This window comes from Siniperca chuatsi, linkage group LG7, assembly GCF_020085105.1.
Source record: "Siniperca chuatsi isolate FFG_IHB_CAS linkage group LG7, ASM2008510v1, whole genome shotgun sequence".
Taxonomy (NCBI): Eukaryota; Metazoa; Chordata; class Actinopteri; order Centrarchiformes; family Sinipercidae; genus Siniperca; species Siniperca chuatsi.
Window position 1 is genome coordinate 20,874,143 of NC_058048.1, and position 70,343 is coordinate 20,944,485.

At 39.0% G+C, this 70,343-nt stretch overlaps 5 protein-coding genes across 31 annotated transcripts in view; 3 read left to right on the plus strand and 2 right to left on the minus strand.

Annotated features, from left to right (window-relative positions):
• Nucleotides 1–1,699: 1,699 nt before the first annotated feature.
• Nucleotides 1,700–21,119, plus strand: picalmb (phosphatidylinositol binding clathrin assembly protein b). Of its 20 annotated transcripts, none has more exons than XM_044201949.1 (24): nucleotides 1,702–2,509; nucleotides 7,702–7,844; nucleotides 8,015–8,090; nucleotides 8,214–8,316; nucleotides 8,998–9,091; nucleotides 9,297–9,408; nucleotides 9,494–9,600; nucleotides 9,728–9,769; nucleotides 10,310–10,321; nucleotides 10,887–10,972; nucleotides 11,234–11,357; nucleotides 11,480–11,613; nucleotides 11,985–12,085; nucleotides 12,236–12,388; nucleotides 12,805–12,888; nucleotides 14,550–14,642; nucleotides 14,847–14,960; nucleotides 16,451–16,567; nucleotides 16,687–16,717; nucleotides 16,841–16,940; nucleotides 17,110–17,169; nucleotides 17,923–18,075; nucleotides 18,425–18,530; nucleotides 19,676–19,709. In XM_044201949.1, the coding sequence occupies exons 1-23, from the start codon at nucleotides 2,380–2,382 to the stop codon at nucleotides 18,515–18,517; spliced, it is 2,262 nt and encodes a 753-aa protein (XP_044057884.1). In that variant the 5' UTR covers nucleotides 1,702–2,379; the 3' UTR covers nucleotides 18,518–18,530; nucleotides 19,676–19,709. The 20 variants fall into 20 exon arrangements, with proteins under 20 accessions (XP_044057885.1, XP_044057887.1, XP_044057884.1 ...); XM_044201955.1 differs by having other exon boundaries at nucleotides 1,704–2,509; nucleotides 17,923–18,027; nucleotides 19,676–19,718; XM_044201950.1 differs by lacking the exon at nucleotides 19,676–19,709 and having other exon boundaries at nucleotides 1,700–2,509; nucleotides 11,486–11,613.
• Nucleotides 21,120–22,180: 1,061 nt separating this feature from the next.
• sytl2b (synaptotagmin-like 2b) lies at nucleotides 22,181–43,098 on the plus strand. Of its 6 annotated transcripts, none has more exons than XM_044201942.1 (19): nucleotides 22,181–22,807; nucleotides 24,376–24,548; nucleotides 26,184–26,344; nucleotides 26,913–27,024; nucleotides 28,259–28,307; nucleotides 28,431–28,533; nucleotides 28,674–29,399; nucleotides 31,046–33,598; nucleotides 35,243–35,356; nucleotides 35,449–35,499; nucleotides 35,582–35,691; nucleotides 35,786–35,911; nucleotides 36,809–36,978; nucleotides 38,142–38,244; nucleotides 38,373–38,534; nucleotides 38,769–38,856; nucleotides 38,973–39,075; nucleotides 39,528–39,733; nucleotides 41,437–43,098. In XM_044201942.1, exons 2-19 carry the CDS (start codon nucleotides 24,448–24,450, stop codon nucleotides 41,583–41,585), a joined length of 5,187 nt encoding a protein of 1,728 aa, XP_044057877.1. In that variant the 5' UTR covers nucleotides 22,181–22,807; nucleotides 24,376–24,447; the 3' UTR covers nucleotides 41,586–43,098. The 6 variants fall into 6 exon arrangements, with proteins under 6 accessions (XP_044057877.1, XP_044057881.1, XP_044057882.1 ...); XM_044201946.1 differs by having other exon boundaries at nucleotides 28,518–28,533; XM_044201945.1 differs by having other exon boundaries at nucleotides 22,182–22,807; nucleotides 35,786–35,893.
• A 7,861-nt stretch (nucleotides 43,099–50,959) lies between these two features.
• Nucleotides 50,960–54,689, minus strand: si:dkey-4p15.5 (zona pellucida-like domain-containing protein 1). Of its 2 annotated transcripts, none has more exons than XM_044202474.1 (11): nucleotides 54,683–54,689; nucleotides 53,891–54,006; nucleotides 53,569–53,795; nucleotides 53,264–53,448; nucleotides 53,067–53,139; nucleotides 52,881–52,978; nucleotides 52,720–52,800; nucleotides 52,424–52,595; nucleotides 52,219–52,315; nucleotides 51,802–51,831; nucleotides 50,960–51,604 (listed from the first exon to the last, which is right to left on the minus strand). In XM_044202474.1, exons 2-11 carry the CDS (start codon nucleotides 53,988–53,990, stop codon nucleotides 51,471–51,473), a joined length of 1,197 nt encoding a protein of 398 aa, XP_044058409.1. In that variant the 5' UTR covers nucleotides 53,991–54,006; nucleotides 54,683–54,689; the 3' UTR covers nucleotides 50,960–51,470. The 2 variants fall into 2 exon arrangements, with proteins under 2 accessions (XP_044058409.1, XP_044058410.1); XM_044202475.1 differs by lacking the exon at nucleotides 54,683–54,689 and adding an exon at nucleotides 54,498–54,517.
• Nucleotides 54,690–62,259: 7,570 nt separating this feature from the next.
• hspa8b (heat shock protein family A (Hsp70) member 8b) lies at nucleotides 62,260–68,864 on the plus strand. Its single transcript, XM_044202816.1, has 9 exons — nucleotides 62,260–62,429; nucleotides 65,371–65,580; nucleotides 65,668–65,873; nucleotides 66,338–66,490; nucleotides 66,738–67,293; nucleotides 67,397–67,599; nucleotides 67,671–67,869; nucleotides 67,964–68,196; nucleotides 68,319–68,864. Exons 2-9 carry the CDS (start codon nucleotides 65,376–65,378, stop codon nucleotides 68,514–68,516), a joined length of 1,953 nt encoding a protein of 650 aa, XP_044058751.1. The 5' UTR covers nucleotides 62,260–62,429; nucleotides 65,371–65,375; the 3' UTR covers nucleotides 68,517–68,864.
• Nucleotides 68,865–69,540: 676 nt separating this feature from the next.
• The window catches only part of lim2.3 (lens intrinsic membrane protein 2.3), a 2,211-nt gene continuing 1,408 nt past the window's right edge, over nucleotides 69,541–70,343 (minus strand). For both annotated transcript variants that reach the window (XM_044202819.1, XM_044202820.1), the window contains exons 3-5: nucleotides 70,065–70,214; nucleotides 69,840–69,974; nucleotides 69,541–69,743 (exon numbers count right to left, since the gene is read on the minus strand). In XM_044202819.1, coding sequence (XP_044058754.1) covers nucleotides 69,682–69,743; nucleotides 69,840–69,974; nucleotides 70,065–70,214 — 347 coding nt within the window. In that variant the 3' untranslated portion in view covers nucleotides 69,541–69,681. The remainder of the gene's footprint in view (nucleotides 69,744–69,839; nucleotides 69,975–70,064; nucleotides 70,215–70,343) is intronic.

Sequence of the window (70,343 nt, forward strand, 5' to 3'; positions counted from 1 at the left end):
ACCCCGATATCTTGGTTTGCATAAATTGTATTACAGTAAAGGTTAGTCTCTATATGTCTTATAGACTCATGTGCATAAAAAGTCTTAATAAACTGTCCCCTGAGAAGCCAGTCACCTGTTTGTGTACCTTCTTTTCACTTTTTCATCATCATAGAATAAAATGTGCAGAATCACCAGGAGAGTTTTGATTTAGTTGTTTCAAAGAGGGACACCATATACGTTTCCACAAAATAATTTTTGCTAGTTTTCTGTGTAAAGATGTATTTTCTCTGGAATATTGTCACACCAGAATCAGCTTTATTGGCCCAGTATGTGTACACATACAAGGAATTTGACTCCGGTTTTAAGTTGCTCTCAATGTTTGTACAGTTCCAAGAACAATGTACAGAAGATAGAAATAGACTTACAGCTAAAAACAAGAACAACAAAGCTGTACAAAGATAGGTCAAAATAAACATGTAACTATAATGTAGGTGAAAAAAATAAATGAATATATATACGACTGATTGATTGAATTGTTTATTTGAGTGTCCGGCCCATATGGGCTTACAAGACACTAAACAGCTACAACAACCAGGATGGCCACATGACAAATCATAATTTCCACAAATTCAAAAGAGAACATATCAAAACGTTAAATTTCCATGACAGAAATGTCTTTTTAGCCTACAGTGTTCTCTGTCTTAGTTGCCATGCATTTTCTATAAATCTTGTTAAGACCATAATCCCTTCATTAAATAGCCAACTCAACATGTCACCTTCAGACAACCAAAACAAATCAATCAATACACGGAGCAATGAAACACAAAATGAAATTCATCCTCGACAACACCAAGATCACAAAAAACACATAAACGCTGCTCTTCAGGAATACCTTTATGTCTGCCTACCTCAACTGCCAGGGGGAAGGTACCAGTTCTTTACTGAACACATAGGGACCTCAGCTCTATATAAATACATTTCAAAAGCAACAACAACACACAATGTCTATGTACAAGTCTGTAAATTGTAAACAAGAATATGAATAGTGCAGGGGTGCAGAGTGCAAAGAGGGCTGGAATGAATATTGAATGATTCATGTAATAGATTACTTTATATACATGAAGAGGGTGGATATGTACAGTATATAGACTACATGTCTACTTACAGTATATACAGTGTGCTTGGATTTATATTTGATAATGATGATGTTAAAAACACAGTGTGTATTTAAACTACGAAATATATAATTTATAATTAGTAGGTGGATGTTTAGGTGTTACAGGGTAATCATTTTCTGACACTTTAAGACCGATTTAACTGCTTATCGGAGTGAGGAAAGAAACTACCAGTTTGTATAAACAGCTTCTGTAAGGAAACAATTTGTCTTTGGTGAAAATGATGAAAGTGTCACAATATGTCTCTTTTGGACTGCATACATTTAGAAAAAGACACAATATCACAACTCTTTATTACAGTATCATTACAGGGATTTGAAATGCTATGAAGTAAAATGATGTCCTGTAGAAATCACTGAGAATAAAAACATCCAAAAAGTCTTGCGGCTGATTCCTTCACGCTGTCAGGCCTGTTGTCGCCTGCTCTTACTTCACTATGTGCACTGCTCAGTCAGTACAGGCTTCACCCTCTCATCCAGGCCTCTGGCGCTCCTGTGATTGAGCATTTCTGCTCCCCAGCCCCAGCCCCCCCCCCAGCTGGACTGCGGTCAGTTTGTGTACACCTGCACCATAGCGGGCCTTTTGGGAACTCAGCGGTGTAAGATCTGATTCAGGGTCCGCAGGGCGGTGTGTTGAGTACAGAGCCGAGCAGAGCAGGCCCGCCATTTCCCCCCGTTCCTCAGTGGTCTTTTCTCTTTCATAGCGCTTTTTAAAGCCGAGCAGCGGCGGCAGCGGCAGGAGGAGGAGGAGGAGGAGCAGCAGCAGCAGCAGCGGCGGCGGCGGCGGCGGCGGCGGCAGGAGGAGGAGGAGGAGGAGGAGGCAGGAGGAGAGACGCAGGGATCCGGTGTGCCACATCGGGATGAGAGCGAGACAGAGACCCGGGTCGGATGAGTCAGCGAGTGGACCCTGTAATCACGGCATTCGTGATATCTGAATGAACGGAGCCGAGCGGCGCAACAAGAAAGAAACAATATAACATTTTTGATAATTGTTGTTGTCGTCAGATTCCGCTTCTCTTTATTCCGCCCTCCCCTGGTCCGCGTCCGCTATAGCCTGGTTTAGATTTTTATTTCCACCAAGGTGGGGAAAAAAAGGGGGGTCCGGCAAGGTTGCGGAGGAGGTGGAGGTTTTATTTTATTTTTTTGAAGCCCATATCCGAAGACAAAACCCAGACGAAGCTCACATTTTGAAAGTATTTTTGTTGCATTTGAGTGAGCTGAAGATGTCGGGGCAGAGCATTACAGACCGGATAACTGCAGCCCAGCACAGTGTAACGGGATCCGCCGTGTCGAAAACAGTATGCAAGGCCACCACTCACGAAGTAATGGGCCCGAAAAAGAAACATTTGGATTGTGAGTATCTTTTAAAACCAGCACACGAGTGTTCAAGTTAAATCTCCTCTCGGCGAAACACCGCTTAACTGGCTGAGTTATGGCGATGGAGGAGCCACAAGGCCTCAAAGCCTCAGGATAGGCTATATGCTACTGCTTGTCCATGTCATGGGAGATTATATTGTTTTTAACATCGAGGCCAGGCCTTGTTGACACAGTGCTATACATAATTAAGAGGGTTTTAAGGATGTAGCAGGCTTTATTAATGCTTACAAATCATTTTCTTTTCATTTTTTGTCACAAATTGCTGTCAAACTAGCTTGTCTAGCTTTGTTCAATCCACTCTCGTGTCTTTCCCATATTTACTCACAGATTTATAGCTTGAATGTTTAGCCTTCATAACAACAAATGTGGACACATAGTTATTTGACCAGTGGGCTATCTAACTTGGAAAAGCTTTTATAAATCAGTGTGAGCAAGTGTGGGCCCCCTGCACTCACAGGCCCTGAGTTAACATTTACAGGAATGCTTGCAATCCAATTTCATCTCCCATCTTGGTGCACCTGCAGCAGCACAAGTGTGTGTTTCAGCTCAGGCTACATAGTGCAGTGCTGTTTCTCATGATGCTTCACACACAGTGAGGTGCAAAAATCACAGTTCGTGGCTGAGGTTTGTGAGGTGCCACAACGGAGAAGTTTCCTACCCTTATTTTGAGGACATCACACAACACTCCTGTGTGTACCCTGACGTAAGCAAAAGAGCTTAAATCCTCGTGTGTTCATTAGTGTGATGCACTCAGTCAGGAGGAGTCACTGTCTGCTTGTACTTAGAGATGCAATGGTAGATTTTTTGCATATCGATCTGCACTTGCAAATGCCTGATGGCAGTAATGAAAGTGGTTTTATAAAGGCCCTGCATCATCATAAGAGTTCAGAAACAGTCCAGGAAAAAAGGTGCATGCTGTATCTTCAGACTCCAGACTCATTATAATGTACTCTGTGAAGTGAAATACAGCAAACTCAGATTTCTTAACTGCTGTTAATGGTTACTTGTGGTGAATATTTTGGCTTAAATGTTAAAGTTGCAGATTCCAAACCTGTTGTGCTGCTCAGGCGACTCCCCTGAGGTGAGATGAGTGAAAGTTGGCAGAATGACTCTCTGTTGGCTCATCGTGACTAACGTGTCTCAGCACACACAGAACAGAGAGCTTATATGTGCGTAGATAATAACACGGTGTCCTCTTGTTTTATGTTGAAACATAAAGAAGGCTGGATGATGACGACAGTCAGGAGGAGGCAAACACAGCAGCGAGTTTGTTTTATAAGTTTAGATGCATTCTTTATGTCAGCTTAATGTTTTCTCACATCCCCTTCTGACAGAGTAGAAGCAATTATATTTGTATAATTCCTTAATATATATTCTAAGTATTATTTATGGCCATTTTATGCCTTTTAGTAGAGAGATGACGCTACTGTAAATGAGGGGAAAGAGAGAGATGGGGATTGACTAGAGTAAGAGTTGGAAATAAAGGAATGCACAGTTATGGCTTGAAATGTTTTGATATTAGTGCTGATACGATACATGAGTTTCGGTCCATTTTGATTACATTACTGTGAGAAATATAAACTCGTTGTTTTACTAAAGGCTTTTTTCATTTAACAAAAGAAGCCAAACTTTTCAAATGTTACATGTTGTCTAAACACAAGAAGTTGTACAAAAATCATTATCAGATTTAAACTCTCAAATATCAGTATCGGCCTCAAAAGTCCCGTATCGATCGGGCTATACTTGACAGTTTTCACCACTCGCTACACAGGACATATATTGGTCAGCACCAAAACAGTATTGAAGAAGTTTGATTCCCAGATTTGTCATATGTTGTCGTCTAAACACTATCTACGGCTGCAACTACGATTATTTTAATTTGTGAATAATCTGCCAAATACTTTCTCGATCTCTTGATTCTTGATTTTAAAAAAAATGGCCGTTAATGTCTGAAGGTGATGTCTTCAAAATGCTCGCTCTCCAAAACCTAAAGTTTTAATATCACATAAGATGAAGAAAAGCAACAAACCCTCAGATCTGAGGAGCTGGAACAAGCGAATGTTTGACATATTTGCTTGAAAAATGACTTCAGTACCAATACCAAAACAATATTGGTTAGTTACCTTACTTTGAGGAGTATATAAATGTATTTGTCTACAAAACGCTTTTTTATTTAAGAAAAGAAGCCAAAGTTCTCAGTTGTTAAAAGATGTTTAAATACAAGCAGTCCTACAAGAATTTGGCCTAAAAAAATTGCCAAAATTTTGATTGATTGAAATACAAAACTGTCTGATGAAAGATTAAACGTGCCCTGTGGAGTCATCTTGTGAGCAAACAAAAGTTATGTTTACATTCAGTGTTACTCATCAAAGCACATTGTCTGTATCCTTGAGCTTTAAAAAAAGCGATAAATACATTTAATTCCTCCATAAAACATTTTGCAAAAGCAATTTTTTATTTTATTTTAAATTCTACATTGTTTACATCCACGTTTACTTGCTTGCCATCCTTCTTCTTCTCTGCTTTTGCTGGCTCATTGCTGCATATCTTGGTGCTTTACCGCCACCTGTTGATCAGTGAAATAGTGTCAAAAACTCTTTAAAGGTCCAGTGTGTAGGATTTAGTGGCATCAAGCAGTGAAATTGCAGTTTGCAACCATTTGAATACCGCTCACACCACTCTCCCCTTCCAAGCGTGTAGGAGAAACTACGGTGGCTGCGAAAATTGCGAAAAACACAAACAGCCCTATTTAGAGCCAGTGATTGGTTTGTCTGTTCTGGGCTACTGTAGAAACATCTGACCACACATTTGATGCCAGCTTTTTGTTTCTTGACAATTTTTGATAATCAGTGCTACAAACACATTTTTCTTTGTACCAAAACAGTATTGAAGTTTGATACCCAGCCCTACACATAATCAGTGCAATAAATCAATATTATGACACTGTGATCTTACTACAGTGTTATTCCACATTATTCCACGTTATTTTATTTTTTTTAAAGTAACAGCTACATTTTGCAATACACTGTTTAGCAAATCCATGTACCGTCATGACTTTTACATGAATACGTTTGTGTCCTATAAATTAATTAGACTAGAAATCACTAATGTCAACCACTGAATATTTAGCAGGCTGATTGTAACATGACAGTGCTGTCAGTGTATCCTCCTTCTCCCGGCTCGTCTCGTCTCCTCTCCGACATCATCTTCTCTGGGCGGTTCAGCCACCCATGCTAACTGCTGCTGCTGCTGCTGCTGCTGCTGCTGCTGCTTCTCTGGAAGGTTATCCTGTCCTACTTAAAGTCCCCCTCCTTTTGAAAAGTCAAATATAGGACAGAAAGAGAGGCCCAATTACCCCGTCAGTCTGATCACTGCTGTGAATGGCAGGGTCATTAGCACTGAGGGGCTCAGGCTGCTTTGACTAACATCATTCAACCAGCACATGGATGAACATATGAGCAGAGGAAGTGGGACAGATCACGCATGGTTAATTCCTTAATGCCCTGCACTTTATGTTGGTCTGTAACCAGGATGTTTTGTTGCCACAAACAATTCAAATGAACAATATGAGTTTCTGCTTGTGCTGCAGTGATCCCTGATTGCAGTGGCACTACAAGATGATGATTTACAGTTTATTATGCAAATTTTATGTAGAAAACTTTCTTGTTTAACATTGTTGCCCCATTTTATTCTGTGTTTTAGAGTAGTTTGAATAGAATAATTGCATTATCATAACTCTGATATATAGTGTGGGGCTGCCACTAATGGTTATTTTCATTGTCGATTAATCATTTGGAGTAGAAAATGTCAGAAAGAAGTGAAAAATGGCCCAGAGCCCGGGGTAACCATTGGGGACATTGAGGTCATGTCTATAGTTATTCTTTTTGCAAATTTGGGTGATTTTATAATGTCATGAGGAGTTAACATTCTACAGTTACATACATATTTCACATGTTGGGTTTTTAACAACTTAATTATCATATATTTTTAGACAAAATTTAACTGTTTTTAGTATTCTCTACCAGGATTACATACCCGGCACCAGGCCAAAGTGTAGGGAAATAAAACTGTGAAATGAATAAATAAGATATGTAAGTTTGTTAGTTTTTGTTATGCTTACAGATATTTAGTTTACAATGGTATAAAATGCATAAACACAGCAAATCCTCACATTTAAGAAGCTGTAAGCAGCAAATGTTTAGCATTTGTGCTTGATAAATGATTATCAAAGTAGTTGTTGAATAATTTCCTGTTGATTGACTAATAGTTAATCAACTAATTGTCTCAGCCCTAATTTAGTGTCATGTGTTAGATCAGACCAACTGGATTGGTTTTTGGTAGCATTTGGAGATGCATTTTTGAAGCGTTTGAAACAATTTTCCAACGTTTTCAGTCTTGTCTTAATCAAACACCTCTTTGAAAAATATCCACTTTAATAAAGTAATAAGAAGCAGTCTGTGTTGCAACATTTAGGATTTGTTGATGCTGCTTACAGGTTACTAAATTGAACAAACTGCACATATGTGACCCTGTTGTGGAGGACAGAAGCATGAGTCACAGTCACAGACTGTTTTTGGCTCAGACTTCCATAAATTAGTTTGAGCATCTGTGGTTCATTTTTACTTATTTAACAGTAGGCAGCAGGTGTTGGTCTGCTCACCAGCTCAACATGAGGCCTGTTTGACAATTAGCTCACAATACACAGGGTTATCTATGAGTAAATGCAACTTAACAGATGAAAACTGCTTTCTAAATAATGTTTCAAATGTTTATCGGCATAGAAAACATTGCACCTGAGATAAATCTGTGTGCTCCGTCAGCTTATCAGAAACCAGCCCTGTGCAACAGTCGCAGTTTAAGTTTATGCCGATCAACTAACTGTTTAATTGACTAATCGTTTCAGCTCTTTCTATATTCTCATAATATTTTTATTTTTATATATAATCTCACAGCTCAGGCAGCATCCTTGCATGTGTGGTGTTTTTGCAGTTTTGATGTTCAAAATATTTGAGGAGTGAAGCGCGGGATATTGGAGAAGAGCGGTTCGACTTATTTAATTTTGATGGACTTGTTTTGCAGCCTTGGACAATTACACATCACCATATACTGTAGCATAATAATATTTATTTTGATTGATTATTACATGAACTTCTTGTCCTTTGTTTCAGATTTGATCCACTGCACCAACGAGATGAACGTGAACATTCCCCAACTGGCCGACTCGCTGTTTGAGAGGACCACCAACACCAGCTGGGTGGTTGTGTTTAAGTCACTTATCACCACACACCACCTCATGGTCTATGGCAACGAGGTGAGACGCTTCAGCAGACACTATGCACATTATGTTTAGATGATCCTCTAACAAAACATCAAAAATGATAAAACTATTAAAAAACCTCACAGCAGATTATTTGCGCATTAATGTATTACTAATTAATAGTGTATTGTTGTTGTGTTTCACCATTTCTACTCCTCCTACAGCGTTTTGTGCAGTACTTGGCTTCAAGGAATACATTATTCAACCTCAGTAATTTCTTGGACAAAAGTGGGTTACAAGGTAACAATTTGATTGTGGCTGTTGTATGTTCAGTTGTAAGTCGTTCTGAACTTAAAAACCATTTAAAGAAAAGAAATTAGTATTTTTAAAAGTAAGTTTTCCGACTGCCATTTTACGTTCCAGGTTACGACATGTCAACATTTATCAGGAGGTACAGTCGATACCTGAACGAGAAAGCTGTTTCATACAGACAGGTAGCCTTTGACTTCACAAAAGTTAAACGTGGGTAAGAACACTATTCTGTCTCTGTATTCTACAATATTAAAACTGTAAATATCTTTTTTCCTTTTTTATATATGTGAAAAAGGAATGCTGCAACAAATTCAACAAATTATTGATTATCTAGAGTATTTTTAACTAATCGTTTAGTCTGAAAGAATGTCAGAAATACTCACATTTTGAGAAGCCTGAAACAGCAAATGTTTTCATTTTTCTTAAATGAAAACATGACTAAAACAAAATAAATGACTTAAACAATTATTTGGTTATCAAAATTGTTGACACTTTTCTGTCATAGTTAAAATAATATCCCATTGCAAAAATGATACAAATCAACAAAATCCCAAAAATTTCAAATGTCAGGCTGCAATTTCAGTGATTTTTAAGATTTAAATGCAAAAGAAAATCAATCAGAGCTGCAGCGATTAGTCGATTAATCAATTAGTCAGTCGACAAAAAATGATCATTTTGATAATCAAATGATGATTTTACAATTAATCAATATTAATCAAGAAAATAATCTTCAGATTAATTGATAATGAAAATAATTGTTGCAGTCCTACCATAGGTGTAAAAAAGGAGTTATTGTGTTTTAGGAGCTCCACTGCTCACTCATCTATCTCTCCTCTCCATCTTCCCTCTCTCCTCGGTGGCCTCTCCTGCTCCCACTCTCCACGTGTCCACACAGAGTGGACGGCGTGATGAGGACCATGAATACAGAGAAGCTGCTCAAGACTATCCCCATTATTCAGAACCAGATGGATGCCCTCCTTGATTTCAATGTGAGTTTAAGGTGAAGCCTCCCGTAGCGCTGCAGCTCGTGTAGTAAAAATCTGCTCGTCTGGAGTGTGCAGATTGCACTGAGGCTGCTGCAGACAAAGTGAGATGCATTGTCTTAGTTCACATATACAGGTGCTGTTTTTATGTCAACCAAACCGCTGTGAAGAAGCTGTAAGATAAATGTCTTGGCTGATTGCTTTCCCTCAGGTCAATGCCAACGAGCTGACTAATGGAGTCATCAATGCAGCCTTCATGCTTCTCTTCAAAGACTCCATCAGGCTCTTTGCTGCTTATAATGAAGGCATTATCAACCTGCTTGGTAAAACTACTTTCGCTCTCAACCTTCGGTTAATTTTGTCCCAATATTTTGTGGTAGGTCATTCCAATTTTTTTTCACCAAACAGAGAAATACTTTGACATGAAGAAGACTCAGTGTAAAGAAGGTTTGGACATTTACAAGAAGTTTCTCACCCGAATGACCCGGATATCAGAGTTCCTCAAAGTAGCAGAGGTAAATGATACACCTGCTGTCGAGAAAGAAATTCTTCAGTCTGTCAGTGGAGTGAACTGTTACTGTTACTAACCCTTAATGCTGCAGTGACACAATTGTAACTTTGGTATTCTCTCTCGTCTAACAGCAGGTGGGCATTGATCGAGGAGACATTCCAGACCTTTCACAGGTAAGCACCGACCCTTCAAAACAATCTGAAAACACAGGCTTTTCCACTCTTAATAGGAAGGCTTTCCTTGCTTTCCTTCTCTTATTTCCAGCTCTAACTGCTCTTTTTTTCATCAACATTGTCTTTGTCCTATTAAAATATAGTACACCCAACACAAATGTCCTTTAAAAAAGGGACACTTTGCATGATTTCCTTCTCGAGCGCATGTTTGCCAGAGGAGGTGGTCTTCTTCTTCTTCTTCTTCTTCTTCTTTTCTTCTTACCTTTCCCTACTTCTTCTCCTTATTTCTACAGTAAATAAAGGTGTTGCCCCCTCTAAGTGTTTTAAAGTAATCACTGTAATTGCAACCCACTCAGTAAATGTGCACAGTGACAGTTGGATGTTTCCTAGTTAAAAATAAACTGCACATACTGTTGTGCTGTGCTATGGGGACCAATTTTACATAAATATTATATCCCGGAGAACTGCAGCTAAAATGCATTCCCGTCTGACTGTCACCACCTTTATATTCTGTATTTTCCCCTTATCTTTCCACTTCAGTTCACAGTTTGTGTAAGTACTATCATTTCACTCTTCTTCTATGTCCGTGACTTGCTTCAGTGTTGTCTTTTTGCATGCCTCTGCTCTGACTCTGTCTCCTACATCGTGGTGAAAAACAGTTGAAGGAAAAAACACTCGCTGTGGTAAATGCTGTTCACTTTGGTCACGTTATTGAGGTGTAAACCAGTGTAGCTCATCTGCTGTAAAATGGCTGCCCTGTTGTGCTTAGACACGGCCAGTTCAACAACACCCAGGTTGTTGAAAGTGCCGTGGTGCAGTACGTCATCCCACCCCGATGTTACACTCATCCTAAGTAGCTTTTCGACTGGAATGCAGTCATTGATCAGTGGCGGGTAACTAATAGCCCAAAGTTGGTAGTTTACCTTTTGTGGCGCGAAATTTAACCTCATCAATGAAATAAATTGGCTGTCTACACTTTGGTTGTAATGGTGTGGTGTATTTCCTGGTGTGTAGTGTTTTCTTGGTTGCCCACCACTGTGCTAATGGTCTTGATGTCAATAGAGACTACATTTTCTGTGTCCCAGGAACGTGCTGACTGTGTTTTCTGTCACAACAGGCTCCCAGTAGCCTTCTCGAAGCTCTGGAGCAGCATTTGGCCTCTTTAGAAGGCAAGAAGGTCAAAGACTCCACTGCAGCCAGCAGGTACGTTAATCCTCCCATCACTCTTTCTGAGTAACTCAACTTTTCCTTGAACCTCGGAGACTGCCTTTCCATTTATATTGCTCCAAGATATACACTTTGTTTGTTCAGCACCTTTCGTACACGTTAGTGCAATTCAAAGTGATTTAGAGAGAGAGTACAAATGCAAACAGTAATGATAATGATAATAAATGTAATAATATAAACCAATAAAATAGATTAAAAAAATCAATCAATCTAGTGTGAATTTGTGTGATCCTGCAGGGCTAGCACTCTGTCAAATGCAGTCTCATCGCTGGCCAGCACGGGGATGTCTTTCACTAAAGTGGATGAGCGGGAGAAGCAGGCAGCTCTCGAAGAGGAACAGGCTCGACTTAAAGCTCTGAAGGTGGGCTTTGCTGTTTTAAAAAAATATATATATTTTACGCTTAACATACATTGAACAAACATATTTGCAGTGTCTCTGTTGTTGTTGTTGTATGTTTGAATTAAACTTTGGCGCTCACTCAGGAACAGAGGCTCAAAGAGCTTTCCAAGAAGCCCTCCTTCGCCACCACTGATACATCGCCGATCTCAACCACCGGGGGCACTATCAGCACAGCACCAGCCATCGACCTCTTCTCTACACCAAGCTGCTCTAATGGGTACTGCTTAGATCTACAGTCTTTCGTTTTGAAATATGTTTTTCAATATCATTTTTAACTATTTTATACCCATGCTGCAAACTCTCTGTAGGTTCATCGCTACACGCAAACCTTGTCACAATGTTTTCACATTGTCATTTGATACATTATCCTAAAAATATTGATTATATCTGCTTTAAGACAGTGTCAAGTAAGATGAATTTTCTAACCTTAAAGTGTCATATATGTACAGTATATATAGATATAGATAGATAGATAGATGAGACCAGAATCAGAACTGTAACCATTTCATTTTTGGGGGGCGCGAAAAAGGGGGTGCTCGTATAGGGATACAAAATTTTATGTTTTGGGTTTTTTTTTTCTGTCTGCAGTGCAGTGAAGATGGAGAGCGACCTTTTTGACCTGCAGTCAACTTTCCAGCCCTCCATGCAGTCAGGCTCAACAGGGCCTCTAGCGGCAACAGCGTGGGCAGGTAAAGAGCTACCTCTTTCAACATCTGTGTTTCTGGACTTTGGTGACCTGTTCTGCATGCTCTCCTTCTATTGTTGTTGTTTGACTCTTCCTCTCCACAATTTTCTGTCTTTTTCTTTTCTCTGCCTCTGTCTTTCCTCTGCCTGCCTAGATCCTTTCACCTCTGCTGAAGCTGGAGATGATTCCATGCCAAACCTTAACCCTTTCCTCTCAAAACTCGTTGTTGATGCCACTCACTTACCTGTCGTGTCTTCAGACGGTGTTAGCTTTTCCTCTAGGACATCTGGTCATGAAATGTTTGGTGGTAACGACTCATTTTGTTTCTCCTCAAAAGTCTTATCGCTCTTGTTCATTTCTCTGTAGTCACTTATAAGCATGACTAGCTTGCATGTTTACTGTTCTGCTGTAGTTTGATTGTTGATTATCTGTCTGTGCAAATGTCTAAATGATCTTCTTTTGTCTTTCTGTACAATGCACCTCATTGCAGTTCATAACAAGCTCAATTTGTGTTGTTTTTTGTAGTGAGAACGCCTCTTAATTCCTCTTATGTATCAGCCAGGACCCTCCATGTCCCACTATAGACACACCCATTTTGCTTTACAGTTACTTTCATCCTCTCTTTTAATGATCAGTTTGGTGTTGCATTGTAATACAAACATGCCGTAGAGCTTTAAGTTGAAACCTGTTCTTCTTTTACCAACACTATTTTTGATTCTCCAGATCGTTACAATCCCTTTATTGACACAAACTCATCCGTTTCAACCAATTACAAACGCACAGTGCGGATAGAACACTCCATCTCAGGTACTATGATGGCTCACCATCTCAGCCTATGTTTCCTGAGCCCTGGCAAACATAGGATCCCATGAAATACCCCCAGGGCTCTTATTTTGATATTTATGATAGAAATGTGGACATAAACTAATATTAAAAGAAAAGTTTGACATTTTGGGAAATACTTATTTGCTTTCTTGCCTAGAGTTAGATGAGAAGCTTGATAACATGCCCTGTCATGTGTCCTGTGTTCTCCTTTTGAGGAAAAAATCTGAAACCAAAAAGGAGAAATTTATATTTTATAGTTTTTGGTTTTATGATGGCTCCCCCTATTTGTGCATTAATTAATTGGAATACTATTCTCCGTCTCCTTAGGTGTAGAACTTGTTTCCATACCAGCCAATCACATAGCTTTGTTTTAAACCATATTTGCATAAATCATTATCGTCAGCAGCCTGCTAAACAACACAAGTCACACAGACTTTGAACAACAACCCACATTAGTTTTCCTGTTAGTTTCCTTCTTATCTAACTTACAAACATGAACACACGTCTTGGCCTGCACCTTAGCTTGTTGAACCTTAGCAACCAAACAAACATTCACAGAGGAAAAGTGCACCACTAACATCAGCTTACAGGCTAGTTAGCTCATTAGCTGTTCAGCTGCAGCACATGGAACAGCATGTAAACGTACCTGCAAATGTCACTTTGGTCAGTTTAGATGCAGGTGTGGTCCTTACTCTTCAATACCACTGCTAATAACACACTGTGTCTGCCCATGACATGTTCATGTTCTCTCAACCTGCCAGCAGCTAACGCAGACACCGACATCCCCTCCAGCCAGCTGAGATGAAAAGGAGCATTTCTGATATTTCCCCAAAGACCTTTTTTCTTCCTTTTTTAATAATAAAAAACTATTGACAATAAATTTAAATCAACACTGACATTATTTGTGAGATTTCAGTTGGACTTTAAATATCAAGCTACAACCAACAGCCGGTTAGCTTAGCTTAGCATGAAGCCTGGCCCTGTTACTGCTCCTAGCCAAGGGGAACAAGTTTCCGTTGGTTGCTTGACAACTGGTCCAGGCCAAAAAAATGTTCCTGCACATAACCTCCAATAACACGGCAACGTGTTGTTTTTATAGTTTTTGTACGATTTGAACAAACAAGATATAACGTGTTTAATGAGTTTTAGAGGCAGATTTTGATACCTTTTTGGATAGAGCCAGGCTAGCTGTTTCCCTCTGTTTCCACTCTTTATGCTACACTAAGCTAATCTGCTACTGTAGCTTCATGTTTAGCGTACATCTGTAAGAGCGGTATCGATCTTCTCACCTAAGCATAGTTCCCCAAAATGTCAAACTATTCCTTAAATCCCTCCCTCTTGGGTGCTACAATACTGTTCTGCACTATTTTATCCTTCTACAACTATTACATTTTATTTAAAACACCCAGAATTTAACAACTACAAAATTGTTAGACATGTTAGCTGTCTTCTTCCTGCCTGTATTGCTGTCATTTCCCACCTGTCTCTCTGGCCTGGCCTTGAAATGCCTTTTTCCTTTTGCTCTCTTTCTTCCTCTCTCTCTCTCTCTCTCTCTCTCTCTCTCTCTCTCTCTCTCTCTCTCTCTCTCTCTCTCTCTCTCTCTCTTCTTTGTCTTCATCTTCCTGCTTCCTGTGGCGTGTCAGACTCCTTCTGTGGTCCAGTGTCCATTGCCCAGCACCTCCCACATCAGGCTCCCTACCCCACTGAACCCTCTACTGTAGCAGGTCTATTCAGAGGTAGAGTACTGAAGGGTCTCTCCAGCACATTCAGCAATAGATTGATGCTAGTTTTCTATTCTGTAGAGAAAGCTGTATTCAACTTCAAGTAAGCAGTGATTCATAAATGGACACTGTAGTTACACGGGCCAGTGCAGAAACCAAAAGTCAGTCATTTCACTTCATGTAACTCTGTAACTGTCTTCTTTCTCATCTCTTATGAAGGATACTCAACGCCACAGGCCCCTCCACAGCAGTCAGCAGGGGGGGGACTCCAAGTGGACTTTGAGTCAGTTTTTGGAGCCAAAGCCACAGGCAGCAACAGCCTCAATTCTGATGGTGAGAATGTTTAATTTACACATAAGTGAACATGCAATACCTGTGCAATAGCTTTCTGTGTTTTGGTAAGGTGGACGTGCTTAATTGTAGTTTGCAGATGATGAATCAGAGGCCAGTCTTGCATGAAGTCTTTGTCCATGTTTGGCACAAAACTAAATCAAATAAAAGTCACTCAGCTGAGAAATTCAAAACAAAGTCAAACATAAAAGTTTCAAAGTAAAGGAAGAGGAACTATCTGAAAGGCATTGTTTATATGGTCCACTGATTTTTTTGTAATTTTGTTATTTTTTTTCAATCCATAATGTGTTTCTCGAAGAAAACCACAATGGATCACCACAAACTACGGTCGACTGAAGAAATATAAGGGAAATCATGATATTAGACAAACACTGTATCTGGGCCTGATGTCAGATACAGTGGAAACACCTGCGACACTCGGCCCTATCTTGAAAGTCGCCAGTACAAAAACAGACTGTTGTCTTCTCTGCACTATTTTTACCACACGTTTGTCAGTATCTGCAAGCCACAATGTTCTCGTCTTTGACCAACACTGGGATGAAATGTACCTCAAACCTTTTGTTACATTGCAGAAAAATCTCGACACATGTAATTTAGGGTATTATAGAAACTGTTAATGTCTTAAACTATTGCTGATAGAGCAGGCTGAAACCCCACCTTTCAGACTATACCTCAACATCCCATGGTAGCATTTACTTACATCTCATTTCTTTAAAAAAAAATAAATAAACCCTAAGCACTACCAAGATAGCTTTCTGAACATGCTTTTGGTTGTTTATTTGGGAGGGTTGTACCTCTAGTTTTGGTAACATCTAGCGCTTATTCCTGTTGAGTTTGAATCTACTTACTGTAAGTTGATTTGGAAAACAGTCAAATGAATATAATTAATGTAATAGAGTGATATTGCTCAACCTTTCCAATACAAAAAGGCTTATTTCATTTTTTTTATTTGCCATTGTAGCAATCTGGCTTATTCTTGGATTTGGAGTTGAATTTTCTTTCCACTCTATCAGAATATTTTTCATGTTTTTAATAAAAAGTAAGTCTTGAAGAAGGAATATGAGACTAATAAACTTCTTAAGACTGATGTTGTTGCAGTGTAGCATTAGTGTATTCAAGTTAACGGCTCTTATCGCAGCAGATGACAGAGCACAGAAATTCATAACAGTTGTTTATTGAGGGGCACCGACCATGTTCTCAAATGGCCAGGGACCTTTGTTTAATTTCCTGTCATCTCTTTACAGTCGGCTATCAAATAAAGGCATAAAATGCACAAAAAATAATAATAATAATGATAAAAAAACTGTTGTTGTGAACATATCAAACTTTCTCAGAGATAGTGATAAAGTCCAGGATTTATTTCCATTGTTGTCATTGTAAAACTACAGTTACAAAATACACAATGCTTTTAAAATGTGTATTTGTAGCCTTGTAAGTACAAATAGGTTCATTATCTCTCTATGTCTTGTCAGATATTACTGGGAGCATCCTGAAACCGACTCTTGCTGGCTCCAACCAGCTGTCGGGTCAGCAGCCAGAGAAGCTGGTGTCAGATGACCTTGACTCCTCTCTGGCCAACCTTGTCGGCAGTGAGTGTGATGCTTTGCTTTCAGCTGCACTAATTAAAGCACATGTTCATTTGGGCACAAACTGACAAAATATTTGCGGATGGACATCTAACACCTACCCCATGAATTTTCTCTTTTAGACCTCGGCATCGGGAACGGCACAATGAAAAAGTAAGTGATGGATCAGCGCTGTGTGGCTATAACACACCCACTCAGCTGTACAGGAACAGCAGCAGCTTTGTGCTCTCAGGGCAGTTACAAGCTGGTGCTAACATCAACTGTCTTAATCTACAGTGACATCCACTGGAGCCAGCCGGGGGAGAAGAGGATGACCGGCGGCACCAACTGGCAGCCCAAAGCGGCGCCGACCACGACCTGGAACCCTGTTTCCATGGTGACACACACAGACTTTTCACTGTAGTGCTCATGATTTCTGCTTCTGGTATATTCCTGTCTTATTTTACTGCCAAATAACTCCGGTTGTTGCAATGTTGTGCTGTTTTGTGCATGTTATTATTAATCATTTGTGACAAACTCTTACTGGCCTGTTTGTGTCTCTTCAGCCACCGTCAATCATGGCCTTCCCTGCCACCACGCCCACAGGCATGATGGGATATGGCATGGTCAGTATAATGGCAAATAATACAGTATGTGTACATCTGGTAGCATTTTAGAACATTCTGTGTAGCTTCTGTTCAGCCCTTTGAAATCAGATATTACAATCTGAATGTTGCTGGAACAGTTCATGTCAAGTAAATGCCTTTTGTTTTTAACCTGCTCCTTATTATTTAGATAATTAATGAAATGCACTTAAACTGGGTCAAGTGAGCCTTGTTGTGTAAGTTTTATAAATAAACTGAAGGGTGGAGAATTTTCTATAGTTTTTATTACACAGTAATAGTCACCTATGCTGCTTAAATTATGTTGAATAAACGCCAGTGTGTGTAGAGTTTGAAAATGTTTGAGTTTGGTGCCCCCCAGTGGTTGTATAAAAAAAAAATCTAATCTACAACAACTCTGAGTAATTTTTGAACAAAAAATTTACTGCTTCCAGCTTCTCAAATGTGGCTGTTTTTCTCAGTCATCTGTTATAATACACTGAATATATTTAGTTCAGTTTTTGACTGTTTCTTGACAAAAAACAAGCAATTTAGTTATCTTGAGAAATTCTCACTATTTTCTGATATTTTACAGACCAAATGATTAATCAATAAGTCAAAAAATAATCAGCCGATTAACCGATATTGAAAATTATCTTTAGTTGCAGCCCTAATCACATATAAATTCTACACATAGTGGCTTAAATTTGTAAAGCAAATGACTGAAATACTCCATTACTGAAAAAACTTCTCTCATCTCTGTGCAACACGCTGCAGCCTCCACAAATGGGCTCTATGGGGATGATGAATCCACCCACCATGATGTACTCCCAGCCTGTGATGAGGCCACCCAACCCCTTCGGCTCTGTGTCTAGTGCTCAGGTGGGTGCACGGCAGTCTGACAACTCCACCAAGCTGATGCACAATGAAGTCAGTATCTATTTGCACAGTTATCAGGTTGAGTAAATAGGTGTATCCATTGTGCTGTGACGTGTACCATATTTAGTCACTGTGTAAGCTTTGTTGTCAGTATGAATACTGCTGAAGATGATGACAGTTTTAACAATGGGCCCTTCACTCTTGAGCTGAAAGGGACAAAACTGTAAATCATCTCCGTTGTTTTGACTCCCTGTTTTCCCCCCAACAACTCCTTTTTTATTAACCTTTCTTTCATACATCACAGCTTCTCCAAACTAATCTCATCCCTCCTTCAGTCTCTGTACTGACTCTCTGACTTCTCCTCTGGTCCTCCTACTTCCTGTATTTCTTCCTGAAATAGCCCTCTGCAGCCTCTAGTCCTTCCAGCCAGAGTCCTCTCCGAGCCCCTGGACAGGACCCGTTTGCACACCTCTCTCTCAAGGATTTCTTGTAGAGCATCTCTTTAGGTACAGCATGCTCTTTGCTTGCGGGTGCACCTGCATGCGTTGCATGCCCAGTGCTACAGTAATACCCTTTTATTTGTTTTTTATCTTTGCATACTTGATGTCCTCTCCATCTGATTAGCTGCTACGTGTACTTTGCTCATGTATTCTGTTTTATCTTGACTTTTGTGTTTGGATTTCTTGCTTGTTTTGACGTGTTAATCGCGTCTTTAACATAGCCAGACTCATTCTGACCCTTTGTTCTTCCACGGTCATCATATATTGCTCAAACCTGTTTTCTGTGAACCTTGTTGCCATTGCTGAATTTAACTAACTGACTGTTTGCTAAGCTCTGTCCCCCTAAGTTTCTCTTGCTACTCCTGTCAAGCTTTCCATTCTCACACAGCACATATGCACTTTACAGTGATAACGACGGCAGTTTTGCCATCAAAAGTCAGTCGTTTTTGAAACAATGGGACACAGATGTAGGTAGAAGAAGGCTTCTATTTTTTAACGGCAGACTGTCGATTTTGTTAGCTGAAATGAAAACTGACTCTGGCAGAATTTATCAGCTCTAGGTAGCAAATTAAGCTAACATTTGTATTTTTAAACTGTATGTTCTCACTTTTAACTTCACAAGAGAAAAGGCTTTTAGTAGAACTAACAAATTTGTTTGACAAATGTATCGCTAACTTAGGTAAAGTTGCGTAAACATCCTCAAATCCTGTGAACAGGCTTTGTTTAAAACCTGTAATTCCATAAAATAATGTGGACAGTTAATGATTTGCTCCTTGGCCTTGGAAATAACGCTAGGTTGCTACTCTTGGTAGTAAGCTAGCTAGGCGGACGTGCTAACTATTGCAGCTTAAATTAAAGCAGATAAACACAGTGCTTAATCCATTCCTTACACGTTTGTTCTTGTGTTTTTGGTTTTGAAAGGCTAAAAAGAACACAACCTAGCCCAGTATCGCTTTTACTACAGCCCCATGAACACCACTTCAACATAAATTCAAAGCTTAACAGACCTGCCGTACCTAGCTAAGGTTGCTAAGGCTTTGATTGGACAATGCCATTCGGGGAAGGGTTTAGCGAATGGTCAATTGACTTATTAATTATTTCTGTTCGCATTTTTAGCCTTTCACTAATATTGTCTGTTGGCTTTCTTGCAGATGCAGTTCATGTAATTTGAAGAAACGTGTCTCTCGGAAGATGAAGCACTTGGCAGCAAAGCTTTGTCCCCGTTGCAGTCTAACTCTTCAGAGAAACATTCACACACACCCAAATACAGACATGTCAAGAACACAATGGTGCAACGACTGTCAGAAACCATGGTAACCATGTCCAAATGACGTTTGGCGATAGCTCACACCCATTATTCTGTAACTTGTCCGAGACGTCGAGTGATGCTGCTGTCTAAACCCCCCTTAATGAGGATTCCTTGTCCATTTTACAGTGTAATCTGTAAAGATAGTTATGGGTGCTGAGACACTTTGATGTTATGTATTTGGACATACTGTGGTTGGATGTAAAGGCTTGATGTTCAGCGGGGAGGGGGTGGAAGGAAAAAGGAGAGCAGTCCTTCCCTTTCTTGATCCGACCATCAGTCATCCATTCCCTACAGTTATTTAACTGTCACTAAGTAGTGATGCTAATGGCGTTTACACCTGTTTAGTTTTTGTCTTTTTTACCGTGTTTACAGTAGACATTCCTTGTGTGTTGTTTGTATTTATTTATGATTATTGGTTTAAGATTGGGGGGAAAAAATAATGTAAAATCTACAATACATTGAACACCTGTGGGAGTGCTTCAGCATAAAACAAGGATCTCAGACTATCATTGAGAGGTAGAGTTAAAAATAGCTATTATATAAATTACACCTATTAAGCGGAATGATAGAGCACTAAATATTCTACGAGTTTTGTGTTAAATTTTTTTACTAGATGAAAGATTTCACAATCTCCTCCGTTGTACTTAAAGTGCAGGGGTTAGAGTACGAGTCAGTTAACAGTATATAGTCGATTCTGTGCCTAGGGTTTTTTGCAATGGATCAGTTTCCTGTCTAGTTGAAAAAAACACTTCACCCACAAATCTGAAGCATCGCACTGGGTGGTGGGCTCCATTTGCTTTAAGCTTGGCATGCCATTGACTCACTGACCGTATTCAAGGCTGCCTTTACTCTGAATGTGAAAGAGTTGTCTTCATGTTGCACACATCTTTCCACACTACAGTTCCTCAGCGGGAGTGGGGGGGGGGGTGGGTTCGAGAGGACGGAGTGTGTCTGCTTGCTGGTTAGCTGTCGCTACGCTAAATGGGAAAAGGGTCACAGATTTGATGTAAATTAATTGTATAAAAGATCCAGAGGACCAGGGTGGAGCGGAGGAGCGCTGTTGATCGGTGCTCTGTGTATATAAAAACTGACTGTTCTTTGAGTTCAAAAGTGAAAGATGTATGAAATATGAAAGCAATTCAATCAAATCTGACTCTACCTAAGTTTGATTCAGGATATTCTCTGCGTTTGTCTCCGCAGATATTTTCTTTATGTAATTAGAACGTGTAGCAGACAATGACTGAAGTCTTTTCTTTCTTTTACAAATAAAGAGCAGCTTCCACAAACTATTGTTTATGTATTTCTTGTTAAGGTAAACTTCAAAACTAGTGAATGTGGGGTTTTGAGGGCCTTCAGAGGGCTGGGGCCCCGGGCCAGTTGCTAGCCTTGCTGTGGGGTCACAAAATGATTTAAATGAGATAATTAACAAAAAAAATATTTCTATTGCACACAATTTTTTTTACTTGGGTTCCCAAATCGACACTTCCTTATTTCAAGTGGTCATAACAAGCTACAATGTTGATTAACCAGTGATTTAGTATAACACAGAGTTCTTGTGTCTTTTAACCATATGCACAACAGTTAGTCAGCAGGCACCACAATTCATGGTTTATTCTTGTAGATAATACAAGAATTTAGAGGTGAGTATTCCTCATGGAGTTCATCATTTTACAATAGGTCCCCTAAAATATCCAATATTTTCCAGCTTCTGTCACATTCTGGTTTCCAGCTGTTTTCTTCTCCGGTCTGAGTCACTAACATCACTGCAATACTTGATATAATTGTGCAATATTCCCTGTTTTCAGTTTAAAATTCCCTATTTATTGATATTTATTCATACTTCTATTACTGCTGTGCAATATCCACCGTCTCATAATCATCTTAATAAGCTACACTTAACTTGAAAGTACTCATTATACTTATTACTTATATTATTACATTGTATTATTATACCATACATACTTTTCAACCTCTAAATCCACATTGGTACTTACACTTATTTTAGCTTTTATACTTACATCCACTTTGTACTTAATTTACCTGACCTGTATTATAGTGTATTATATTTTGATTTGCTTAGTACTTCTATTCCTGTGTGCATTGACGTGATAGTAAGCAGCTGTAAAAAAAAAAAAAAAAAAAAAGTTTCCCCTTGGGGATCAATAAAGTATTTCTGATTCTGATCAACAACAATTTTATTTATAAAGCGCGAATTCATAACAGAAGTTATCTTATTGCACTTTTCCTATAGAGCAGGTCTGGACCGTACTCTTTATAATCTTATTTACAGAGACCCAACAAATCCCACCGAGCAAGCACTTGGCGACAGTGGCAAGGAAAAACTTCTTTAAGAGGCAGAAACCTCGTGCAGAACCAGACCCAAAGGTGGGCGGCCATCCGCCGCTGTCGGTGGGGAATCTGGTGTTAAAACCATGGACTCAATGTCATAGTGGGAATACTGTCTACTCCAAACACTTTTACGGCCTTCAAACGTATGATTTGTGTTGTGTGCTGTGAATAGCTGTTTGCAATGCTTCAGGTTCTCCTGGCCTGCCTGTGGGGATGATCACACCCTTTTGTCAAACACACTGATGATACCAACCTGTGGAAACTGAGGACACCAGCTGGACGCTGCCTGCCATTACAGCACAGTTGACATAACTCAGTTTGATTTAAAAAAAAAAAAAAATGCACACCTTTAATTTCAGTAGCATCTACACCAGCCTCAAATAAAAACATGGATAAATGTGAAAGAGGCATGGGACTTCTCTGCTTCTTGCTGTTACCTCTCGCCGCTGCTGCACGCGTCAGGTCCTCCCTCCCCATCCTCACTGAGTCCGCCCTCCTCTCCTCAGCTCCGGTCCGAGGAAACCAGCAGCAGCAGCAGACCTGTGCAGGGGAAACAGTTTTTCTCTTTCATCTTTTTTAAACCGCCACAACCGGATGGGAGACAAGCCTGCAGGCGTCCTGTAAGGTAGGCGACATGTCAAATACTTGTAGTCAGAAAGTAAACGATACCTAAAGACAAGTTGTCTGCAGCTACTGAGAGTAATATGATGGAAGGAAGTGGCACACTGAATCATTGAAGGTAAACTTATGTCGCTTTTCGCAATATAACGTAGGCCTATTCATAAATAGGGCCATAAAAAAGTGTAAAGTGTGAGCTCACAAATATACCAGAAAAACGCCATCAGTCGCATGATGTAACGATTTCTAAACATAACTTTTGAAAATCTGTTGCTAGAACTTCTGCAAAACCAAATCTAACTATTCTTATTATTTAACGTAGATATTCTAAATCCTGGACACTGGTAAAAACTGCCATGTGTGCTCACTCTAAAGCCAAATTTAACTCTAAGAAACGACTTGTAGACGAAGAAACTTTAATCTCAGAATCAGCAGCTGCACAAAGACAGGTGTGACCAGACGATGTATCATTTTACTGTCAACTACTGTGTGTTGTTGCTTTCAAAAAATAAAGTCAGTGAGTTTGCCTATAGAGCTGTCTTCTTTCAGCCAGAGTTCTTACCTGTTGTGGCAACAACCATTTCCCTAAATAAACATGCAACAGGAGCACACAAGATACATTTAAATGCTTTATGGTGTATGTAAAAGTACCCATACAACAATGTAAAAATACTCCATCGCAAGTAAAAGTCCTGCATTCAAAATCCTACTTAAGTAAAAGTACTTAAGTATTATCTGAAAAAAAATTACTTAAAGTGTCAAAAGTAAAAGTACTCATTCTGCAGTAAAATAAATATTCATGACAATCGATTTTTAATACTGATGCATTTATGTGTAAGCAGCATTTTAATAATGTAGCTGCTCGAGGTGGAGCTAGTTTTAAATACTTTGTATACAGTTTGGTAGTTTAGTCCAGGGTCGGGCCCCTACAAAGGGTCACAAAATAAATCCAAGGGGTCGAGATAATTAATGGAAAAAAATACAGTTCTGCTGAACAAATCTCTTTTCATCCCTTTTCTTTTTTTTTGTGAAATATTGAGGGGGAAATGTCTCTTTGGTGGAACTGCTACCAAATAAAAGTAACTGTCCTGCCAAATAATGTAGTAAGAAAATACAGTATTTCCCTCTGAAATGTAGTGGAGTAGAAGTCTAAAGTAAGATAAAACTGATATACTCAAGGAAAGTACAAGTACCATAAGATTTTACTTAAGTATAGTACTTGAGTAATTCTGCTCTCCACCACTGTGCAGAACAGATACAGAAGTTACAGTGATTCACTTTACAATCATAGCTCATTTGGTGGAATGTGATTTAAATGGAGCTAATTGTTGACACTGCATTCACCATCCTTAATCAGAAGCCTGTTATATGGAAGTCACTGTAGTTCAGTGGTCATGTAAGAATGGCATGCTGTGGTTTTGGTCTCTTATTTTAGAACATTTTAAGTTTTCCTAACAGGCCACCTCACTTCTCCTTGGCATTCACAAGGTTGTAAAATATGGGAACACTGAACAAAAGCTTTTTAAGATGCGACAATGTGAATTTGTTGCCACATGATTTGTTTGACGGCGACAGACCCAGCTGGCGGTTGCTCGCTGCTGCAGAGCGTTTCCACACTTGCCCGCTGAGCGAAGCAGGAAGGGAACCATGATTGACCTGAGCCACCTGACGGAGGAGGAGCAGGGGGTGATTATGACGGTGCTGAGGAGGGACGCCGAACTGAAGAAGGCTGAGGAGGAGAGAATCAGGTAGAAATACACATCTCCTCTGTCAGGCAGAGAAATCCTTGAACACTTGTTTTTTAAGGCGATAAATGTTTCAGATGTCGACAGCATCCAACTCGGGCTATTTTACCTGAGCAGAAATGTTTTAGCTGACATTTAAGCTAATGTTATGTAATTCAACTAATGTCATTTTAATGATTTAATAAGTCCTCCCATCACCTGCTTTTGAAAGGAGGCCTTTGTGGGACAGTAAACACGCCAGTCAAAATGATACTTGTCTGGCCATAATAGAATAACACAATAACAGCTTGTCTGGATACAGACGTTGCCTCCATCGCTGAGAAGCCTCAATGTGAGATGGGCAATTAGATTACAGCCAAGTCCACACATGGGAGAGGATCATGCTGCTCTGACAGACAGGAATAGAAACCCTTAAAGGCCTCAGTGATGAGAGACACCTCATCTGTGAAGTACCTGATCAAACACACAGTTTAATTTGGCAACTAGTGAATCCTGATAGTGCCTCATTTCAGCTTGTAATCAAAGAAAAATGTTAAATATTGCAGCTTAAACTTAAAATCAGCTATTCCTAAACTCTCCGTTGAACGTTTAGGAGGGGTCAAACATTCCTCACTGAACATTCAAAGCTTTTTTATAGACAAACAAAAAAGCAAACATACCCTCTTTGAAGATGTGTTTCATTTCTTTTTCAAGAGTGAAGAATGTCATGAAACAGTGTGCTTTTCATTGTGAGTTTAATGGAATTGGTCAGCCAACTGTTTTTATCAGCGCGAGGCTGAATGCTCGCTGTGTCTCAACCAATCTAGTGTAAAAGGATTAAGCCAACAGCCTGTAATAATGTGCTACCCTTTTTTCACATGACCGCCGTGGTTCTCCATCATGAGGAAAGATGGGTTGGAGTGGTCATTTTAAGGCGCAGGAATTTCTTTTTTGTTCTTCTTTGATTCAATTTTAAGTTGATGGAAATGTTTTCCGAATTCCTTCCTTTAAGACCGATCATGTGCAACTGTAAGATAAAGCTGATAATGAAGCAGTGAAAAGTAGAAGTGTTGACGCAGAAGACAAATATATTGTGTAATAAAAATTATATTAAATAATAAACATTGTTAGTTACTTAAACTGAGTTGCCTCGGGAGAGTAAACAGTGTAAAATCAAGAAGCAGAACAGAATAGTTTCAAGTTAAAATAGAATAAAATAAAACAACAGGGGAGAGAATCACAGAATCGACCTTCAGGTACGTTGTATCAGTATTTCTAGGCTTTGAAATCCCTGATGAAATGCAGCTTGTACATTTTAATTTAGAGCATTTAGGATTTTCCAGCCCAAATTTAAAACAGGACTATCTCCAGTTGAGCAGAAATCCATTCGTGCATGTGGCGTGAACAACTTCAAAAACACCCTGTTGTGGTTTGTCTCTGTACTCTTGCCCTTGGTTTTATATTTCTCCTCATATTTAGAGATTAGCGTTACTCAAACTGAATTCAAACGGTGTCAGATTCTCCATTCAGTGCAGCTTAAAGAAAGCTTGTATTTGTTCATTCACATGAGATTGTCTTTTTGTGTCTCAGTAGCCACTGGGCTGGAGAGGTACAATATCCTGTGTATTTGTACATGTCTCCTTTGTGTTTTCCCTCCAGCAAACTGGAGAAAATGCTGAACAGTGGCTCACAGTCAGACACCAAGCGGAAGTACCTGACCGGAGAGTGGTTTTACGAGGCCAAGTCTCGGAGACACACGGACAAGATCCACGGCTCGGAAATCATCCTGGCCTCCATGAAACCGAGGAAAGCTGGTTTAGGTGTGTTCGTTCTACACTGTTGACAAAGGGCTTGTTATTTGGAACCTCAGCACTCTGTACATTACTTTGTGATTCTGTCACAAACTTTATCCTGCAGCAGGTTATATCTTTAGAGGTATTTTCATGATCCCGCAGATGTCTACTGTCTGATGAATTGTTTGCCTGGGGCGAAACCAAAATTTAAACCCAACCTTTTCACAGATTACACCGGCCGCTGCCGATGCCTGCACAGTGGAACCTTTGTATATGTTACAGCGGAGATCAGAGTAAAGCGGCACAGTTTGTGAAAATACTGAATTTAAACTGCGGTTTTGCTGTGGGCAAACATTTTATCCTCCGGGGCAGAAGGTTGACAACTGTGGGATCACAAAAATACCCACTGCTGGATAACGTGTGACTGAAACACAGAGTAATAGAGTGCTGAGGTCAAAATGGGGCTAGGAAAGAATTCAACCTAAACATCTGCCTAAAATCAAAATAATACGGCAGTTTAAAACTGGTAATATGATTGCACAGTGTTTTTATTCATAAACTCCTGCAAACTTAGCCTTTCCCCTTCCTGCTGCAGACGGGTCTCTTAGAATTGAAAGATCCAAGACGCCTAGCAGTCAAGGTTCAGACATCGTTGCTCCACCAAAACCTGCCAGATCTTTGGAGACACTACAGCCACAGGAAATCAAGTACACGATCATTTCTTTAATCATAGATTTACCTGTCTGTCTAGAACCTCTTCATTTTCTTATTCAGCCTGCCTCAGAGTTGACTCAGTTTGTCATCCTGTAACAGTTGTCCACTCTTAAACCTCATAGTGAAGGTTGACCTATTAACATCAAGCACATACTGTATAAATTCCCTCCAGTCTGTCTCTCTGTGTCCCTTAAAGATTCTGCTACAATGTGCCAATTCAGATTACATTAAATAACTGGATCCATTTGAAATACTGTTTCAGCTCCCCTCTCTCTCTTTCTCACTCTATCAGTATATATTTGTGTATGTGTGTGCGCGTGCCTGCATGTGTGCGCACATGCGTGTGCAGTGTGCAGTGTGTCTGGTGTCTTGTGACTCAGCCTGTGTAAACATAGGTGGTGCTAACTGGGAACATGTCTGTTTTATAGCCCAGCAGCAGCTAACTGCTCACAACATTTCAGGATGTGGTGTGACGTGTTGAGGGAAAACAGACCGACAGTTGAACAAAGTGTTTAACTCAATAGAGCTCTCAGAGCTAATTACTCTAAATGAGAAGTGACTGTTTGTGTTAGCGTCGAGGTTATTTCTGGAATAAACCACCAGAAGGATGAGGATGCCTGTTGCTCTGAGGTGGAATACCAGTAGTTTCTTACCTATGATGATATATTATTCTTTTTTATTATTATTACGACATTCTGAATACTTTTACAGTTACAACTTACTCCAGTGGAAAACACATTGTCTATCTGAATAGACTCAAGAATGTAATTGCCTAAACTCTATTTGTAGTCTGATAATGCTGTGTTTTGCAGTGTAGTTCCTGTGTTTTATTACTGCATCCCATGCATTTTAAATGTGAATAATGAATTCATTAAAGATTTGCTCTCTTCTAATATGAATCCTGTTATTCAGCCACAAAATACCAGATATTGTCAGTTTATCTTATGGAGTGTTTTCTCATACTTTTGGATTTCCTTTCAAATTTAGGTTGGTTAGTTTGGGTAGACATCTTTCTCTTTGATATCAGTGTTATTTACGAGTCAGCGAGCCCCAGCCATGCACACTACAGTATGCTTTTGAGAAAAAACACAGACTTTGCTGCTGAGATGTTTTGCAGCAGGCATGTTAAAATGCACTTCACCTGTGTAACCTCATCTGATGCGTTATAGTGCTTGTATTTCTTTTAAATTTACCTTCATCTAACATTTGTATTGTTTTTCCTGACAGTGATGCAGAAAAAGAGAATCTCATTTCAGCGGCCCACTCTCCAAGAACGGTACGCATGTGTTACAAAACAGCCTTTTTCGGTGCATTTTTACCTTTCTTTGGTGCAATCTTGTTACAGTCAACTTGCAGATATTGTAATATATAACACTAATTAAAGTAATTTTTCTTGAAGCCAAGGCACAACCCTTTTAACCGTGCTTCCCTTATTGTTGTTGAGCCACCTCAAAATAATAACGACATGTCAACCGGTCGGGACCAGGAGTCATCCGAGACAGGTTTGAATTGAAATTTTAAGACAAACACATTTGTGAAACAGAGATTGACCACGTGGTACCCAAAAAAAACGTGCAAAGTGATAGCAGCACTGCATTGAATCTATAATCTAGACCGAGCCTTTCTTCTGTGTTTCCCTCAGAGCCCATATCTCCACTGAAGAGCCACCCAGCAGGAGAAGCCAGTCAGACTTCAGGGGGCTCCGTCACATCAGAGGGCTCCTCTGTGGGGTTCAGGCCGGTGCCAAAGAAGAGGACATTTCACTCAAGACGTACCTCCAGTCAGTCAGAAAGCAATGGTCCGGGATTAGACGCTCAGGTGGGGTCAGTGGGGGTCGTTCCTGCTCCAAGACGGAGCCTTCAGCGAGGGTCCAGTGTGAGCTCTAACCAGTCCTACCTGAAGGGCCAAGATGAAATGCCTCAGAAAAGTATAGCATCTAATCAAGTATCTCAGTCTGCTCTGCCATCCAAATCTTTAGATGAAAACTCCCAGCAGCCACTCTGTGATGTATCTCAGGTTTTGCCTAATTCCAGTGTGGCGAGAGAAAGAAACCCACCTTCTATAACAAGAAACAGGCCAGATTCCTCCAACGACTCTCACCCAAACATTTTAGCTAAACTCTCTCATCCTTCCACTGCAACTCACAACCTGCACGATTTCAGACCAGCCACAAACACCAGGAGTGATGCGCCCACTGACAGAGAAATCCCACAGAAGAGCTATGAACGAGATGATCAGACACAAAGTCAACATGAAGTGATGAACGCTGTCATTCTGCACACTGGCAGCATTCAGGATTCAGACAGAGAAAACAGTGTGGGAACAGCAACGAGGCAGGAAGAACTGAGTTTGACCCAAAGCACTGTGGGTGAGTTCAGCAACAAGAAATAACTCATAGTTAAAGGTACGTTTAAACTAATCATTCAATGTCAACTGAGGCAGTGGTTCCTAACCTTTTTGGCATATGGACCCTTACAATGAAGCTACTTGGGACAAGAGTTGTGAGCAGTTCAACCTCATAGTGACTTTTTCTTCTCAGATTGTTTCATTTTGAGGGTTTTTTAGAGGTCTGAAGAGGTGAAAGTATTTCACAAGAAAAGGCAAAAGTAGAGAAAAGTCAGAAAAAATAGGCAACATTTTGTGTAACAGATTTTATTTCTTTCATACTCCTTTAATTATCTTGTGACCCCTCAGATTTTTCTTTGGACCAGACCCCAGGTTTGGAACCGCTGATATAAGGTGTGGTTGTAGCTTTAACACCACAGGATACAGGCGGATCAGATGAGACACATTTAGTAATTAAAAAAACACAAATGACATCATAGGAGGGAAGCAATGATGAAATGCTATGATGTATAAGATTTACCAGTGCTCTGTTCATTATGTAATCACGTCCTCTTCAATATATTTTGAAAATACTCACTGATTCTCATGTTGTTTTGCTAAAATCTTCTAAGTGATATAATACACTGTTTTCATGGAATAGAATTTTTAAAAACATTAGTGTAATGCCTCCTTCATTGCAGCAGCATCAAAAGTAGATCCAGAACTGAAGGTGAAAGGGTCATTGCCTGTAAGCACAGATTCCCAGTGAAAAAGTGAAAGTAGCCATTCATCTCAGTAGCCTATTTAGCTAAAGTCATGTAAGAAAAAAACTATTTAAGTTCATATTAAAATTACGGTATGTGTGATGTTTTTGATGAACATGTTAGTGCAGCAGTTTGTCTCTGAGCTGTTGTACTGTGTTTTTAGCCAAGCTAGCAGCATGACTCTAGGGATGGCAATGTCTGTTGGTCGGTCCACCACTTTGGTCCGGACTGAAATATCTCAACAACTGTTGGATTGATTACCATGAAATGATGTACAGACATTCATGGCCCACAGAGGATGAATTCCTCTGACTTTTCATCTAGCTCCACCAGCAGGTCAAACTGTTCAATTATCCAGTGATGTTTCAACATCTACTGGACGGACTGGCACAAAATTTGGTACAGATATTCAGGGTTCTTAGATGATGTATCCTAATGACTTTGGTGATCTTCTGACCATTCATCTAGCACCACCATGAGGTTGACATTTGTGGCTTTGTGTTAAATTTCATAACTTTGGTGATCCTTAACTTTTCATCTAGCACCGTCATCAAGTCAAAATTCAGTTTGTCCAGTACTTTGTTTTATGACCAAATGCCTCCAAAACTAATGACATTCCCATCAGCCTCAGCTGTACTTTGTGTTTATTGCTAATTAGCAATTGTTAGCATGCTAACATGCTAAACTATCAGAACATGGTATAAACATTATACCTGCTTAACATCAGTATGTTAGCATTGCCATTGTGAGATGTTAGCATGCTGACATTAGCGTGCCAGTGCTACTAGCATGGCTGTAGACTCTTAGTCTTGTTAATAAAAAGTGGGCCCCTGGGAGATAAGGCAAACCTGCTGCAGGACAGGCAATAGTAGCTTTCTGACTATATTCTCTCTATGTGCTTCTCTTTTCATACCTTTATTTTCAGGTCCAGATCCTCCAGTATCTTATGATCTCAACTTCATTGATAAGTCTGATCAGCAAACCCAGAAGAAATCAAATCAGAAAGACGTGTTTAAATTATCCACTCAGACCACCAGTCCCACTGTTGATAAGGAGTCTATCGCGAAGGTGCTGGACTGGTTCAGCCGCAGCACAGACAGCATTGATTGGCTAAATACAGAAGACAGTCCAGAGGCCACAACGAGCTCTGACAAACATGTAGAAATCAGCAAATTAAGAGGTGAAGATTCATTAAGAAAAGATTCTGAGGATATTATATGTGATGGAAAGAAGGAATCTCTTGAAATGAAGAGAAGTCACTTACAAAGACAGACCAATGAGGCTAAGGAGTTAAGAGTAACAGACAGAACAGGCAACAAGGAGCTGACCGAAACAGAAGAAGAATCTATCAAGGATACCGGAGAGAGAATGCAGCAACAGGAAGTTAAAGATAATAACAATGAAAGCCAACCACCCCAAATCTCTCATCTGAAGTCATTCTGGGAGAAAAGGAACACAGGCCCTAAAATACTTATCAGCAAATCAATCACGCCCAGCGACAAAGGACAAAAACCTGCTCACGTCTTGGCGGGGAAAGATGAGGAGAAAGTGAACAAACCCCACAGAGTGTCTGATATGCCCTCTGTGCCTGGAATACACAATGGGAAGGGGAGTAATGATAAGTTCGCCTCAGATCATAGGGGTGACAGAGAACAACAGCTGGTAATCAGTCCACAGAAAGATACTGGAGACAATGTTCGCTTAAATAATAACCAGGGGGTAGACAGTACTTCAACTCAAAGGAACAATAATGATCCAACATACAACTCAGATTACTTCAAGTTAGCAGCCAGTCCCCAAGTAGCTGACAGTGGAGGTTCAGACACTGAGATTTTATGTGTAACCAGACTTCCACAGTCAAAGACACCCATCCAGTCCAGACTCTGTCCAGAGTCTGAAAGCTTCTCCTTAGTCAAACCATATCCACAACCTGACAGTATTTCCCAATCTAGAGAAACCCAACTGCAAGATGAGCTGTCCAAGCAGCTGGATACAGATCTCCAAACAAGAAACAGCCCAGACACTGAGAAGCTCTATTTGTCCAGAAACAGCCCATACGTGGACTACAAGCAAGGCGGGAATGATATACAAATCACCCCCAAAACACAAATGCGTAGAGGTTCAAGTGAAGATGTAAAGAGGAGGGACAATGAGGATAAAAGCATGCAATCGGGCATGTCTCCTGAACGAAAGGAGGATATATCTAATAAAGACAGAAGTAACAGTCCTCACTTAAACAGACAAGGTTTACCACATCAAGAAAGTACAGCAGAGAGGATAAAGCAGCTCAAATCTTTCTGGGAGCAGGAGAGGAACAAGCCCATGTTTTACACCGGAAAACCTAAAGCTAGTGGGGATGGTAAAGTCGCTCGTGGTGCAAATCAGGCTAAACTGAATAAAAGATTTACAAAGTCGGAGTATGACCTGAGGTCTATTGGAAATGATTCAGGCAGCGATGAGGAAGACTCTGAGAGAAATCATCATCATCAATTTACTGTCCTTCCTTTGAATCAGAGGATAGAAAAGTTGTCCCCTAGCCTGGGCACGAGCCGAACACAATTTAACACTCTGCGTGAGTTCTGGGACGAGGCCACGTCAGATATCAAGGGATCATTTTCCTTTGACAAACCCAAAAGCCCCAAGAGGAAAGAGCCATTAAGTTCCCAGCTTCCATCTCAGGAGTTAAAATGTGGTGACCCTGAGATTTACCGTGTATATACTGCTTTCGAGAAAACAGCTGTCATGAAATCATCTCCTCAGAATCGTTCAAAGTCGCCTCATGATAGACAGACAGGGTCAAGGGCAACGAATGACGGCAAAAACAACCTGTCTAATTATACGACCGCTGAGTCGGGCCAGCAGAGAGAGTCCAAAAGGAGCTCAAAAGACTATAATAGAGATGAGAAATCCATGAAACCACAAAGCAGTTCAGGAAAAGAGACTCGTTCTCCTAAGAGCAGAAAAGACAGCTTCAGCAATTCGAGCAGTCGTGGGAATTCTATGCGTCGTGCCACCAGCATGTTCACTCTGAGTGTTCCTGATGAAAAAGATCAAACCCAGCTTAAAATGGATGTAAGCCCTGTCCACTCCCAGAGTCGAAAGCAGAGGCAGAGCCCCGAAAAAGGCGCCGTGCCGAGAAGATCATCAGAAGAAACTGAGCCCCTGACTCCACGTGCACGGGCATATGTTCCCAGAGACTACCGGCATTACCTGGGCATGACAGATAAGACCAGCAACCACACCTCCCTCGTCCCGGCTGTGAAGGACGAGGGGTCAGAGGGCATGTCTGGGTATGGATTTGACCTGGGTGGGCCGGTGAGGGCCAGTACTCCAATGAGCTCAGAGGAGCGTTACAGCAGGAAGGGCAGCAAGACGAGTCAGCGCCCCCTGTGGGCAAACTACAGCAGTTCAGACACAGGTCCGGAGTCATCTGTGAGCAGCACAGAAACCTGGTCCAACTCAAGGAACAGTTCAAACCGTGAGGACCAACTTCAGTTTTTTTATAGTATAATATGAATAGCTGAAGATCCTTTTATTGAAAGTCAAAGCAAAACATTTGAATGTGAGCTTTTTTGAAACTGCAATTTGCTTTATTATTGTCTTTATGTCTGAAAAATAAGTAAGGTAAATAATTAAAAGTTTTGAGCATAGAAGTTAATGTTTGACCTTCGAAACAGTAAGTTAAAAGTTGGTATTTAGTATTTTTTACAATAGTAATAAGTATAATAAGTCCGTTTTATATAGTGCTTTTGAATGTACTCAAAGATGTTTTACAATACAAATAGATAAAAAAAAATAAGATAAAATATATTAAAAAGTAGCAACAAAATAAAATTGAACAAACAAAATGTAGGAAAAAATGCAAAAAAAAAACAACAACCACAAAACAAGAAGGTGATGGTTTCAAAAAGCTGCAATGAAAAAAGACTTATCTCCTTTGCACCAAATGTATTATCTAAGCTGAGAAAAAGTTACAAAACAAGATTTAAACAAACTTATAAATAAAAAAATGAAGAATATTCTATATATGTAATATTAATATTGAAAATTAATAGAATTTCACACGTGTCAGAAATTTAAATGTATTTTTAGAGAAAGAGAAACCTTTAATTTTGATAAGCTATAGTATAATAATAATAATAATAATAGTATGTATTGAAAATACAGCCGTTTTTAACATCTGTTTTGAAGTAGTCCAACTCCTGCTGTTTGCAGTCTCATTATTATCACCTTGGGTTGTATCCAGCAGTATCCTTGAGATCATGTCCGTGGCAGGTTATGTGTGTTGGCACAAGCAAATCTCTGTAAACACTGTGAGTACTTGCGGTCAGCTGCCAATGTTTAACTTGTGGGCTGGGCGATATATAGCTGTAACTTTACTGACACACCACACAGACAAAAATAATGTTTCATCAACCTACAATTGAAGCTGTTAATGTCAGCTTTTTCACAGCTATTCATCCCTCAAACACAGGTTTTTACAGAGTATATACAATTTCCAAAGTTTTCTGATTTGCACATTTAATGCACTGTTGTTTGGTAATTATGCACAGCATTTTGTTAGCAAATGTAGACAGGTCAGTGAAAAATCCTTCTATTTTCTTAATAGATTTATAACAGAGCAATCAAATCGAACTTAAAAATGTGCAGCTTAATGGCAACACAAATTAGAGACTTATATATATATATATATATATATATATATATAATAGAGACCATATATTACAAAAAGTATCATTCATTATCTTTCAGTTCCTACTTCCTGCTTGAAATACGTTGACTTCACACAGTTTGTACAATCATTGACTTAGTTTACAGTTTACTACAAATATTTAGATTTTTCAGGAAAAAATCCAAACATTTGCTAGTCAAACGATTAATCGATTAATTGAGAAAATAATCTGCATATTAGTCGATCATGAAAACAATTGTTAGTTGCAGCCCTAATTATAAGTTCTGTGAGCAATAGACTTGCTTTAGTAAAATAATCTCATTAAAGCTCAAAATACTAACTCGTTACTCTGATTTTTACGAGCAGTTAGAACTTAAAATAAAGACTCCTCTGTTAAACATACTGTCTTACTGTCTTGTTATAGCTTTTCCTCTCCAATGCGTACTATAGGTGAGAATGATGATGAGGGCCAACACCCTGTAAGGAAAGCATTGAGGCGAGCAGAAGCACGGCCTAAAAATCTGGCTAAAAGTATGGAGGACATCACAGCATCCTTATCACCACGTGAGCATGTCCCCAACTTCCAAGTCAAATTGCATTGTCACATGCACAGATCATTTTGGGTGACTGACTGTGTTGTCGATTGTTTTTCACAGGTCAAGAAAGAAGGCAAGACCCAATAGCTGACATGAGACGCATTAGTGATGGTAAAAACTGCCTGATCCTTTTTCATTATGGATATTTATTTAGTGTCAAATTAGTCAAGATTTTGTGTCCTCTGCTTCCCAGTCAACCTCTCTTTAGTTTCATCCATCCCGTCACCCTCCTCATCCTTATTTTCGGATCCAGAGCACCTGAAGAAGATGAGCAAATCCGTTCCTTCGTTCTTACAGAACGAGGTAAAACCACCCCTTCATCTTTTAGCCCAGTAGGTCAAAGCCTGCTCTGCATCCCTGTGCACGGCGCTTTCTGTGCCTACTGTTTGTGTTTCAGGACATCGACAGAGACACTGACGAGGACAGTTACCACCCAGGAAGACTAATGATGGGCAACTCTTTGACTAACCTCACCAGCTCCTCTGGCATGGCGTCTGTGTCGTCTGTATGTTCACACACAGCAGTAGGCATCGCTTACGCATGAGCACGCTTCACATTCAAACACTGCTCTCTGCACTGCTCGTAAACTGTGATTGTCTGTGACTGACATTAACCCAAAATTTGTTTTTTGTTAGTAGTGTCATCACTGTTGTGCCCTTCTCAGTTTGTAAGAATTTAAATGATAGCTTTCCATCCCCACCAGACTCAAATTAGGGGCCAGACGGTCAAGCACACATTAAAAGAGTACTCCACCGATTCAGCGTTGCACTCCTATAACATTGTCAGACTCACAATGGACAGTTTGGAGGGGAAAAAAGGATCAAAATTGATGAAGCAGAACCAGAGATATTGTATTTTTTTATTCCGCACATTCCTCTTCCTTGTCAAAACATGGTGCCTATATTACCCACAATGCAACTTGACTGCAGGCAGTTTTGTCGGAGATTCGGGTGTGTTATGCTAGTAGTGGCTAATGTAACCTCGACCGCTTGGACTCAAGCAGAGATGAGGAGCGGGCTGCAGAGGTCTTGTAAGCTGACTTCTTTCAAACTCCACACCAGGAGTCTTTTTCATTTTCAAACTTGTAGTCTTCAGCCCCAGCTGACCCTGACTCAAGTGACATAATTTAAGGCAATTTATCAGATTTCAAGCAGCTCCCTGTGAAGCCATAAAAGACTTTATACAACTTTCTTCACATATGTAGTAGCACGCCCTAAGATCTGTAAACAGACTGTGGAAAATCAGTGGCGTTCCCTTTAAAGTGGTAATTAGCTCTGTCCTTGACCTCTATCTCTAGGAGATGAATTAGATCTTCAGAAAACACACAAACCACAAACTGTCCAATAACAAAATGTATGTAATTATTACAGTTATAATTAATATTATAAAATGTTTGTCTATTGTTTGTGTGTGCTCCTAGCTGAGTGGAAGTGTGATGACCATGTACAGCGCGGACTTTGGGAATGTGGAGGTTCAGGGAAACATCCAGTTCTCCATCAACTACATTCAGAGACTCAGAGAGTTTCACATCTTTGTGGCTGAGTGTCAAGACTTGGCTGCAGTCGACCCAAAGAGGGGCCGCTCAGATCCGTGAGTACTGTATCCGAGATATTCACAATCCAGGGTAAACAGTTATATACTGTATATAGTGTTTATTAAGTAAGTAAGATGAATGTCTGTTTGGATGTTTACATGAAACATAGAGAAACCTGGTTACTGCACCGAAGATGCACGTAAACATCTCCTCTGACTTACGCAGGAAGGATGTTATGGGTAGCTGTAGGTCTCAGAGGCTCGCAGAGGTCAAGCAAGTTGATTGGTTGATTCAACTCTTGTCAGGAGGAGAGTTTGAAATGGAAACGTACTACATACAAGTAAAAAAGGGGGTAGTGATGGCCTAAAGGTTAGAGAAGCAAGCTTGTGACTTGCCCCTCCCTCATTACCATCACTGAGGTGCCCTTGAGCAAGGCCCTTAACCCCATCAGATCAGACTGTGGTTGTATTGGACAGCTTCCAGGTGTGAATGTGTAACTGTGTGAATGTGATCAGGGTGTTCCTGAAAAAGAGAGCATTGCTCTCAGTGAAACTCCCCCCTTAATAAATAAAGGTGAAAAAATGAAGCAGCCAAAAATGTATCTGTTCACCAAAAAAACAAAACATATATTTCATATGGCTCGTGGTGGCTGAATTCACGGGAAAAGATCTCGTGCTGTCTCTACCAACACTTAAAACAAAAGTTGAACAATGAAAAGATCTCAACTACCTCTCGTTGCTGTTGTTTGATTATCAGCTAATAGAGATTCAATGTTATGCCTGCTGCATCATGTGCCGCCTGCAGTCCACTTAACTGGGTTTCCCCGCCCTTGTCACTACACAACAAGCAGCATGCTAGCACGGCCAAATGAAGCACATAATGTGCCACAGCATACCTGTTTCTGTGGGAGTTCACCAGGTAGCACAGGTTAACTTTTAATTGCTACAATGCTCTTTTCTACTAAATGTAAACTCTACTTCTATATGATATGTAGAACTGAAAACGTGTAGGAATACATTTTATGAAAAACGTACAGTGTAATAATTATCATGGTAGAAGTAATTCTTGGCATGTAATTTATTTTAGTTTACCAGTTGTTGGCATGTGAGTCAGAAAGTACATTTTTGCCACTAACTCTGACTACTACCATATGATATTATATACTGAAGGTGTATCTTAAAAGATAAAAAATGGTGTTGCTGTTTTTTTGCCTTTTAAGGTATGTCAAAAGCTACCTGGTCCCTGACAAAGCGAATCTGGGAAAGAGGAAAACATCTGTAAAAAAGAAGACACTAAATCCAACTTTCAAAGAGATTCTCAGAGTAAGAATCCACAGATACAATGCCAGTAGTACTAAACATGCAGACACTTTCCCACACTGTAAGGCTTAATACCTGGCGTGCATGACAATCAACAAACAAAGGCAGCTCGCTCTTCTCTGTCCTTACAGTATCGTGTGCGCATGGAGTACCTCCGAACCCAGACGCTCATTCTGTCCGTTTGGCATAACGACACCTTTGGCAGGAACAGTTTCTTGGGCGAGGTAGACGTGGACCTCTCCAAGTGGGACTTTGACCACACCCAGATGAACTACTTAGCCCTGAAAGCAAGGGTAAGAAGAAAGACACACACAGCCTGCTTTATCCGCAGCACTTGTTTTCTCATCAAATAACAGCGGGTTATCTAAGAATGTGGTCAGCCTTCTCATTTCCTCGAGTCTATTTGAGCTGGTTAATATCACATGCACTGTAGTTATTGTATAACCTGCGTACAAAGGAATTTTGGAGCTTCATGATGGATATTGGATCAACTGTTTATGTAATGTAAACTCTGTCAAACGTTTCAGACTACACCCACTCTAGCACCATCAAATGGTCGAGGAGGAGAGATGAGACTGGCCATACGTTTCCTGCCACAGATCATCCACAGTGAAGGTCTGCACACCATTTATACTATTATTCAAAAACAAGGCCTTGGCCTTTGAATCCCACCCTTTCTATAGACAAGCTTCTTTAAATATTTTGTATATTTTGTAATTTCTTCTTCAAAGGATTAGCTAAGGAGGGTCCAAACACCGGAGAGGTTCACATTTGGGTGAAAGAATGCAAGAACCTGCCTCTAATTCGGGCCACCATTGATCCATATGTTAAGTGGTATGTAAAAAAACATCCATCTTACTAAAGAAATGGTTTAGCATTTTGGGAACTCTTATTTGCTTTAGATTGATACCACTCTTATGTCTGTACGCTAAATATGAAGCTACAGCCAGCTTAGCTTAGCATAGAGACTGGAAATGGGGGCGTTAGTTTAATATGTAAGTATAGTGAGCTTTAGAGGTGCTGGTAGGAGGATTTTGTTGCCTTTGGACAGACCCAGGCTAGCTGTTTCCCCCTGTTTCCAGTCTTCATTCTGACCTAAGGTAACCCTTTCCTGGCTGTAATGTTCGCATCATTTTGTATGGACAGACATGAGAGCGGTATCGATCTTCCCATCTAACTCTCAGCAAGAAAGCGAATAAGCGTATTTTCCAAAATGTCGAATAATTCCTTCAAGGATATCAATTGAAGTATCGGTCAACATGTTTCCTTTTCCCCCTCATCTGAAGCTTTATGCTGCCAGACACGAGCAGGAAGAGTCGCCAGAAGACACGTGTGCTGCGGAGGACGGTAGACCCAGCGTTCAACCACACAATGGTGTACGATGGCATCAAAGAGGCTGATCTGGCAGAAGCCTGCGTGGAGCTCACTGTCTGGGACCGAGACAGGCTAGCCAGCAACCTGCTGGGGGGCCTGAGGCTTGGAGCTGGAACAGGTACTGGTGGGAGAGGCTCATTTCAAAACATATCATAACAAATCTGATGCATGCAAAGGTAGTGCTCATCAGCTGGAGCATTGCATTGTTTTATATATAAACTAGAAAACTGCATTTTCTGGAGAAAATGTGGTGTAATTGCTGTGATATGAAAGCTATTAATTGAGATCCTATAAGCGCAGACGTGGCAGAAATTTGTCAGGCCACTTTCAAAGTGGGGTTTGAAACAGGGTCTTCTCAGGTAACAACAGTAACCACTGAGCCACCAAATCGTTCACTTATTCATTATTCAATACTTATACTATATATACACTTATATATGTAGAGAGAGATTTTTATTTTTATAGAGATTTCTATTTAGAAGACTATTTAGTCTGTCAGATGGCAAAATCAAAATGTTCATGATTTTTGATTAATCTGGCCATTATTTTATTTAATTTATTGTTTGGTCAACATAATGTCAGATAATAGTGAAAAATCGCCATTTCCTAGAGCCCAAGGTTTAATCTTTAAATTACTTGTTTTGTCCAGTCGAAAACCCAAAGATTCAGTTTACTATCACATAAAACAAAGAAAAGCAGCAAATGATGACAATTTAGAGGCTTGAACTAAAGGATATTTGGCATTTTGAAAAATATTTTAAATGATTAATCAGTTCTCAGTCGATCAACTAATTGATTATGGTTTCAACTGTACCTAAAATAACCTTTTTGGATACATGATGGTCATCAGCTCTTTAGTGACCATCAGTTGCACACTGCTTTGAATGTTACATTGTGGGATAATTTGAGTCCACTAAATAGGGTGTGATAATTCTTAGTAGACCTTCGGACAAAGCTACCAAATGGAAAAAGCACAGTATAATGGACTTTTCAGTGAATAGTGAATTATATCATCCATAAAAACAGTTACACCCCTTATATAGACAATTGTATCTCAATAAGCAAAAATCTTCTCATCACTTAGATTTTTACAGCTTGTCTTGCAGCAGGAGTCGCTGAACATGCCGATATGCCATATGTACACAATATTTATATTCAAATACAGCAATTTACAAATGTGCTTGTCCAGAAAGATTTTAGCCATCAGTTGCAGTGGCAGTGAATGGGAGACTGAAGGTGAACTCATTCAATTAAGAGTCACAGCTCTAAAATGGTTAAATGTTTAACTTGAGTGAAAGGAGAAATAGTTGCTTATTTTAATATATAATATGTATGTGAACAATCAAAGCTGCTCAGAAAATTTTTGTCACGACTTTGATCACTTACTCTGGCCCAAAATGTAATTTCAAAATGTAAACAAGTACAAAGGGCTGTGACCTGTTTAAAGTTAGAATAATTTTTCTAGATGAAAGTATGTAGTGGGAAGAGTTCACGCATCAGTAGGTTTAAGCATTCCTACCATTCATTTCCATATAAAAGCCAAAATGGTTGGGAACCACTGGTTTAATCTTTAACAATGTGATGCATTTATAACATTATCATATTATGTTTTTTAATCTGCAAACCAAGTAGTAACTACAGTTGTCAAATTAATGTACTGGAGTAAAAAATGTGGTGGAGTAGAAGTATAAAGTGGCAGAAAATGGAAAAATTAAAACGTGAAGTACAAGACAAAAAACTTGAGTAAATGATTTGCATGTAGTTACTTTACACCACTGCATGTTATTTAATGCTTGTATTTGTCTGTATGTCTCCCTGTAGGCAGAAGTTATGGAGCAGTGGTGGACTGGATGGACTCAACTCCCTATGAGGTGGCCCTTTGGGAACGCATGAAGGCCACACCGAATGAATGGGTGGAGGACGTACTCCCAATAAGAATGCTGAGCTCTGCCAAAACTGCTTTCAAATAAGTAAAAGTATACCAAACTGCAAAGACAGAGTGTTTTTGAGAGGTAAAAACACACAGTAAATTAACTGTTTTATAGATACAGTGCATTGATTTAAGATTTCTAAGGATTTCAAAAATCATAAAGTAAAGACACTGGAGTGAAAATTGGAATCAACCATGTAGCTGTAATTTTTAGCAACCTGTGGTGCAACCTAACAAAGCAATTTCCTAAAAAGGGTGGCACTGTGAACACTTCGGGATCTCTATGAAACGCCACAGGTGCTCAAGTAAAAGAGGAACTATTGGTACAAGAGAGTGAGTTGTTTATGAATCTAGAGACTGGCACAGCTGTGAGCTTTTATTCGGGAATGAAAATAAGACATTTAAGACACCTGCTGATAAACAGTACTGTATGTGTTGGCTTTTGCCTTTTTAAGGGTGTTCAAACAAGAATGTCACTGGACAAAAAGCAGCACTGAGGCACACAGGGAAAGGTAATCAAGAAACCATACATCGATCACACTACAATAAACCCTCGATAAAAACTGACTAACATAACAAAGGTAACAAAATACAAAAAAAAAGGAAAAATCTGAGCAGAGGATCTGTTGATAAGCAAGTATAGCTTTAATTAATATCCACACACAAAGCATGTTCTTGATTACATATATATAAATGCTCTTTGTTGAGTGGTACTAAAACAACTACATCTTGGCCTTGTGAAAAACAGCTTTTAATACCCACAGTTGTACCAGGATCTGGATTTATATCCTTTAACACTATATACAGTAAGTCCGCCATTTTGTTTTGTAAAGTAATTTGTTTGTTGCCCCCAATGTGCAACACACCTGTTTATATCTCATGATCCAAATTATCAAGATATAATCTCAGTTAGCTTTTTGTAAGGCTAATATAATATCAACAGTAAGACATGTGATAGCAAACAGTGGGAACAATAAAAGTGCTTTGCATTGAAAATGTACTGATGTTTATTTATATTATTCAAATGTCCACAACAATAAATATTTTCAGGGTAACTTCACTTTGAAATAGAAAAAGAACATTTCTGCTCAAAATCAGAGACTTTACATGATCATACATCAGAATTTAGATTTCAGTGAGTGTGTGTTCTTTTTTGGATCTCAGTACTTTTAATTTCTAGCATTTTTGACATTCTGGTTTTCTGTAGTATTTCTTTTTCTTTTTTTTTATTATCCCAATACCTTAAAGCTTTGGCCTTTGATCTGTAAATTTCCATTTAGGAACTTAACTTTGACAAATCTTTTGTTAAGCAATACTAAGACACTGGGTGATGTATTTTTCACTGCACTGGACCTTTAAGAAACCTACCCTATTGTATCTATCTTATGTCAAACTGTCCCTAACTACCTTTTGATCACTTAAGTGTGGGGGTAAAGCTGTATCTTCTGAAAACACTTATTTTGACAGTATTGCTATAAATCTAATTGAATTTGACCTCATATCTGACATGTGATGAAATGTTATGGTATGTTAAATAAATTAAATGCAGAACAGCTTTCACAAGTCTATTTTTTCTTTGATCGTTTGGCAAATTCTGATAAATGTCAATGGTACCCCAGATTTTAACCTACATTCTGAATAACATGCTGGTTTTGACTGGAAAGTGGCTGCTCCAGGTCATACATACTGTATGTCTGCAACATCGTGGACATAGTAGATGATAAAGAGAGTTTTAGAGAGGTGAAGGGACTCTCTCTCTCTCTCTTTCTCTCTGGCTTTATTTCTAAATTGTTGTGCAGCAGTTGCAGTACAATGTAGGAAAGAGTGCAAATTTATAGTGCAAAAATATAGAATATCATTAAACAGATAGCCAAAATTCAAATATACACAATGCCACAAATATATACCAGGTTAAGGGTTAGGTTGCTTCTCAGTCCATGATATTGCACATTATGTCCCATTATGTCCCGTAATTCAGACAGTTGTAATGATGGTAATCCATGGAGAGACAGTAATCCAGAGAGTAAGAGAGAGACTGAACAAACTGAAATGGAGGCTGGAGCCACCTCAGCGCCCCATGCCTCTGCTGTCCATCTCTGGACATGAGGTAGATGAGTTATAAAGTTTGATTGAGGGTGACATTTGTGGTTTTAAGTGATAAGTCTCAACTATTGGATTGATCACCTTAAACTTTTGTACTGACATTCATGTCGCCCTCTGGATGAACTGTAATCACTTTTGTGATCCATTTACTTTTCTTGCGCCAACCTTGGTCCTTTAGATCCTGGTCTAAATTTCAGTTTGTTCAATACTTTGGTTTATGACCAAATACGTGACAAACTATTGACATCAGCCTCAGCTGTACTTTGTGTTTAGTGCTAAACATCAGCATGTTAGCATCATGGATGTGGTTAGCATTTAGCTCAAAGCATCACTGTGCCTACAACCTCACAAAGGTGCTAGTATGGCTGACTTACTCTTGTTGAGTTAGAACAAGAGTGGGATTAAGAGGAGATATTACAAGTAACAGTAACTCTTATGTTATTATTAATTATTATCATTACATTTTTCTAAAAATGGATAGTTAAAAAATATTTAGTTATTCATCTGAATTAAACAGGACTCTGTAGTCGGATTAAATCAACCAAGCAAATCACATTTGGAAGTTTTATGGTAATATTGTTCACTTTTCCATATTTATGTTAAAAGGAGGAAATTAAGACATCAAATAATATTGTACAATAAGAGGACTTTGAGTGAAGTTTTTTTTTTCAACTGCTGTGCCCAAGGTTAAGAAATAACTGTCATGCTAAACTTTTAAGCAAACTTCATTTGCTGATAAAGACCATGTGATATGGTTGAAAGCTCCAGAACAAGCAAATTAGTTGACCTTGACTGAAGATTGTTTTGATAACTGCTGTTTCCAAGGTCAAGAATAAGCTGTCAGGCTCATTATTTTATTACATGGATCTCTGATTAAATGTTGCATTTTTCAATTAGGGACTGTATGAAAAATGTTCTCACTCCAGATGCAAAGAGCCTGTGCCCGGTTCATTCAGTCACTGACAGTGGTAATAACTGTTCAATAAGTAGCTCTTGGTTAAAAAATGTGGGTGTTTGGGATGTACCTATGTTTGTCACAATCTAATTTGGTGAATACTGTGAAATGTATTGGTCCATTTACATATTAAGTTTAAAATAGTACATTTTAAATTCTTTGTGCAACTTAAGTTTTTATGATTAAACACGCTGTACCACTTCAACACTGTTATATGATTTTCACATCCAGTGCAGATTCTTACCATCAAGAACCGAGTAAGCTGGTGGATCTGCTGAAAAATTAAACCAAAAACTAACGATCAGGAATGACATGATTCTGTTTTTGTTGCAGCTGACAAAATAAGAAATTGATTAAGAGTAGATCCCACAATTAATGTTAATTATGGCAAAATTGGTTCATTTTAAGGTTCATATTTTGTAATAAGGTGATACCGTTTGTTTTCCACTTTTGCTCACTTGTATGTTTGTATTCTTATTCATCGTGTAAATTTTGAATCTGACAGGATGAAGTAATATTTGTGGTGCTCAGCCCAACAGTCACACCAGTGCTCGGTTTGCCCACGAGGATGGTGGGCGAGGTGACTGTAGTGTTGGCTGACACGTACGGGGCCTCTCTCTTTCACAGGCGGAGGAAAGAGCCAAAGTCCTGTTCAAAACAAAAAAAATGGACAAAAGAAAACTACAATTTACCTAAACTTTACGATCAATCAAAACAGTCTATCGCTTAATGAGTCACAAAGGAAAGTATCAAGAAATAGGGTAAAATCTTGAGATTTTATCAGTTTTAATAAAAACTGTATTTAATGTTGCTAATTCAAGTTTGTCCGTATGTAGGATGCCTTTATCCTTTGGCCTTCACACTGTTATGATTTGCTCATCAGTTATTGCCTAATGTTCCATATGTGCTGTCAAAAAGATGTCAAATTGTTGTTTTGGAAAACCAGTTCAAAATCAGTAAATGAAAAGTTCACAAAACTGAGCAAAATAATAAAGACAAAAAGACACATGTTTTAGTGATAAGGCATAATTTAGAGAGTGTGAACTGTGACTCACAGGCTAAATTAATCCGCGACACGAAGATACCTCACAGAGTCTGGTGACGCAGTGCAGCTAGAAAGTGGAAATTGTCAGATTTGTGTGCTCCACGAATCTGAAGGCCTCAAAGGAGAAGTGTGCCCTCTGAGACGCCTCATTGAGCTCCACCTTAGTTTGTGCATCACGTGTACACCTTGGGTGAAAAAGAGACAGGTAGTGTGACTGAACATGGGGAAGTACAATGAGCTAGCTTGGAGCTGAGTGTCAGAGTAAGTGGAAGGTATTATATAGTCTTACATACTGTATATGCAACTCACTCTATAAAAAGGTCATAGTAGTTGTTGAGCATGGGATGTGGACTTATTGTGGCGTAGCATCTGTCCAGCAGCATGTTGAACCTGTGAGGACAGACAGTTATTTCTTATTAATGTAATTATGGAAAACCGCCACATTGTCAGTAAATAAATCTTGGGTCCCGAGTCCTGATTGTGGGATAGTAAGAATCTCTTAGTACTATTCATCCTGTTCAATGGAAAAGTAAGCACAAAAGTTATAAAATGTTAAAAAAATACTCTATGTCCAATTCTAAAAGCTAGAGCAGGTCTTACTTTGTAGAGCCGCATTTAAGAGAAATTCATATTATGCATTAGAGACTTGGATTAATCAAAATATAGCTCAGTCAGTGACGAACTTGACATTTAAGTCAAGTCAGCAAACTCTCCACTCCTAACCTCATTGATTATCTGTTGAAAAAAACATCCTGTACATACTGTATATTTCACTGAAATCAGTTTAAATCAGTTTAATTAATAAATATATAATGACTTTCCAATCCTTGGTTTTCATATAATGCTATAGATTCTGTACTAATATTCTCATGTACTGGAAAATCTTCTTAAGAAAATAGCAGGTAAAATTATTGTGAACCTTAAAGTTATTATATTATATCATTAATGGGGAATCTGAATTTTCAGACTGGTGGGTCAACGCTCCTGTCAGCAGCCCCAAAACACTTAGGTATGTTATACTGATTATTGAGGACCATCAGTGACTCGTTGTAAAGAGCTTGGTACACTGGGCAAAGGTAGATGCTCAGTTCCATACGCTCGGTGCCGCAGACCACAGTTATGTCTGAGTTTTCTGGGAGAGATAAAAAGGGAGGATGTAAATCAAACTGCAATGGAAGTGTGGAAATACCAATAACTAAAGTACATATCAAAGAATATGCCACAAACCTGGAGGTCTGTTTGTACTGCTAACAATGCAGGCGGATGGTATCTGTGCCTCGGTCCTCAGAATGAGGCCAAGCTGACACACAAGGATGACCAGCCTCATTGTGTTGAGTCTGCACCTGTGAGAAAACAGCAATACAATGGGAATCAAAGTATTCATTATCTGTTTTCAAGAAGTACTCTGAATGAAAACTTCTTTTAAAAAAAGTGTCATCACATCACAGATCAACCTACACGATTACAAAGCCTCCAGAAGTTATAGTCACCGCAGAGTTACTTGAGTCACTTGTGACTGTGCTATTATGGGGACAAAAATGAAAAGCATATTTCTGACTGGATGTTGTCATGATTTATGCATTATCATGCATAGTTTTATTAATCAGAAAAAAGTGTAACTTTACATGAAATTACTATTATCATTAAATTATGTTGCATCTTCGACAAAATCTTTCAAGAGATAATTAATGGCAAACTGAGTCGTACTTCTTCATTTTCTCCACATATCCTCCAAATTGCACATGAAGCATAAAAGAATGACACTGAAAGTATTATTTATCAGATGAATTTGATACAAAATGCTAATTAAAAGTGACAAGAAACAATATTGGGTCTGTAAATATTTTTGTTCCGCACAGATTGTCTCCAGTTCAAAATTTTTTGATAACTTGTATGATGTAATAGATTATTGTAGATTTTACTTCTCTTTTCATTGTTGTTTTTTGTGTCATATCATTGAATGAGCGCCTACAGCTGTGAGATGGTGGGTGGGATGCAACATAAAAACAGACTGCTGGACACACTGAGGAAGGCTTGAAGCTGAATTGTTTGTGCTGTCTTTATTCCCATTATAATAATAAATAGACTAAGGTGTATTCACATTACAGAAACAAGGGTCTTGCGCTGCGCTGTCCGCGTTGGTCGGCGCAGTATTTACCAGTCTGGAGGTCTTGGTGGTGCTGTACTAAACAACTTAGCCACAATGCTAATGTTGCTAGCAGTAGTTCCCTATGTTTCAGAGACTCAAATTGTGTTTTTGTAACAAACCTGGTACAGAAGCTGCATCTGCATGCTGATATTTTGCTAAGCGAATATCTTTTTTGTTTGGCCTCGATATGAGGTCAATCAGTCATTGCTTTTGTTCTGTCTTTCAGTTCAAGCAGTGGTAAACAGCGATTGGCTGCTCCCACAAAGGTCAGTGCAGCTTGGGTCAAAGTTCAACAACAAATTAGAACTTTCTGTGCACCACTGCTCCGTCCGAGATCCGATCATAGCCCTCAGAACACATCACATACAATAATAGAGGAGGTGCACGCGAAAGTTATTTTTCCGCGATGATGTGAATACACTGTAATCGTGCTAGTGGCTCTGTGAGGCTATACTTATTGTTAATGTCAGCATGCTAACATGCTCACAATGACAATGCTTAGTTTAGTATGTTAGCATGCTAACATTTGCTAATTAGTACAATAGGCTGATGGGAATGTCATTAGTTTTGCAAGTATTTGGTCAAAGTGAAATCTTGACCTGATGACAGCGCTAGTTGAAAAGTTAAAGAGATCACCAAAGTTATTACAATTCATCCTGAGGGTGATACAAAATAATTTTGGGGGTATGTTATGCCTTAATCAATTTTGGAACCCATCGGCTATCGTCAGATGACGATTTAGCCTCTGGGGGCAATGGCCAATGTTTCAGGGCTTCTGGTGTAGCCAGTGGATATCCGGGCCAAGACTTCCTCTTCTGTGCGCCGGTCATTGTTTACAGTCCGATTAGCAACTTGACGCACGAGAATGGAGTTGGAGTTGAGAGACGATGTGTAGAATTGGATTGTTTAACTAGTAGCCAGTTTACAAAGCTAATAAAAAGTTAAATCATCGTCAGCCAATGTGTTCAGCCTCTTTTGCTCTCCACATGGACTGTTTACCTGCATGCAACCAAAGCCCGCTCAAATTGGTCAATACTACTTTGACTACAAACGGACTACTAACGGAAACCAGAACGCTTCCGATACCAAAATCTTGTTCCTTGCCTACATATTCTGCATTCATATGCAGATATCTGTTTATAGAGATTATGCCTTCATCAGATAGCGATTTGGAGAGATGACAGGAAACAAGAGAGAAAGATGGAACAAAGTTTCCTTGATGAATTCATACCAGGGACGTTGCAGTTGATGGTCGACATCTTAACCACTAAGCCACAGGGGTACTCCTGCATTTCATGACAATCCATCCAATAGTTGTTGACATATTTCACTCAAAACCACAAATGTCAACTGCAATAGGAAAAGTCAGGGGTTCAATAAAAGTCAGTAGTCAGTAAAAAAAAAAGTCAGTAGAATTCATCATCTGGAGATCATGAATGTCTATTCAAAATGTTATGCCATCGACCAACCGGCATTGCCATTCCCAGAGCCACACCGCTAGCATAGCAAAAATGTTTTTAAAGTATTTACATTAAATTACATTTATTAGCTGATGCTTTTATCCAAAGTGGCTTACAATATTTAGAGCCTTTGGACCAGATTAGTGATTATGGACCTTTTCTCTACTGTTGCAACACTGTCCGTTCCACAAGGAATGATTTTCAGCATCCTATGTTGATACAATTTGTCCTTCATGATTACTGCTGTTTGTGTATGTAAAATACCCACACAATTGATGGGTAGTTTCCACAAATTTCTATCTGTGTTAAAACACCAAGAAACAGTATTTTGGAGATACTGTCAGATCATTCCAGCAGTAGCCTACTTTTTACTTTTTAGCCATGCTATTTCCAGATTGAAATATCTCAATAACTACTGGACAGATTGCCATCAAATATGGTACCAATATTCAAGGTCCCCAGAGGCTAAATTTGAATGACTTTGTTGATCCTCTGGCTTCTCATCAAGTTTTCAATTACCCAGTAAAATATCACAACATCTATCTGATGGATTTGCACGAAACAGAAATTTGTGGCTCCCAGACAATGTATCCTAATGACTATTGTGATACCCTGACTTTTTTGTACTGCCACCTGCAGGTTGATCATTTTGCCTACAGCCAATCTTACTTTTCTGTATTTGGTGATAATTTCTATTCAGAAATGTGTCACTGATCACACAAAGCCAAATTAACCCATTTAGGGGCCACTGGGCAACCCGAACTGAAACACGGTTTGTTTACAAATGCAACTTTATTTAAAGCAGGTATAATTGATATTTTTATAATACGTATAAACATTTTCAGCCACAGCAGCTGCTGTATTGAGTAAAAAAGCTCTAAAGATCCACTCTACACTACCTGCTCAGCACAAAAGAGCATACAGAAACAGTTAAGAGTATTGCTAGTGTAGTGGAGCATTTAGTGGCTAAAGAGTCAAATATTTCCCTGGTGGAGACCAAAAACAGAGCTAAAAGAGAGCGAAAATTGTACTTACATTCACCAGGTGGCCAGAAAAATGGCTTCAAATTAATAATACTGTTGCTCGTAACTGCTGGTTTTGTAAATAAGCAACTGTTTGCTAAGTTCACCACATCAACTTAAAAGCATGATGGTACTATATGTCAGTGTTGTATTCACAACTTGTTTCCGCTGCCCCCAAGTGGCCAAAAAAGTATATGCACCATGTAAACTTAATATTAACTGAAACATTTATGGTCTTAAAACTTACATCAATTTTGACACAAGGCTTTTCTATGAGACAGGGCGTCAAGATCAGGTAAAAATGTAGGGGCCACCTTAGTGCCTTTACCATTTACATTTTTGTTGTGCTTTAGTGGTAGATATTACGAAACCAATTTTTATTTATTCAAACTACCCCCAAAATAAGTGACACACAGATAACCCAGAGCTTTTGAGACAAACTCTGGCAGTCAAACACAGTCTTGTCCATACAGTGCAGTATATTAAAGTTATTGGCCCTGTATATTAATTGTACAGTATATTAATTCAAAATAATTAATTAAAACCAGCTGAGGAGTATAGCAAATATTGTTGTTTAGATCTAGTAACCAACTTGACTTATATCAGCCAGTTTTTCATCATTTACACCAATCTGTTAGTTTTCTGTGATTCAGTCTGTTCAGTCATAAAATAAGAGACAGTTAAAATCAAGAATTTAATGGTGTGTTTTATCAAAGAATAAAGCATGAGTACTTTCTTCATCATTCTTATTAAAAACATTTTAAATCAGAATCAGAAACAGAAATTATTGATCCCGGAGGGGAAAATCTTTAAAAGTACACCATTTATAACTACAAAAGATGACACCATTCATTAAATACTTCAATACGACTCTGACAACATGATTAAAACTAACAATTATAATACACAACTATTGTACAGATTCTGTGCCCCCATCTCCACATTAATAAACTGTCAGAATGATTATTAAGTTGCAAGCCTAGATTACTGCTGACCATTTTGTTATAATGCTGTTTGTGAAATTGAAAAGCTAAATAGTAGTTTGACAGTATAATATTTCTGACTATTGTTTCTCATGGCTTGTTTTACTATCTCTGCAGCATAACGGCCATGCTTTGTAGATGATGAAGTATTAAACTGGTAGTTTGGAAGATAGTTGAAGTGACTCCACTCTCAGTCAGGGAGGGGATGTTACTGAATGACTGGTTTTCTACGTCTGATGTACAGCGCAACGTAAACAGCCATGGTGACGAGGACAATAGTTAGGATGACGATGCAGACAATTACAGCCACCACAGGGCTGCTGTAGTTCTCAGATGGCATAGCTGTGTGAGCAGGGAAGAAGAAAAGCATGAAAATATCAGACAATATTATAATTCATGGGTATATTAATTAATGTTGTTAATTAGAAAATAGTGACCAAGAAAGTAGTCCATCAAAGACAAATTTGCTGCTCTTCACACTTCATTGACCCAGGTCATAACAGTACATTGAGAATGTTACATGTAATGCAGATTCTTACCGTAAGAAGCCGATAATGTTTGAGCATCTCCTGAAAAATGAAACCAAAACTGTGGTCAATAATTGGCAGGATTCACTTTTTGTGTTATAATTGATCAAATTAATTAGTCTTCATGCTAAGCTAAGCTAACCTGCTTCTGGCTGTAACTTCATATGCACTTCTTGCACACTTCTATGTGTCATTCTACAGGGCATGGATTAACAACATTTACATATTTTTCTAATAATGTAATGTTTCTATCAATAAAGACAAATCCAGTTTATTGCCATATATGAAGTTATTCATCAGGTTTAAACAAGATTCTGCAGTCAGACTGAATCAACCAAGCAAATCACAATTTGCACATTTTAAGGTAATATTGTGTCATTGTGATAGGATATAGGGATATCTTAGTTATATTTTGCCCTAAAGACGCACCACTGCTCTGTTTTCCCACAACAATGGCAGGCGAGGTGACTGTAGCGTTGGCCAACACCTCCTGGGCCTCTCTCTTTCTCCTGGCAACTCCACAGTCCTGTTCAAAATAAATAAAGAATCTGATATATGAATTAACTACAGTAATTAATTTGTGATATCTTAAAATTATGTTAGGACTCTTAAAGGAACTCTGGTGTCTACTCACAGGCATTAATCCGCGACACGAAGATACCTCACAGAGTCTGGTGACGCAGTGCAGGTAGAAAGTGGAAATTGTCAGATTTTTGTGCTCCACGAATCTGAAGGCCTCAAAGGAGAAGTGTGCCCTCTGAGACGCCCCATTGAGCTCCACCTTAGTTTGTGCATCACGTGTACACCTTGGGTGAAAAAGAGACAAGTAGTGTGACTGAACATGGGGAAGTACAAAGAGCTAGCTTGGAGCTGAGTGTCAGAGTAAGTGGAAGGTATTATATAGTCTTACATACTGTATATGCAACTCACCCTATAAAAAGGTCATAGTAGGTTTTGAGCATGGGATGTGGACTTGTTGTGGCGTAGCATCTGTCCAGCAGCACGTTGAACCTGTGAGGACAGACAGGTGGATTTCAAGTGTCTTTTCTCATTAACTTATGGCTTACTGTAAACTGTCAAAATTTAAATACCTGTCTGTTAGATTGGTAGCCGTAACTGCAACATAAATCTTGGTCTTCAGGTTGAGTCCTGATTGTGGGATAGTAAGAATCTCTTGGTACTGTCCGTCCTGTTCAACGGAAAATAAGAACAAAATGAAGTTATAAAATGTTAAAAAATACTCTATGTCCAATTCTAAAAGCTAGAGCAGGTCTTACTTTGTAGAGCCGCATACTCAGTGTGCTGATGAAGCTACCATTGTTGTCTCTTATGGCAAGATTCGCACCTGATCTGTTTTAAATGAAAATAAATTCATATTATGCATTAGAGACTTGGATGAATCAAAATGTAGCTCAGTCCTGCTTATTTCACGTACAGTGTAGGTGTTATTTTGGGTGTCCCATGACATACTTACACGGCCACTTCAGTGTTGTTTAGTAGATACTGCATCGGGTACATGCAGGAGAACTTGTACAGGATCTGCGGGCGATAGGTGATCATACCTGCAGAGGGATCTATAGACGTAACAGTGCCAGAGATGTTGACGAACTGGACATTTGAGAAGTCAGCAAACGCTCCACTCCCAACCTGATTGATTATCTATTGAAAAAACAAACATATATTTCACTGAAATATATTTAATATTATTATGTACTGAAAAATCCAGTAAATCTGAGGGGGATGTACACAAATAGTAGGTAAAGTTATTGTGAAGAATACCTTAAAGTTATTATTGCAGGATGAGATGGAACTATCATTTATGGGGAATCTGAATTTTAAGACTGGTGGGTCAACGCTCCAGTCAGCAGTCCCAAAACACTTAGGTATGTTATACTGATTATTGAGGACCATCAGTGACTCGTTGTAAAGAGCTTGGTACACTGGGCAAAGGTAGATGCTCAGTTCCATACGCTCGGTGCCGCAGACCACAGTTATGTCTGAGTTTTCTGGGAGAGATAAAAAGGGAGGATGTAAATCAAACTGCAATGGAAGTGTGGAAATACCAATAACTAAAGTACATATCAAAGAATATGCCACAAACCTGGAGGTCTGTTTGTACTGCTAACAATGCAGGCGGATGGTATCTGTGCCTCGGTCCTCAGAATAAGGCCAAGCTGACACACAAGGATGACCAGCCTCATTGTGTTGAGTGTGAACCTGCGAGAAAACAGCAATACAATGGGAACCAAAGCATTCACCATCTCCTTTCAAGACGAAAGTGCTTTGAAAGAAAACTTTTCAAAAAATTTTGTCATCAGAGACGATAGATCAGCCTTCCTGTACATGAGGGTAAACTACACGTGATAGAGTTAAATAAGCCCACTATGCAACATATAGTAAGTAGTAGTAAGTCACTTGAAGGAAAAAGGAAAGACATGCATCAACCTAGGCTGTGTCATGAATTATGCATTATTTTCAGAAGAAAAAAGTTCCCTGAAGAGTTACAAACATCCTTCAATCCAGTTGCATCTTTGAAAGAAATGTTTCAAGACACAATTGATGAAAATATTTGTACTTTGTCATAAACATATTCTGCATTTTGCATATCAAGAAAATTAGAAACTGCCATTATTTATCAGATAAAGACCCAAATCATATCTCATATGTCAAGTTTAATTTAGACCCAATGAATCCAGAAACAAAATTACTGTATTTGTAAACTGCACTTTTCTCCATTGTTGATATAGTAAGAAAAGTCAAAAAACTATTTTACCAATTAAAATATTTTCATTAAAGTATATTCTTTTTCATACAATATATTATAAATAAAAATAATGATTAAAAAAGGATTAAACTACTAGCAAAAATAAGTGAAGTTATTCTAGGGACTCACCTGTCAGTCTTCATTTTGTGTCTTGCTATCGGCCACCAGCTCTCTGCATTTATACTGTACCACAGGGGCGTGTAAGGAAAAGTTTTAAACAATAGTGTAACATGAGCTGGGCCTTTAACATCATCTTTTTTCTGAATATTTTACGTACATTTTGAATTTAAATAACAATTCATCTAAAATAAACTTGTTTTTCACACAGTTCAAGATGTCAACTCTATTTCACCTTCTGTTGTAATCCAGTAGTTTTTTTAAGCTTCTTTGAAGCCACAGCCAGCTCTCTGCCACAAGGCACTTTACTGGTGTTAGGTAATGGTGTCTGATAATAACAAATGTTAGTTTCTATATATACATATGAAAATGGAATTTGTCTTAAGATTCCTCAAAGGAGTTCAATCTATAAATCTGAAAGCATTAGCTACTACTACTATTGCTTTCTGGATTCAAATGTTGACATTTGAAATGATCAGTCTTCATGCAATATGTCCACAGCTCGGTTGTATTATTAATGCGATGGTATTGATCTCAGCAGAGAGAATTTATTTTAGCTTGTCCCGATCCTCAATGAGGTCAGATAGAAAACTACTACAGGAGGTGGTAGCTGGTCAGCATGTTATTTAAAGACAGATATTGAAACTGGGTGCCTTTCCTTGACAGATAAATGAGTCCCCTGATAAGTTATTGCAAACTGATAATTTGTTTCTTGGATGTACTAAAGACAAAATCGTGTAATCCATAGTGCTTATATCATGTGTATTCTACAGGAATAGGGATGTTTACCAGCATGGGCGTCAGGACTGATTCTGACTGTCTCCTCTTGTTGCCACATTTACAGCAGTCAGCTTTAAGCTTCCAGTAATGCATTAGCAATCATCTCACATTTGGTCTGGCTATAACTTTATATATAAGATAATGCAAGTTTAATGTCTGGTAATGATGTTGTGCAATGGAAAAACACTTAATTGCTGTCTTGGGTAGGGGCAGGGAGAGCGTTGCATAGGAAACCATAATGTATACACACAAACAATGTTTTATTTTTCATAGACCTATGAAGGGCAGGATCTGATCCCAAGTATTCTCTTTTGAGATCTTATGATGTGATAAGAGTCTCATTATTGTTCTTAAGAGTACAAGTTTTGTAATGGATCAGTCTTTGTTATGGCCTCAGGCTGTAAACTGTAAATAGAAAATGTCGCTGCTGTTTTGTACAGTGTGCGAATAAAAGACACACCCATCTGAGAGAAATCCAATGTCTTTTGTGAAGCATCACAACACGAAAGGGACTCTGAATTACTCAGGTCCCCAAAGAACAGCACCACAATACACCATGAGGATACAGCCTGAAAAAGGTGCTTGTTAGATTACTTTAGACATATCCGATGTCAAATGCCACTTCAATCTCTCTTTTGTTGTCTAAATAAGCATTTGTCTACAAGCCATGCCATCAGTGTTACTGCAGGCACATTTTTTCAAAGGTTGGACCCAAAAGCAGTATATGTGGCCCCCTTGAGAAATAATAAGACTAACCTGGTACAGGCCTGAGGACAGATTTAGGTCAGGACCCATGAATAAAAACAAAAATGTGCCGTATTGAAAAGGAGCGGATACAGTTAGTGTTTGCTACAGGTATTTTAAATGTGCAGTTCACACAAATGTGGTTCTTTAAAGAGTCAAAGTTATGATGAAAATGACTCAGCTGAACGTGAAAATTGATGACTTTGACCGTGCTGAAATTTGAGGATGAATTTAACCTCAATTTTTACCTGACCATCTCATAACAATGTAGGCCGACACATAGACCTAGGGCGTTGAAAATGTTGCTTAGAAAAGAACGTAAGATAGGATGACGCTCTATCCCTGACATTGTGTTGCCTGGGAATAAAAACTTTGCCATGTGAACCAAGAGGATGTATTCTGAGCTTTGCTGGGATGCATGGAATCTAGGGCCCAGCTTATCACAGATATATCAGTATCGGCGTATATATGTCGGTCAATAAGTAACAAGAAATTGTAGTGCAGAAATGCCAAAGATCTGTTTGAGGTCATTTAGAAATCGTGTCACCATTACATAGTTTGTCCTTCAGAGAGGACTAACAAGTTAATTTTTCCAACTGTAAAATGTCCCGCTCAGTACTTATCGTGTAATGACCAAATTTAAAAAAATAGTTAATCATTTTGGGGAACGCGCTTATTTGTTTTCTGGCGCAGAGTTAGATGACAAGATCGATACCACTCTCGTGTCTGTATGGTGAATATGAAGTAACAGTCAGCAGCCAATTAGCTTAGCTTAGCACAAAGACTGGAAATAGGGAGGCAACAGCTAGTCTGGCTCTGTCCAACATTAACAACCTCTAAAGCTTACTAATTATCACATTATATCTAATTTCTTTAATTCGTAGGAAAAGCAAAGTGTAAAAACAAGGATTCACTGTTTTACGGATTTCTTGGCTCTGAGCACTTGCCAGGCAACCAGCGGAGACACAAGGAAGCACAACGTCGTTTTCACACTTTTAGTACTGATTGAACAAACCAGATATAAGTTGTTAAAGTGGCTATAATCGATATCTTTATAACAAAATGTGACAATGTGAAGGGGGGTCACTTGTAGTGATGAATCTACAGAGAATCTCAAATCTGCAGCTATTTTCAGCAAAAAAAAAAAAAAGATCCAGATATTTCCCTCAGGAGTTGGTAGAGACCAAAAACAGAGCTAAAATAGAGTTAATATTGGACTGACATTTTGCCAGGTGAGCAGAAACACGACTGCAAATGACAATGTTGCTCCATAACTGCTGGATGTGTAAATAAGCATCTGTTTGCTAACAAGGTCGCCATTTCAACTTAAAAGGTGATGATATGTTGTATTCACAACATGCACAACATTGTTTGCACTGCCAAAAGTGGCCAGAGAAATCAATTACTGCAGATTTAATTAGTGAGCTTTAGAGATGATGGTAGACTCAAAATTTCAGTATCTGTGGAGTTTAAATGGATTCCACTATAACTAGCTGACAAGTGCCAAATATAAAATATGTCAGTGGACAATTGAGGAAAAGACTGCTGTTGCATGGATTCCTTGAACTTTATGTGCACTTGAGGTTTGTTAAGTCAAGTATAACACTTGATGTTATAACAAAATGTATAGCATTTGAAACTTGCAGTAACAGCGCATTCTCCCCCATGATAATCTCTGAGGATACATATTGTGCTTGCTGTTTTTCCTGGACAGCCATAAAGAAAAGAGGGATCTTGGTGTGTATATCTATAATTGCTAAACTCCAGTAAGTCGTACTTTATTATCAGCACAGAACAGCTCCATCTATATGTCCCATTTGACTCTCAGGGCAGTGTTTGAGTAATGGCTGAGCTTTACTTTACCAACATGCATCCCTTACACTTTGCAACAGTGCCAGACCACTGTACATTAACACTCTCATGTGTCCATGAATGTGACTCCCAGAAATGTGTAGAATAATATACAGTGTTTGCACCCTTCCTGATTTCTTATTTTTTTGCATGTTTGTCACACTTACTATTGGTATGATGTTCTTTTTCTGAAATGCGAACATCATACCAACAGTAAAATATGGTAATGGTAGTGTGATGGTCTGCAGCTGTTTTGCTGCTTCAGGACCTGGAAAACTTGCTGTGATAAATGGAACCATGAATTCTGCTGTCTACCAAAAACTCCTGAAGGAAAATGTCCGGCCATCTGTTCGTGACCTCAAGCTGAAGCGAACTTGGGTTCTGCAGCAGGACAATGATCCAAAACACACCAGCAAGTCCACCTCTGAATGGCTGAAGAAGAACAAAATGAAGACTTTGGAGTGGCCTAGTCAAAGTCCTGACCTGAATCCTATTAAGATGCTGTGGCATGAAAAAGGCAGTTCATGCTCGAAAACCCTCCAATGTGGCTGAATTACAACAATTCTGCAAAGATGAGTGGGCCAAAATTCCTCCACTGTGCTGTAAAAGACTCATTACAAGTTATCGCAAATGCTTGATTGCAGTTGTTGCTGCTAAGGGTGGCCCAACCAGTTATTAGGTTTAGGGGTCAATCACTTTTTCACACAGGGCCATGTAGGTTTGGATTTTGTTTTCCCTTAATAATAACAACCTTCATTTAAAAACTGCATTTTGTGTTTACCTGTGTTATCTTTGACTAATATTTAAATTTGTTTGATGATCTGAAACATTTAAGTGTGATAAACATGCAAAAAAATAAGACATCTGGAAGGGGGCAAACACTTTTTCACATCACTGTACTTCTTATACTCTCAATGGGAACAAAGGCATCTATTTAAACAACCATGGTAGTCACATAAGTCTCAGAGGACAAAACAAGTGTCTTGTATATCTCTATAGGCTTGTGACAGTAAAGGCAATTCAATGTACATCCACTAAAGGGGCTCTTGGGAACACTGCAGTGAAAAATACCTTTCATTTACAAAATTAAATTACACAAGGCCTTGGTGAACAGCCAATGTTTTCCTAAAATCTGACATTTTTTAATGATGTTTTATTGACACTCTAAACAATACAGAGTTGTCAGCACTTGATTTCAGCCTTACAGCCTGTGCAGACATGAAACAACCTGAGAATTCATAAACTGACAATCAAGGATAGGTGGCAACTTGAGTGCCAAAATAAATCATAATGTTCACCCTTCTCATTACTGTACAGTGTGTCTGATCTTCCTGCCTTTTCACTTTCAGACCTGCTGACTGCATAAGCTCCAAAAGCTCAAAAAATTAATCCCACAATGCGTTAAAATAAATTACAATGGATAGTTTGTTTTCTATTATGTGTTCCATGTTATTGCTGTCAATGATATTTTGTATATTTTTATTTTATTCTATTTTATTTTAGTATGCATGTACATTTCATTTGTATAATATTTGTTATAGCTGTCCTATTGTATCTTATCTTTCCCTTCCTTCCTTTTTTGTGTTGCACCTTTAAAGGGTCAAATTAAACGGAAGGTATTGAATTGTTTAGTTTTAATATACAATAGATCTCTTTTCAACTAAAGCTTCAATGTAATTAGACCGTGCTGATCCCTGAGTCACACTATCAAGCACATGCAACACCTGAGCTGTATAATAACATGTTATGACAGTAACACAGGAGGAGCCCTTTTTTAAAAAGTCACATCACACACATCTCTTGCATGCACTGTGTTGGTAAACCAATCCCGGGGTTTGTTATAAAACTTGATGATCTGTGACCCACTAGTTTTATTATTTTTTTTAGAGGATCCACGATATCTATTCTCCATGAAGATTCAGTGTTGCGCTACAGATTGTGTATTTTAGAGGTATTAGCCTACATTTCAGTGTCCTGCTTCTAAAATGACTTACTGGATTTTAACCTGGCATTTATAGGTGTGGTTTAGCTTTTCCTGTCTGCTTGCACTTGCACTGACTGCAAAGCGTTATACAGTATTTGAACTCTCCTTCGTCAGTGGTGGAAGAGGTACTCCTCCTCAAGAAAAATTATCAAGAACACAGTGTAAAATATATGTTACTCCATTACAAGGCATACATTCAAAATCTTAAGTACTTAAAGTTTTAGAAGTAGTATTCATAATTCAGCAGAATACCCCTCTCAGAGTGCTCTGTATATGCAGTATTATGGGATTGCTGTGACTGATTCATGTCAAGGTGAAGCTAATTTTAACTACGTTATAGTTACACTACTATTGGGTACCATAAGATAATCATATCTTATAAACTCATTATATGTTTTTGAAACACTTATCGAAATAGTTGCAGATTTCTGTTTATAGACTCAAAAGCCTGCTTGCTTGCGATAATCTAATTTAGCATTTGTGAAAATATCTTGCTTAAAGCACATTGTACTAACAGGATGGGCCTTAAGGTAGGTCTCACTTTCATTACTTATTACTTGTCCTAACTCTGTCTTGAGGAGGGTTTTTGTGTCAAATTCTAGTATTAAAATGCAATTATGTCAGTTTGTGTTTTTATGTTGCATATTCCCAAATTAAAATGTTTAATCAAATTACCCCGCAGCAAATCTGGGGCCATGTAGTGTTCCACAATCAAAAAACTGTACACACTGAACAGAGAAGGAGAGGAATGAGGGCCCAACAGGTCACTATTGACCCAGGGCCGCATTGCAGGTTAATCCGGCCATGATCTTGGGGTCCCCTCGCGGGTGCCCTAGGAACCGCTGGAATCAGCCATGCATTTGTCTGCTAAATGATTTCTCAAAAGGAAGACTACAAGTGTGGCATTCTTGTAATCAGCCAGTGATGGAATGTAACTTCTTCTTTCTTAAGAAGGATTTTTTTATCCGCTAAAAGTGTTCATGCAGCAAAAACCGTACGACCAAAAGTCACCAATGGAAATTGGTAGGTGTGTTGCAAATTCCACTACTCAGAAATTTTGATATGTCAATCAGTTTCACTTATACAAGCCAATCAATTTTTTATCAAAATAGCAACAAATGTAGTCATGTGAAAGATGTCTTCTCTGTAGGTCATAATCATATGTTTCTGGAAGTAGATTTATATCCTCAACAGAGCATCAGCAGATAGTGATGACCTAGATTAATTATTTTAATTTTAACACATTTTCTGAATTTTTACAAACCAAACAATCAATCGATTAATCAAGAAAATAATCAGCAGACTAATCCATAATGAAAATAATCATTAGTTGCAGTCCTATACAAAACAGTTAAAAATGACCTCCACCTCAACCAACTACAACAGTAAAATCTTGCTTTTACATTAATGAATGAGTAATAATAATCTAATGATATATAATAGTATAACAGTCACAGAGGCATTTTTTCTGCATTGAGTACTTTTACTTTTAGTACTTTAAGTACATCAGATTCAGCTTTATTGGCTAAAAAGGAATATGACTCCAGATTTAAGTTGCTCTCAGTGTACTTATACACAGTTCAAAGAACAATTAACAGGAAGATAGAAATAAGCATACAGCTAAAAACAAGGACAGCAAAGCTGAACAAAGATATAAGTAAAATTAAATATTTAACTATTATGGACATGTAGGTGAAGGTGTATATATAAATATATAACATACAATGTCTACATACAAGTGTTTCTGTAAATTATTAACAAATGCAAATAGTGCAAAGGAATAAATATTGAAATGGTAATGTAATAGGTTACTTTATATACTACATGAAGTGGGTTATGTACAGTATATGTATGTGTACATGTCTATAAACAGTATACTGCAGATGCAGATTTATATTTGACAATGATGGATGAGCACATTTTCCTTATTATGCTTATACAAGTTTAATTTTCAATGCAGGACTTTTACATGTAATGGAGTATTTTATAGTGTGGCATTAATTCTTTTGCTTTTTTTATAGGATCTGAATACTTTCTCAACCACTGTAATCAACCAGTGTCTGAGTCATTGCTGGAAGCCACTCTCACTTATCCCATAATCATGGTAGCAACTGCTGTGGAAATCTATAAACAGTCTTTTTAATTGGACCATTTATAGAGGCAGTGGAATTGATGAAAGATGATTGGCCAGCATCGCTCCTCCTGCGTTCTAGAGTGTTCGGAGTGGGAATATAGTGAAGGAGGCGCGGTCGCTCCCAGCTTTCCACACACAGACAGCGCGATATCAGGGACCCGTCGGTCACACCGTGTCACTCAGGGTGAAGCCTGTCAGTCTGCAGTATTAAAAACAGCTACTTTAACGATAAACCGATAAAACGACATATTCTGAATTTAACGGAGGTGAGTATTGCTAGGTGAATAATGTATTGTGATAACTTTTACTAGAACTACAAGGACGTTACATTTAGCTTACTAACGTTAACTACGTTAATAATTCGATAACGTCATCAGTGTCAACGGCTGCTCAATTTACGTTAATAAGGTAAAATTTTAAGCTAGCTAACAATGTTTGCTGTCGGCATCCATTTGCTATAATTCAAATGCAGCTGCACGTCGTAATTTACGCCAACATCTCTTATTAATTGATGCTGTAAGCTAACTTTTTATAATGTTTTTGTGCATGTTACGGCTAAGTTATTTGACATTTCTTTAACATGAAAGTTAGATAGAGAACGTGGCTAACAACAGGTATGAAATGATGTTGCTAACATCTCTCTGTCAAATCAGACTGCGGCTTGCACTGAAAACTTGCTAATATGTGTTGAAGTAATGCACATCTGCAGAAGAGGTTATATAACGCCTTGCAAACTGCGTGCAACTTTACAAGGAAGTGAAAGGAATGGTCCAGAAAGTTCTCAGCCTCCTAACATAAGTGGCACGCCCTCCTGTACTGGGGCTGCTGATGACAGCTAAGCTAATGAGGCAGCACAAAATGCCATACTCTTGTTGCTCACTGGCTGTCAAACGTTTACTTTCATAACCCCCTTTTGTTAAAAAAATAATAATAATAACTCCCCTTAGCCTCAAACCAGATTACCTTTTAACAACTATTAACAATATTGGGAAAACTAGAGTAGTAACAAGAGGATGATACAAGGTACTAACCTTATCTAGAGAATGAACTTGCATGTTTCTCATTAGTTAGATTTTGCACAAACCTACACACCAAAGACACAAGGCTCTTCTGCTATATTGACAGGCAACTTCAGAGCAAGGTAGGTTTCCTCTTATTTCTGATTTGATTGACATTTTGGCTTGATGAACATTCTCCGTTTTTCTTTTCTTCCCTGACAAAAAAAATTTAATCAAATCATCATTTAGACTATAAAATGTCAGAAAATAGTTAAAACTAGCTCATCACAAGTTCCCAAATTGATGCCTTCAAATGTCTTGTTGAGAATGATAAATGATAATAATGATTAAAAATAGCCGCAGGCAGCAATGGGCGGGTTCAAACTTTTTTTCTCTCAATAGGAGGAAGCAGCTCAAAATTAAAACTGCAGGCAGCAACGAGCAAAGTCACTTCAGCTTGCTTAATTCTGTTTGAAAGAAGGAGTGAGATCAATCACACACTTGTTCCATCATCACACAGTCTGCAGCGTTTTGATTATTGCTCACTCAAAGTTACGCCATTCGCCCCCCCTTCATTGGATTTGAACGAAACCTGGTTTGTTCGTTCAGTAGATAGTGCTGGAAGTCACTAGTGAGTTTATTTGGGATTGCTCAAAGACCTCTTGAGTTTTGAGCAAATATGTGAAAGGCTACGCCCACTCGCACCAATCAATATGGCATTTTAGATTTTGGTTAATACTGGCCCCCAGAGATGCCAAGTTTTTTTGACCGTTCTTGCTCATTTAAAATAGAGATGTGTATCTCAGTCCTGCAATGCTGTATCCAAAATTTGGTGTTGATAGAGTCAAAATTCAAGTCGATGTCACTTTACCATTTTTCACATTATGCTAATTAGCAAAAAATCCATCATGGCAGACTTTAATTCAATCCAATCCAAGAGGCTTTTTTGTAGAGCCTATTGGGCTGGACTTTTGTGAGAAATTTCAAGTCATTCAGACTTACGGTGTGAGGGGCGTGGCCTGTTAAAAATTGCATTTTTGGGCCTTAATTACGGCGCCACCATGTGGCCGATAGGGCTCATATTTCTGTGGAAGTACTTGCACATCAAGCTTCGTGTTTCTAGCTCATTCCATTTCACAGAAATTTGAGCATTTGCGGCAGACAAATAATAATTAACCGGAACAAACTTTACCGCTTCGCAGTTTGAACCCTAATATTAATAATAATAATAATAAACTTAAAGTGCTTTCTTTAACTGGTTGAACCAAGATTAAAACCTTTCAGGACTGCAATGAGGTAAATAAAATCAGACAGTTAAAATAATACAAAAATAAAATGGAATAAAATACCCAACAATAATATAAGATAAAAACAATAAAAATAAGATAGGGGGGGAGCAGCAAATCCTAACATTTGAGAACCCCCACCGCGCACACACACACCCCTTGTATGAGAGCCCTTTCCTAGGTTAGTACCTCCCATGTGGTGTAACATTAGGCTAGCATTACAGTATATTGATGGTCTGCTACTGTAGCAACAGTAAATATAGGGCCTATTCCAAGAAGTTACTGCATACTGAGTCATCATGATAACTTTGCTGCAGTGTGAAACTAGGAACAAGTCTTTATTACGTCAGCTTATTTTTCAGTTTTACTCAGCAAATTATCCAGCTCTAGTTCCAGTTCAGAATCGCTGCCCATTTCTGTTTTTTCAGCAATTCAAACAGTATTTAATATAAATATTATATAATAAAACAGCAACTAGCAATGTCCCAGACCCCAAGTTGACATATTATAGTTGCTTGTTTTGTCTCAAACCCACATATATTCTGTTTACTATCATGTAAGTCTAACATTTCAACTCTATGATAAAATAATAATGAAATTCAACGAAATGGTAGTTCAGTCTGGTTACAGTAAACCTGCTCCCTGTTGTCTGTTGTTGCCATAATAAAGACAGCCGTTGCCAAGCTGTCAAAAGTGAGGAGGCTTGAACAGGTGCTATGGACCTTCACTGAGACAGTTTGTTTCCACTTATGTTTGAGTTGCTCACTCTCTGATAATAGCCTCATTACTCCATACTTCAAATGTGCATCATGGTAGCCACCCGCAGTGCTTAGAGAGGGCTTAAGTTACTTATCTGCCATATACCCAGATTTTCAGTTTAGTGCCAACATATGATCAACAGCTGATAATTTTCATATTCTCAGAAACCATGTCCAAGGGACCAGCAGTCGGCATTGACCTGGGCACTACCTACTCCTGTGTCGGAGTGTTTCAGCACGGCAAAGTTGAGATCATTGCCAATGACCAGGGAAACAGGACCACACCCAGTTATGTTGCCTTCACCGACACAGAGAGGCTGATTGGGGATGCAGCCAAGAATCAGGTGGCCTTGAACCCCAACAACACAGTATTTGGTATGAAACATTTTTCCAGAAAAGTCCAGTATGATTAGTTAATTTTGATGTTTCTGCTCATTTATTGCATCTTTTATCGTCCTTCAGATGCAAAGCGTCTCATTGGACGTCGGTTTGATGACAGCGTTGTCCAGTCAGACATGAAACACTGGCCATTTACAGTCATTAATGATGCTTCACGCCCCAAAGTAAAAGTGGACTACAAGGGCGAGACCAAGACTTTCTACCCAGAGGAGATCTCCTCCATGGTGCTAATTAAAATGAAGGAGATTGCAGAGGCGTACCTTGGGAAGGTACACCTGTGTGCTTTGTTTTTACAAATTATTTCTTAGAAATGTAGAAAAGGTTTCAGTCGTAGTCATCTGGACACTGTTTTCAGTGATTCTGAAAGAACACTCCTGGACGAATGAGGGACTACACTGTCTTATTTATTAGAAACATTTTGTTTTATTTGTTTGTTTACAAAATGGGAGATTTGCATGAGTATACACACTACACAAAAGTATATTTTGCAAGTACTCAGGCAAATCTTCTATGCTTCTACTACAGTATTTTTGTTACTATTACCCCTGTAAAACATTTGAGTTTTAAACAGAACTCTGCAGTAGATGTTTCCTGTTTACTATAGTTATAGTGTTGTTTAAATAGACCAGGGATATATGAGCTCTAATTTTACTTATTTACTAATATGATTAAAAACTGTACATTTAATCTTGCAAATGTCATTAATGTCTCATCAACTTTTTTCTTCTGGCAGACTGTAACAAATGCTGTAGTGACTGTGCCTGCCTACTTCAATGACTCTCAGCGCCAGGCCACCAAAGATGCAGGGACCATTTCTGGGCTTAATGTCCTTCGTATCATCAATGAGCCAACTGCTGCTGCTATTGCTTATGGCCTGGACAAAAAGGTAAAAGAAGTCTTAGGCTACAGCTTTCTACAAGATTCAGTATCTAGTTGTAAGGCTTTTTGTATGTTTGCATGTTTTTGACCACACTAATAATTGTTTTTAGGTTATTTGTTTGGGAAAGAGTCCAACATCTAATATTTATAACTACTGAAGTAAATGTTTTTTAAAAAGCCCAAAAATGCCTGCTGAAAGTCGAATACTCTCTCAAATAAACTACAGATTACAATTAAATCATTTCAAATTACAGGTTGGATCTGAAAGAAACGTCCTCATCTTTGACCTGGGCGGTGGCACATTCGACGTCTCCATCTTGACTATTGAAGATGGCATCTTTGAGGTCAAGTCCACAGCAGGCGACACACACTTGGGTGGAGAAGACTTTGATAACCGCATGGTCAACCACTTCATCTCTGAGTTCAAACGCAAGTACAAGAAAGACATCAGTGACAACAAGAGGGCGGTGCGTCGTCTGCGCACGGCATGCGAGAGGGCCAAGCGCACTTTGTCGTCCAGCACTCAGGCCAGCATTGAAATCGATTCTCTGTATGAGGGAGTCGATTTCTACACCTCGATCACCAGGGCCCGATTTGAGGAGCTGAATGCAGACCTGTTCCGAGGAACCCTGGAGCCTGTGGAAAAGGCTCTACGTGATGCCAAGATGGACAAGGCCCAAGTCCACGACATTGTCTTGGTGGGAGGTTCCACTCGTATTCCTAAGATCCAGAAGCTGCTGCAGGACTTTTTCAATGGGAAAGAGCTCAATAAGAGCATTAACCCTGATGAAGCAGTGGCCTATGGTGCAGGTATTAACCCCTTTATGTCCATAAATGTAGCAGTAACTCATTTGTACTAATGAAAAATCCTGACAAAGAGACTGAACTCAAAATCCACCTATTTGTTCTGCAGCTGTGCAGGCAGCCATCCTGTCAGGCGACAAATCGGAGAATGTGCAGGACCTGCTGCTGCTGGATGTGACCCCCTTGTCTCTGGGCATTGAGACCGCTGGAGGAGTCATGACTGTTCTCATTAAGAGGAACACCACTATCCCCACAAAGCAAACCCAGACTTTTACCACCTACTCAGACAACCAGCCTGGTGTGCTCATTCAGGTATGACCACCATCTTTCTTCCCTGTATTTAGCTGAAAAGAACACTTGTTGACCTGCCATTATATCTGCAGGTGTTTGAGGGTGAAAGGGCCATGACCAAAGACAACAATCTCTTGGGGAAATTTGAGCTGACTGGAATCCCCCCTGCACCCCGAGGGGTTCCTCAGATTGAGGTGACCTTTGATATCGACGCCAACGGCATCATGAATGTGTCTGCGGCCGATAAGAGCACCGGGAAGGAGAACAAGATCACGATCACCAACGACAAAGGTAAGCTGAAGAAGAACTTCAGCGCTGTATCTCAATTGTGAAATTTGACATACGTGTATTCAGCCTTGTGTTCATTTGAAATAAAATCCATCAGGGCGCCTGAGCAAGGAGGACATTGAGCGTATGGTCCAGGAAGCAGATAAGTACAAGGCTGAGGATGATGTGCAGAGAGAGAAGGTGGCTGCCAAGAATGGTTTAGAGTCTTACGCCTTCAGCATGAAGTCCACTGTGGAGGACGAAAAGCTGAAGGGCAAGATCAGCGACGAGGACAAACAGAAGATTGTGGACAAGTGTAACGAGGTCATCAGCTGGCTGGATAGAAACCAGGTATGAATTAGAAAGCTGGTCCAGTTTTGTGACTGTAAACTTTCACAGCATAAGTGTTAAAATAATTGTCGAGCCGGCATCTGATTGATACTTAAATTCTTCTTCTTTCTCTCTTTTCTCAGTATGCAGAAAAAGATGAGTTTGAGCATCAGCAGAAGGAGTTGGAGAAGGTGTGTAACCCAGTCATGACCAAGCTGTACCAGAATGCAGGTGGGATGCCGGGGGGGATGCCAGGGGGGATGCCAGGCGGCTTCCCCGGAACAGGTGATGCTCCTGGAGGAGGAGCGTCCTCCGGCCCCACCATTGAGGAGGTCGACTAAACTAGACCAGACTTGCATGAGCTTGTTCTCTTTCCTTTTTTGATTTTGGTGTGAAGGGCGATCAGTCATAATATCACAGAGTTATCTAAATTGTTATACTCAGAACCATTAACCACGCCTCTTTTGGGATTGTTTTGATAATTTTTGTGCATCAGGCTTAAAGCAACACTTCCGCTGTGGCTTTTCTGGTAGGCGGTCTTCTCAGGAGACTATATTGCGTTCAGTTAAACCAGTTAATGTTTGCATTACCACAGTGTGTTTTTCTTTCTGAGCTGGTTATGTGGTGGAAATGGTCGATATTGCTCAACACTTTGCAAAATGAGACTAAATAAAATATTTTTTTTTGAATTTGGACTCATTGCTCATCTTTTCAATACCTTAATTGTAACCATGACATCTTATTCTAATATTGGTATTATAAGTGTTACATTGTGTGTGCGTATTTCATGTTTTTATATCCCAGTGGGGACTTAAACCTGAATGCACACTAACCCATGGGGACTTGAGGTCCCCACAGGTACAGAGTGCTTTTTGAGGGTTAAGACTTAGTTTTAGGGTACAGGTTACAATTAGGGTAAGGGGCAAGGAAAAGCATTATGTCAATGACTGTCCATGGGGATAGTGTGAAACAAACGTGTGTGTATGTATGTAAAATATATATATATATAAACACATCTGCTATGTTATGCACATTTTTTTCATAAATGTACCAAATATGAAGTACTTCATTAAGTGGATTTGAATGATGTTGACTTCAGGTCTGAGTAGTATGTACTAAGTGGTTGTTTGTGCTGTTGTCGGTAGCAGATAGCTGATGCTGAATACTGAGCTACTATAAACTTAAAAAATGATATGTCAGACACTTTTCCCTCTAAGAGAAGATATTTATCACTGTATCACTGACAAATTAATCTGCTGATCAGCTCCAATAAAGGTGTCACAGATAGTCTTGTGCACCTCTACTTCCACACTGTATTTTATTTAATTTTTATTATGTAGAGAGACAACACAGAAAACAAATGCATTTGTTTATTCTCATTTATTTTGCTTATTCATGAATATTTAGGTTTACAGGAAGTGGTTGGAAAGTTCATAGGGGTATTGGTTCCTCTTGGCCATATATCATGCTTGATGTGTGTAGGTGTGTGTTGAAGTCTTTGGTGGGTTAGCGTGAGTTAGAGTTTCTTGGGCATTCGTGCATCCGGTAGGCACACATGTAGAAGATACCTAGAAGAGATTAATCCAATTATTAAGAAAAGAATATGAACATCATAATGAGGCACATGTAGGTGTTTTCATTTGTTAATGCGGTAGGATGCATACCTGAGAAGAATGTGAGCACCACTGCTACCCAGCCCATTATATAGGACCAGGAGAATCGCCAGCTGCCATAGCGTTTACCATAGTAGTTCACTGTCACTCCTGTGTAGACAGCCATGGCCAGCAACACAAAGAAGCCTGCACAAGAGACAGAATCATTGGGTTTAACTGATAAAGGTCTTTACTACATCAGAGAGGCTTGCATGTATCTATGGCTGAGGGGCTTACAGGAGATGAAGAAGAGGATGCCGGCTGCAAATGTCTTGTCAAACCCATCAAAGGAGGAGTAATGGATGAAGGCCATGACGCCGATCACAATGCCGATGAAACAAGCCAGCAGGGAAAGAATCATGAAGGCCCGGGTGGCATCCCAGTAGGCTGTGGGTGAGAGGAGACACCCCAGAGACCAGACTTAAAAGTATGTCCAGTACTAAAGGAAGAATTCATTTTTATATTTTATACACCCAACTCGTGTATATATATATAGATATATATATATCTATATAT

Bases quoted from the DNA above. Each gene is read 5' to 3' on its own strand.
- picalmb (XM_044201949.1), top strand. From the start codon at position 2,380: ATGTCGGGGCAGAGCATTACAGACCGGATAACTGCAGCCCAGCACAGT. The intron at 11,358-11,479 runs GTGGGCTTTGCT...GCGCTCACTCAG, and splicing joins CTCGACTTAAAGCTCTGAAG to GAACAGAGGCTCAAAGAGCT. The intron at 11,614-11,984 runs GTACTGCTTAGA...TTCTGTCTGCAG, and splicing joins ACACCAAGCTGCTCTAATGG to TGCAGTGAAGATGGAGAGCG.
- sytl2b (XM_044201942.1), top strand. From the start codon at position 24,448: ATGATTGACCTGAGCCACCTGACGGAGGAGGAGCAGGGGGTGATTATG. The intron at 27,025-28,258 runs GTACACGATCAT...TTTTCCTGACAG, and splicing joins CTACAGCCACAGGAAATCAA to TGATGCAGAAAAAGAGAATC. The intron at 39,076-39,527 runs GTATGTAAAAAA...CCTCATCTGAAG, and splicing joins ATTGATCCATATGTTAAGTG to CTTTATGCTGCCAGACACGA.
- si:dkey-4p15.5 (XM_044202474.1), bottom strand. From the start codon at position 53,990: ATGAGGCTGGTCATCCTTGTGTGTCAGCTTGGCCTTATTCTGAGGACC. The intron at 52,801-52,880 runs GTATTTAAATTT...CTGTCCTCACAG, and splicing joins GCTACCAATCTAACAGACAG to GTTCAACGTGCTGCTGGACA. The intron at 51,832-52,218 runs GTGCGTCTTTAG...TTCATTTTTCAG, and splicing joins TGTGGGAAAACAGAGCAGTG to GAGATGCTCAAACATTATCG.
- hspa8b (XM_044202816.1), top strand. From the start codon at position 65,376: ATGTCCAAGGGACCAGCAGTCGGCATTGACCTGGGCACTACCTACTCC. The intron at 65,581-65,667 runs GTATGAAACATT...ATCGTCCTTCAG, and splicing joins CCCCAACAACACAGTATTTG to ATGCAAAGCGTCTCATTGGA. The intron at 67,870-67,963 runs GTAAGCTGAAGA...AAAATCCATCAG, and splicing joins CACGATCACCAACGACAAAG to GGCGCCTGAGCAAGGAGGAC.